Here is a 72089-nt window from a genome sequence, read left to right on the forward strand (position 1 = left end):
TGCTTCATTTGGCTTGCTCCCACTTGCTCACAGCGGCACGCACTAGACGTGTGGACTATAATAACGTCCTCACCGTTCGGGAGTCCGAGTTCTCCATCGAAGCCACAAAAAAGACATGGGCTCCAAGGTTTTCTCCCTACTTGGACCAATCACAATGGCCGGAGTATCATGGAGTGCAAGTTTGGCCCGATCCAGAATGGAAGGTTGTGAAACGTGGAAGAAGAAAGACAAAGAGGTATCACGGAGATATGGATAGATGGGGTTATTCGGGAAACAAGTTATTCCAAGAGGCTCGCGAGCCAACTAATTGTGGATCATGCAATAGTAAGGGGCACAATAGAAGAAAATGTACATCCGGCAAAAAGTCAAAGGGCAATGATGCTAGCACAAGCCAACAATCAAGTAGCCAACAAGCTTCGAATCAACCTCAAAGCCAACATGCTCGTAGCCAACAAGCCCAAATGCAACAAGCTCCAAGCCATGAAAGTCCAAGCCAACAAGCTCCTTCGCAACAAGCTCCAAGCCAACAAGCTCCAAGCCAACAAGCCCCAAGGCAACAAGCTCGTAGCCAACAAGCCCAAAGGCAACAAGCTCCAAGCCATGAAAGTCCAAGCCAACAAGCTCCTTCGCAACAAGCTCCAAGCCAACAAGTCCCAAGGCAACAAGCTCCAAGGCATCAATCACAATGGCGACAACCTCCAAGGCAACCAAGGATTCATGTAGGGCTTAGTAGAGGTCGCCATGGTGTACGTCGGGGTGCTAGTATGCTAAGATACCTAGCGGGGCCTTATCCGTATGTGTCTCCAATATATTAATTGTATTCTACTTTCATTTTTCCTATTCCGTGACTAACTTTGGTTTTTTCGATTTTGTTTTCAGGTATGGCAACTCAACCCACCAAGGGGAAGGGGGCGTGGGAGGGCAATGAGAAGGAGGACTCCGTTTGGGAGGAGGCTGTGAGGACGGTGCGGAAGAGGGAGAATGAAGAAGTTGTGAGGAAGGAGAAGGAGGAGCACGAGAAGAAGATGGCCGAGCGTGCCCGTATGCAAAGGGAGTATGAGGAATACCAGAGGCGCGAGAAGAAGAGGAATGAGAAGCTCAAGGCTGAACGGGACCGCTTGGCACGGGAAAAATTCCTGAGGAGCTGCCAACTTGAGGAAATAGCGCGGGCGAGGGCCAATAGGATGCACCTAGAGGAGGTGGCTAAGGAGGCTGAGCGCATCAAGGAGGAAAGAGCTCAAGCGGAAGCTTCAAAGACGGAGGAGCGCCACCATTTCTTCGACTCGGTGGTTCAGTTGGCTCGTGACATAAGGGAGAAGGAAGAACTGGCTGAAGAATCTAAGAAGAAGAAGGCGAGGGGGGATTTGCATGGTTTAGCACAAGTCAACGTGTGGCGCCCTTGCCACGGGCGCCACACTTCACTGTGTGGCGCCGATGCCATGGGCGCCACACATGTCAATTTATATGGCCACACATCCAGGGGCTCCGGACGCTTAGGTCCTTAGCCGTTTTGGCGACCCTGTTTATGTGGCGCCCGTGGCGCCGGCGCCACATTGCACTGTGTGGCGCCGGTAACATCGGCGCCACACAAACAGGGTTGCCAAAACGGCTAAGGACCTAAGCGTCCGGAGCCCCTGGATGTGTGGCCAATTATAAGAGGATGTGTGGCGCCCTTCAGAGCGGCGCCACACAGTGCAGTGTGGCGCCGGCGCCACGGGCGCCACATAACCAGGGTCGCCAAAACGGCTAAGGACCTAAGCGTCCGGAGCCCCTGGATGTGTGGCCATATAAATTGACATGTGTGGCGCCCATGGCATCGGCGCCACACAGTGAAGTGTGGCGCCCGTGGCAAGGGCGCCACACGTTGACTTGTGCTAAACCATGCAAATTCCTACCTTATTTCAACAGTTTTCAATACAACAATACACATAGCACACATCATACACATAGCACACATCATAGCTCACATCGTAGCACTTAGATTCAAACAACACGTAGAAATGACGACATGGTTCGAAATGACATAGAGTTCACAACCCGATACTTATGAAGATAGAGTTCACAACACGTAGCAAATCCATCTATCCTCCTCGACGTCCCCTCCTCACGGGCTGCTTCCGGACGGCCATCCTTTTCGTCCGCTGCCGTTGCTCTTCTTGCTGCTGCACCTCCTGCTCCTCTGAAGATGACGACTCATCGTTCCTCATCCTCCTCAAAGATGATCTCCGCGGCGGCTCCTGATCGGACTCGATCACAGCCTTCTTTCCTCGGTTCGCATAATCTTCCGGAGTGTAACGGTGTGGAGCCTTGCCCCTCGGCTTCAACTGGTACGCAGACCGTGTGGCTTGCTTCTTGCCTCGACTAATGCTTTGACTCAGAATGGTGTCGTCAGGAATCTTCACAAACATGAATATATGAGATTACAAAAGTTGAAATTAGTAAGCACATGTTTGACAGCAACAAAATAGTCCATACCTCCGCCTCTTCAGAAGAGGATGTAGCCGCAATTTCGCCTTCGCGGCAACCTAGCAACTTGGCTAACCGCCGCAACTTCCGTGCAGTGTTCTGCGTCATGGAAGTCATGATTACAAAGCCGCCAAACACAATAGCTTACATTCAAAGTTGGTGACCATACCTTAATGAAATGCCGCATCGGTCCGATAGGCTTTTCATCTCTATGGCTCTGATCCCAAACAACCTCACACTCTGTAGCTGTTTTTTGGATCTCGGACCGCTGTGACAAACATATTATACACAATTTGAGGGAGCACATGCCAATATAGATGATGTAGTAGCTAATGAGAGAATACGTTACCACGAAGTTCAGAGAGGAAGCAATAGAAGTCGATCTCCCTTGTCGAGCTGTCATATCGTACTGGCTTTGCGCAACCTCATCGAACTCGATGGGGTCGTCCAAGATGTCGTCATCATACGCGTGGTCCAAGAAGACCGGTAGGCTGGATGAACTCCGTGTACCTCTCGTCATACGCCAGATCGACTGTGCCGTGGTAACGAATCTTCAAGGGGTGAAGAACCCTTCCCTTCTCCGTCATCTGAAAAGCCCGGTGATCCCTGTCATACTCTTGATCTAGGAGCCACACCATCCTACATGTTTACACAAATACACCATATTATGAGCCATTCCTAACAAATATGAGCAACACATACATGAGAATATATCCAAATAAGCCATCACACATACATCATATACATACATATAAGCCATCACACATACATCATATACATACATATACATTCATATCTAGGGATAAAACACCATATTATGAGCCATTCCTAACAAATATGAGTTATTCCATCACAAATATGAGTTATTCCATCACAAATAATGGTCATATGTAACACAAATATGGATACATACATATCTATGTTTCCTACACATACACATTCATTGAAATTTGATGTCTAGGGTTTCAACAAATCTAGGGTTTCAACACATAGATACATGAGAATATGGATTTGAACACATACATGAGCACATTGATTCAATTTCTAAGATTTTCATATCTAGGGTTCCATGTCTAAATTGAATTAAATCCGAGAAAATCATGGATGAAACGAAGGGGATCGAGGGAGAATACCTTGAGGAAGGGATTGGGAAGAGATTGGCCGGGCAGATCTGATGATTTGGGGGTGGATTTGATGGGGGGGAGAGGGGGGGGGAGGAGGAGGAACCGCCGGCGCCTTGCTTCTTGAAGAAAACAGAGAGAGGAGAAGAAGAGCTGGGTCGGGCTGGGGCGGCTCGGGCGCCACACTTAACTGGATGTGTGGCGCCCTTCCGAGCGGCGCCACAGTTTCACAGTGTGGCGCCCTTCAGAGCGGCGCCACACATCCTGCCACGTCGGATCGGCGCACCAGCTCAGCGTCGAGGGCACCACGTCGGCTGGGAGAGTGGCGCCGGCAGGACGGGCGCCACACTGGCATGTGTGGCGCCCATGAGGGGGCGCCACACAAAAGGGTTAGATGGGTGAAATAGTTTGCCCGAGAGGTCAGTTTGTGCTTTTCTTTCACTTTTGGGTTATTTTTGTGTAAATCGCCGCTGACTGATGCTGTTGCGCGGATTAGTCGTCGATGGGTAGGTAGGGCGTAACATTGCCCCTGGTTGAAATTAGTTTAATCAATTCCAGCACAAGATACGGAGACATGATCGAGAATCGATTGAGCCGTCATCAAATTGACAGACACAGACAACAATGATATTAAAACTAATCAACAACTAGTTACCATTCCATGACTCTTTCGACTTCATCTCAAATAAATAAATAAATAAAAGACTCTTTCGACTGTAGCCACTGATATCAAGGCGCACGTTAATTTTTTTACTATAATCAACATCACTGTCATATATTATCTCTTATATATATACAAATTTTTCCTACAACCGGTGGTAGTGACACTGATGTGAGTTTTGCATGTTGTATATATCAAACCGGAGAGTATATACGCGTAGTATGTAGTATATAAGAATATTTTGTAGTTTATCTAACACTTTTTAGGTAGTATGTACTATTTTTTTAGTATATACATAAAAATATAGAGGTATTTTCAAAATATACTAAAAACTATGGACTGACATGTGGCTCATTTATTCCTCCCCCTAGGTATGGATGGAGTCTAATATATGGGTCCATGCATCTACCACTAGTGGAAAACGGGGCATTAACACCGGTTAGTAAATGCCTTTTTTACCGGTTGCCCAACCGGTGCAACGCATCCGGTGTTAAAGCCCCCCCCCCCTCCCCCCCCTTTTAGTTACGAACCGGTGCTAAAGGGGTACCACGTGGCTGGCAGCCGAGCGTCCAGCGGGAGAACCTTTAGCACCGGTTCGTACACCAACCGGTGCTAAAGGGTCTACCGCGGCAGAACCCGCTACCGGTGCCATTTTTTTATCCAATTTGTTTTCTAATTATTTTCCACTCAATCTTTTTTTCTATTTTTTCAGAATTTCTAGTATTTTAGTTATTTGACAAGTTTAGTCTCTAACTACACTTAATCTCTACTCAAATTACTTACTCGTGGGCATACTTCCCGCTCGGTCACCCATCCTCCCACTACTTCTGAGTTCCTTCCTATCTCACTTCCAAGTGTTCGCGCGCATGTTATTGATAGTATTATCATATCAATCATATTAACATGTTGGTCATGATATCACACTTCTTTATTGTTTGAATTCCAAATAATTCTTTTAATAAACAAAAGTAATGATGTAATAATAATCTTGAATAAATAAATAAACAATAAAGTTTGGATTTTTTTAAAATTTAAGTTTTTTTTTGCAAAACCTAAAACCTGAAAAATTGTAAATCTAAAAATTTGCTAACCTTTATGGTTAAGTAATAGTAATCTTTATGCAGGAAGGAATTATTAATTTAATTTAAAAAAAAAATTTTTTTTTTTGGCAAAAACTAAAATGTTCCTGCTTTCATATTTCCATTTGGAATTTTGAGAATCTAAAAATTGGCTAACCGGGTAATCCCTGGTGAATTCGGATGTAACTTGTTCCCACGATCATTTTGACACTTTTTCGACGTCGTATGCAACCAGAAAAGCCGTTTTACCTTTTTCTAAACTTTTTTTTTTGTAAAAATAGTCGAAATTCAAATTTTTTAATTTCCCCTAATAGTAGGTTGCGTAACATACATGAATCTCAAAAGATTTTATTTTTTGAATTTTCTAGAGTTGCGTGGGGAGCCAAAAAAATCTAGAAAGCCTTTAGTCCCAGCCGGTGCTAAAGGTTCGCGCCCTGACACCAACCCTTTAGAACCGGTGCTAAAGGGTTGCACCGGTTCGTGCCATGAACCGGTGCTACGCCAACCCTTTAGCACCGGTTCGTAACAAACTCTGGCCTCTCGAACCGGTGCTAATGCATCCTTTAGTCTGGGTTCGTAGCCTAACCGGTGCTAAAGCTCCGGACAACTCTGAACAAAAGCCTTTTTTTCTACTAGTGTACTCACCTTTCTTAGCTCCTAATCTCATAATATAAAAGTAACAGAACACCTCATTAGATTCCAATGCACCGGGCCATGCATCCATCAAGTTGCACTGGTCATCTAAGACAGCTAATCATCATCTTGTTGGCTAAAATAACATGCTTGTCACTATTGTTGAAGTGGCCTGAGATATATTTTATTTTATCTTGGGAATGAGCCAAACTAGTGTATGATATGCATATAGATTGAAAAGATCTAGTTGGTTGGTAGCTAGTAATACTCTAAGTTTTTCATATAAGGTGAGGTCGTACGGTCCTTTTTTTCTTTTTGAAAAGAGGGATAATATCCTGGCCTCTGCATCAACGATTGATGCACACAACCTTAATTAATTATTGCATAGTTTAAAAGATCCAAACATGACAAAGTGTAATACATAGAGGGCCACCAGGGCAAGCCGAAGAAGAAGACAGCCAACAAGAACAAGAGATATGAAGCCTCACGCGTCACAAATCCTATTGTTAGGCTGCCACCCAAACCAGTTGAATAAACCCCAAGCGACCGTCTTCCATAGGTTGCACCAAGAGACCGTGGACGCCCGGTCCTCCTCCCGGCGCAAAAAGGACCACGTATGGATCCGGTAGATGGCTTTGTAGAAGGCCTGTATTTTTTTTTGAACTTTGGCATTATATATGCATGAAGATTAAGATCTTTTTTTTCGCGGGTAAAAAAAAGTTTCCTTTACTTACTGGCAGCTTGCATCATGCATCAGTTGCTTTGATTGAAGTGTACGTCCATCGATCGATGAGAAAGACTACATATATAAAGTTGTCTCTAGCTACAAACTAGCAGCTGCTTAATTCTCCAATCTCCATATATATATAAAGAAAAGAAAAGTATTGAAGAAAGAAAAGATGCATCTGGCCGGTTTGGTTTTCTATTAGTGGAGAGCCAACAACTTTTGTAGACGCACCCAGGTTGTCCTGTGCTACTACATCTTTTAGAGGCAAAAACAAGAACAGCTTGTTCCTTAACCGACAAGGCTTTTCTAACTTTTCATTGTAACACCATCATTGGCCGGGCACTGGCCGTGTAATTAACCACACTAACCAACTGCTATATATGCTAATCCCCCTTAGTGAAATCAAATCATATAGGTCATGGATTCCATGCACCACTACCACTTTGATATCAAGTTTTCATCACTGAGTAATTATTATTTTTTGTTGGGGGAACACTGAGTAATTATTTACAAACTAGCTACATATATAGGAGTACTATGCATGCATGCGCCCTTTAAGCCAGCTGCTCTGCGTCCACTCCAGCAGGAATATAAGATGCATTAGGCTGGTGCCATTGCGGGCGAGAGAGGGGGCGGTAGCGGCGGCGTCGGGGCGAGAGGCGGGCGGGAGTGGGGCGAGAGGCAAGCGCGGGGCGGTGGCTTGGGCGCCCGGCGGTAGCGCCCGCTACCGCCCGGCTGCCGCCCGCGTTGGGGGCGATAGTGGGGCGAGAGGCGGGCGGGAGCGGGGCGATAGCGTTGGCGGGAGCGGGCGAGAGCGGTGGGGGCGAGAGGGCGGGCGAGAGCGGGCGAGATGCGGGCGAGAGGCGGGCGAGAGGCGGGCGAGATGCGGGCAAGAGGCGGGCGATAGGGGCTAACGGCTAGCTGACGTGGCGCGATCTGATTCATCCACGTCAGCTAGCCATTGGGGTAGCCGTTGCTGGTTCAAAAAACCCTAAAATTTCATCCCCACCCCCTATAAATACCCCCATATGTTTCACTCACTCCACACCCATTTCATCTCATTCATCTCCTTCACTCTCTCAAATCTTCTCCACCATGTCCGGTTGGACTCCACCAGATTTGACCACGTTCACGGATCTCTTGGGTGCCGACGGGTCACCAATACAGCTAGATGATGTCTCTCCGACACATCGTCGCAACAATGTCGGTTCTTCGCCGCTTCCCCGAGTTTTATACTCCTCCGGCACACCACCTCCGGCGCCATATGGTTCATACGCTCCACCTCCGGCGCCATATGGTTCATACCCTCCGCCTCCGGCGCCATATGGTTCATACCCTCCGCCTCCGTATCCACCACCAAATGCTCCACCTACAGGTAGCGGGAGTGGCACTGTACCTCCTTACCCACCACCTTCGTACGGTTCATACCCTCCACCTCCGTATCCATACGCGCCATATGGTCCGTACCCCCACCACCTTCTGAAGGCAGTGCACCAAGCTCCGAGTCCAATGCCGCGGAAACAATCGTACCACCGCGTGCAAAGAGGCTTGACTGGACAACTGCGGAAGAGGAAAAACTGGTACTATACTTACCCATCACATATTTATTTCGGGGTTGGTTCTTGCTTGGATTTTTTACTAACAATATCTATTTCGGGGTAGGTTAATGCTTGGCTTTTTAACTCCAAGGACTCTGTTGCCGGTAATTGCAAGACCGGCACTAGTTTTTGGGGTCAGATAGCTGCAACCTTCAACTCTACCTCGGATCCTGCCCGTCGTCGGACCTCCAAGCAGCTGAAGGATCATTGGAACTCCTACAACAAGGAGGTGTCCCTGTTCAATGCATACCACATCCAAGAAGAAGCGTTACGTCAGAGTGGAGCAGACGATCAGATGGTCATGAAGGCGGCAATGGAGAGGTACGCGAATGACAAAAGAGTGACTCAGCCGTTCAGACGGCACCACTGGTGGCAAGCTGTTCGCAATGAAGCAAAGTGGAAAGGACAACATGGTCCTGGTAGTGGAACCGAGTCCACTTCCAAGAGAAGCCGTCTAGGAGTTTCTGGTGAGTACAGCTCTAGCGAGGCGACGACGGAGGAGGAGCGTCCACCGGGCCGCGATAGGGCCAAGGCCGCGGCACGTAAGGGTCGGAGGAAGGGGAAGGAATCCTCATCAAGCAGTGAGGTAGGAAGTAAATCCTTCGCGATGAGGAACATGATGAAGGGTTTAGTGAAGGCTAAGCTATTCAAGCAATGGAACAAGATGAAAGACCGATCAACCGACGACATGAACGAAGCAGAAAAGCGCAAACATGCGAAGGCCATCAAGATGGTGGAAAAAGAGCTTGGTCTGGAGGATGATGACGACGAGGAGGAGGAGCAGGAAGAAGAGGAAGAGGAGTAGAATTTTTATTTATTATGTAATTTTAAAAATTTATTATGCAATTTTATTAATTATTATGTAATCGGTAACATTTTTAGTTGAATAAAATATTTTTCTTGCATTATTTTGAATGTCTACAAAAAATCGAGTGAAATAACTTAATCTGAAAAAGAAATGGTGATGTGGAGGAGAGAGAAGTGAGAGCTGGCACTATAGCCTGTGCATTGGCACCGTGAGGTGAGAGTGGGGTGAGAGTGGGGTGAGAGTGAGGAAAAAAGCTGACGTGGCGGGTGAGAGTGAGGCTATGCATTGGCACCAGCCTTATTACGCAATCATGTAGTCGACCTTTTAAATTTTTTACTAGTAGCATATGCCAAAATATATGAATAGATTGGACACGCAAGAATTTATATTATTGTACATGTCTTGCAAAAGTCTTTTACATTTTATACGTTCTTACTAATTTTTAGAAGTTATATATCTTACTTTTTTTTTTGAAGCATATATCTTACTATTTTTAGGTACATTATAAGTGAAAACCACAGTCAAAGCCATTGATTGAAAGCTATGGAAAACTTCTTACATATCTAAACGAAGGAGTAGTATGGATGCTGAGAGTAGAGATTAACAAACACCGGGTGTAAGAAATTATAGGCCTGGAGCGCACATCAAATATCCCTATGGAGTGGGTACGTACTCCCTCTCCGTCAAAAAATATAAAGCACACACGCTTTTGAAGATTTACTTTGACCAAAATTTTGTTCAATAATATGTGGATTACATGATATGGTGTACTATCAGATGATTAGTAGTATATGATTAGACCAATCGTTGGTCAAAGTAAAATATGAGTGTGAATTATATTTCGGGAAGGAGTGAGTGTGCATGTAAGGTTGTATATATAGTCTGCGTGTCTATATATGTTTGTTGTGCTAGCTAGCTAGCTTTAGGGGCCTTGTTATCTTTGTGGTGAAAATATGTCAATCTTGTTCTTCCGATCCATGCATGACGGTCTAGCTAGCCACTACATACCACGGCTAGTACAAGAAATTAATGCTAGTACAAGCGAAAATGGCTTTTGAATCCCGGGCTCCAGTAAGGCCATATTTTTGAAAAATTCAAAAATAAATTTTTGACGGGTCAAAAAATTCTGATTTTTTTAAATGTATACATGGATCTGATCTATGTACCTATAATTTTTCATGTAATACATGTCGTTATATATGGATACAAAAAAAAAGACAAATATGTGGATCTAAAAAATATCAAAAAGTACATGCACTGTTTGCTATTAAAAATCGACAAATTTCTCTTTTTTATGTAGCTCATATGTTAACGTATCTCCTAATAAAACATTACACATATGTAAAAGACATCTATATATACACGTGGAATTATTTTTAGTTATAAATTTTTTTTTTCAAAATTTCAGGCTCACTAGGATTCAAGCTCCAAATCGCCTCACACAAAAGTACAAGAAATTAATGCTTTGCTGCCTACAAGAAGCTAAACTAGCCGTCTAGCTAAGAGCAACTCTAGTAGATCCCGTAAACCGCGGCATGTAAAAACGCGTTTATAGGGCGCGGAAAACGCGAATTCTGTGCTCGCGTCCGCTGCGGCCGATCAGATCTAGTTTGAGTTTACGGGATCTGATCGGCCGCAGCTCGGCCGCAGCGGACTGCAAACAAAAACCGTCAACATCATTTTGCACATCAAATTGAGTATGATTGAAACATAGGCTAAACAAATGAATGTTTTGAACATCACAACACACAATAATCATCCAAATTACAATATTCTTCAAATCAAATTACAACAATAGTTCAGATCAAATAATTAAACAAATAATGAATGGTTCCGAGGGCAAATAATTGTTCATCCCACACACAAATAAATAGGAAATGAAATGAATGAAGGAGGGACATCATTTTCTGCCATGTATCTGCCACTGGTGCTCGATGAGATCAAGGTTGAACTGCTTATGCGTGGCAGAATCTTCAATTTGCCGATGGGTCTCAAGAAATGCTTGAATGCCATCGGGGTTTCTTTGTGGTTGCACACAGCTACCAACGTTGTCATAGAAGAACTCCAAGTTTAACCATTTCTCATCTTAGATGATCATATGCGATCACCCACATAGCTGCTGAGATTTGCGAAGATACTCATCGGTATAGTCCGCGGGGATGCCATATGCGATCACCCGCATAGCTGCCGAGATTTTTTGGTATGGGCTAAACCCCATGGCGCCGGCAGCGTTTCTCCAGCGACTAAAATAGCGAGAGTTCTTCTCGCAAGCTTTGACTATATCGACGAACAAACTCCGACGCATCTGGTACCTTCTAAGGAATCAATAGATCGATCTCGAAGAACATGCCGAACCAAATTTTACCGCGACGGGTCCGATACGGTCAATTCGGACGGCGGCAACGGACAAAGAGGAAGAAGAAGCTCTGGCGAGGCCGAATCAGGCGGCCTAGGTCGAGGGCGCGGCCGAATCGAACCTCCGCGGTGCATCCATGGCGGCCGCCATCGACGAGTCTTCCGCCGCGGAAGAAATCGCGGTCAGCCCGCGCCCGCGAGATTCGAGTTGCTACCGATGCGGCGGGGAGCGGGGCACTCGGCGGCGGCGGGGCGTGGTCGATGCGACCGAGAATGATGGCGAGAGGCGGCGGCGGTGGCTGCGCGGCGGAAGGAGGAGGCACGGAAGAAGAAGGCGCGGAGGAGGGAAATGGAGAAATTTCAGCACGCCAACTCCCTCCGCGCGGATAGAGGTTGCACTCGGTTTGGCCGCCCAGCCCGCGAATGCCCAGCTCAGGCGGGGAGTTTTTCCGACCCCTGTAAATTTTTTTACGGTTCGCGCATGTTTACGGGATCTGATCCGCGCCCATTTTTCGACGAAAACTAAAAACTGGCAGTTATTTTAGAGTTTCGACGCGTTTACGGGAACTGCTAGAGATGCTCTAAGCCAGTCCCGAACCCTCTCACCTTTCCTCTCTGTGCACAGCCGGTCCTCTGCCTCCGACGGCCCTTGGGGCCCTCAGAGGTGCAGCAGACCGCGGCTCATCGCCAGCGGGTGGGGAGAGGTGGCCTCGTTTGGGGCCGTAGGTCTAGGTTTTTTGTTTCCGGTGGCGGTGCTCTGGTGAGTGCTGCGGCGGTGCCGTGGAGTAAGTCTTCCCTGCTCGTTCCCCTTCCTGGTAGCGGCTGCTCCTTCATCTCCGGCGAGTATTACGTACAGGAGTCTGACGGCCATCAGCTTTGTCCTAGCTGGGGGTGGCATATGGGCACACGCTCCGATGCACAACTCCGCCTTCGTCGATGAAGATTTCAGCCGTCTTCGTTTCTGGGCTCCATCGTGTGATCCCAGCTTCGTCTTCTTCTTCAAGATGTTGATCAGTGTGGACCGATGTCGCCGGCATCTTCTGGCTTGCCTTGATGGCTTCTCAGCTGCTCGAGTGGAAAATACTATTTGGTTCCTGCAGTGTGGAGGTTCGGCGGCGGCAATCTGCCCGCGTCAACGGCCGGTGCCGGAGGATGATGTCGTAGATTCCCAAGGTGTATTTTTTAGGGGGCTTTTCTGTAATGCTCGGATCCTTTAATTCAGAGCTTCTAGCTCTTTCGGAAAAAAAAACTAGCTGCCTAGCTAATGTAAAAACAAATTAAGGAGCTTCGTCATCACCAGTAATTAAGGGCCCGAGCACGTCGTTGTGATAATATGGTTTATTCTGTAATCCATTCAAATGTCGTTGTCCGCTTTCGATCTTAGGACCTTTCGAAGATCCTTAGAGCTTTCCATACCCGGCCAGCTAAGCCACCCTGGAGAGGAGACAAAGCATGCAGATGCAGTGTACTAACCAGGTCTATCATCTCATCATGCATGCATGCCTTTACATACACACACTACCAAGAATACACGTTTTTACACCAAACTTAAAGTCTATACCTACGTAATACTTAGTGATGTGTATGTGTGATTTTATTGGAAATTTTTCAACGAATGGAGAATTTTTTTTTGAGCCATGAGCGTGTGCTCCCGAGCTCGCCTAGTAGTTTCAGAAACAAACCTTGGGATGGTATCTTCTGTCATCTCTCTTCTCCTACCTTTTGAATGGTCTTCACACTAGATACTATCTAGGCAACTAGTATATTTATATGCTTGGTTATAAGTACAGAATAATTAATTAGGATAGCGATCACAAGGAAGAAGAAGAAAAGTCGTTTGTCTGTATTCGGCTTTTGTTCGGTGCGCGATTTCGTCCATTCTTGTCAACGCCCTGCCCAATCAATCACTCACCCGATGACTCACTCACTGAAGTTTACAACAAAGAGCATTAAGAATAAGGACATGACAGATTGAAGGAGACACGGACGGACGGATAGTCGCATCAGTGGCAGCGTCTGACTTTGTTACTGGTACCTCCGTCCCGGTTTATAGGTCCTACGTGTACCCCTAGGTCGTCAATTTAACCAAGGTAACACAAGATATATACTACAAAACATATATCATTAGAGCATCTTGATCAGATGGTGTATATTTTACACCATCTACAGTGTTTTACACCACCATTTTTTGGGACTTTTTCAGATTTTTACACCATAAGTTTTTTGGCTCAAAACTCAGATGGTGTAAAATACTCCACCACTGCAATATCAGATTTGCGAACATAAGATGAAATATGATGAATTTTATGAAACAAATGCCACATATATAATAAATAACATACAAATTAAGATCAAGCACACACATATCATCAAGTTCATCACAAACATATCATCAAGTTCAAGCATTGATAGTTCAACAAGCAGAACATGGTTCACCATACACACAAACATACACACAAACATGGTTGACATAGACACAAACAACATAGTTTCACAAACACAAATGAACCATAGCAAAGCCACTCATGCCTCCATTCATGGCTCAATGACGGTCGTCCCTTCATTGCCTCCCATGCCTCCATTGCCACCATCTTCTTTTGGTGTCTCCTCGCCATTGTCTTCATCACCGACATGGGTGGTGTTAAAAGACATACCACCACTCATGCCGCCGGCCATGGAAGGAGTGTCACCACTCATGCCGCCGGCCATGGAAACTCCCATGTCACCACCCATGGAACCTCCAAAGATGCCACTCATATAGGTCCCCATGCCGGGCATGCCTCCACCAATGCCGCCCATGTATGCTCCCATGCTGGACATGCCTCTACCCATGCCGGGCATGCCTCCTCCCATGCCGCCACCCATGCCGGGCATGCCTCCTCCCATGTAGCTGCCCATGTATGCACCCATGGTAGGCATGCCTCCACCATAGCCGCCGGCCATGCCTCCTCCATAGCCGCCGTGCATGCCTCCTCCCATGCGTCTACCCATGCCTCCTCCAGTGCCGGCCATGTAGGTACCCATTGGTGACGGCATAGCTTTATGTATTGTTTTTGCTTGTCGGTCATGCCGCTAGTGTCCATGAACATGAGTTTGCCCTCCCTCTCCTCGTCTCGACGAAGCTCCTCCATAGCCACTTTTCTATCCTCCACATGAGCCTTGAGCTCCTCGGCTACCGCACGCCTCTCCTCGGCCGCCGCCTTCCTCTCCTCGGTCACACGCAACTCTTCTATCTCTTGCTTCTTCAACATCGTCCTATCTTCAGCCATCTCTTTTCTTACATTCATGATGGCATCCAATGATGACTTGATATCATCATCACCGCCTTTCTTGGCCTTCTCCTTGGCAGCCTTCCTGCCGGCGGGCCTCTTGGTCTTGGCAACCGAGTTGGGAGTGGGGCTCCTTTTTCCTTCTTCACTTGAGGCCTCATCATCATCATTATCAAGAATGGTAGCATCACAAACCGAGATCTTGCTACTCTTCCTTGGCACTTCATCACGGTTCTTCCACTTTTCATCATTCTCAAGCTCCGTCCAACAGTGGTGTAGAGTGAAGCCCTTCCCTTCTTTTCCTTTCTTGCCATTCTTCCCCTTCTTTGCCTTTCCTTTGAAGAATCCTTGAGCAATGCTTGTCTACATAGACACATAGAGTAAACAATGGGTCATGCTACATATACATATCATAGAGAAAAATAGTTGATCATGTGGAGCAAACAAGAAGTGAAATTTACCCGATCATCGTCATTTGTGCCACTTGGGTTCACTCGGTTGACATGGGCCAAGCACCCCGACCACTTCTGACAGTCGGCATTGATCGCCCTCCACCGTCCACGAACGGACTCCATTGATCGGCGGCTGCCAGTGGTGTTTGCGTTGAAGTAGTCGGTCATCCGGTTCCAATAGGTATTGCCGGCCTGCTCGGTGCCGACGGCCGCATCAAGTGCAACCTTCTTCCAAGCCCTGCAAATGAGCTTATCTTCAACAACATTGTAGTTGGCGCTTCTTCCTAGTGGAGGCTGGGTCAAGAACCCCTCGTCCTCGACATCTAGCTCCTCATCATCGACGGCGGCTGTTTCATCCTCCTCCACCTCATCGTCGCCATACTCGTACTCTTGCGATGGCATGTCTTGGACAATGTGGTCGGTGGATCCAACTTCCATTGTTTGCAAAATGCTTCATCATCAATGCTACAAACAACAAAATACCGTTAAAATCACTATGACATTGCATTGGACACATTGCAATTCATCTTGCAAAATTGAAGCAAATAAAATGAAGATTTTTACCAAGCGGCCAAATCATCAAGCAGGTTGCGACCGTGCCGCTGCGGCGCGAAAGACGCCGGCTCCTCCAAGGATGACGGCAGCGGCGATGGCGGCAGAGGGACCACAAAGTTGACGGAGGGGTCTTCGGCGTTCTTCCCGCAGCCGCCGACGGGCTTCTTCTTCATCCTGCGCGCGGGGGGCGCGGTCGGCGCCGACGCAGACTCCGGCGGCGCTAGCCTCTTCGTGCCGGCCGTCTTGGGCTTCGCCGGGGGCTTCGGCGCCTTCGTCTTTGACGACGCAGCAGCGGGAGTGCTCGGCACAGCGCGCGGCGGGGCGAATCCCTGTCGGCGGTGGGCGCTAGGGTTTCTAACACCTCTGGCCGCGGTGGCGCACGATTTCGCTGGGAGGTGGGCGGCGGCGGGGGGAGGTCCAGAAGGGGCGGGCGGGGGCTGGGAGTGGCCGGAGTGGCCGGAGTGGCCGTTCGTGGCCGGATTTGGCCGGCGGCGGCGCGGAGGTCGCGTGGGTGGTCGGGCCAGTTGGAGGAGGCGCATGGCCGTTCGCTGGTTTTACACCACCAGCCCCAAGTGGTGTATATTTGCACCACCTGGTGCAAATTATAGACCTAGTGTATAATTGAGACCACTTTTGGGACCACTTTTTTTACACCTACACCATCTGATCTAGCTGTTTTTTTGCTCCCAAGTGGTGTATATGACAGGTTTTTTACACCTACACCATCTGATCAAGATGCTCTTAGAAAGTTTAGATGTTATACTTTCTAATGGTATAATTTTTATATTGAATAATATATATTATATTGGTCAAATCGACAACCTTGGGATACACGCAGGACCTGTAAACCGGGACGGAGGGAGTACATGCTAACTAGTATATTTATATGCTTCGTGGTAAGGATAAGTACAGTAATTAGGATGGTCACAGATTAAGAAGAAGAAGATGATGAAGGAGCGAGAGAGGGAGTGGGAGAAGAAATGATGGATGAGAAACTTGTAGTAGGTGTTAGTGTTTGATGTTCATCGGCAGGCAGGAAGCAACACACATAGTTCTATTATGTTGCCACATTACCAGCTTCATATAAGCCAAACCTCGGGTGATGTGCTCTTGTCCTCTCATCTCTTCTCATCCAAATCCCTTTTGGATGAACTAATTAAACGGCATACGGCTGGTCACCGCGGCCGCCGCATAGATATTCGTCGTGTGGCCGATTGAGGAGAAAGAGAGGGAAGGGCGGACTCCATCACGTCGATTTGTGATGCCGCCTATAGGACGAGCGCGCGCAGTGCCGTGAAGGACGTCGTCTACGCCGCGGGCTGGTGGCTGGAGGGCGCCGCCACGCCGGCCGTGGGCCGCCGCGCACTAAACATGGCTTCAGTCCCGGTTGGGAACTACCTTTAAGTCCCGGTTGCGCAACCGGGACTGCGCAATCGAGACTAAAGGTCCCCCTTTAGTCCCGGTTGTGTTGCGAACCAGAACTAAAGGGTCTCCACGTGGCCGCTGTCGAGAGCTCAGGCAGGAGGACCTTTAGTCCCAGTCACCAACCGGGATTAAAGGCCTCCACGTGGCCGCTGTTGAGAGTTCAGGCAGGAGGACCTTTAGTCCCGGTTGGTAACACCAACCGGGACTAAAGGCCTCCCACGCGTCAGGCGCTGCCAAGCACTGGGTTTAGGGTGTTTCATTTTGTGTTTTCCTTTTCATTTTATGTTTACCATTTTCATTTAGTGTTTTCATTTTTATTTAGTGGTTTCCATTCAACTCAACGCTACTACATACAGCAATGAAGGATATCAAAACCATTACACAACATCGTCATGAATATAGAGAAGTGACCTCTACTACATACATACAGTATAATTTATCTTACGATCCCTAAACCCAAAATACATATTCCCGATGGTATTCTCCGGTTTTGGATATGACCTCCTTAAGTAAAAATCCCGCCAATTCCTTTTGAATTGCTCGTACGCGATCCTCTTCTAGGAGACCGTCCCGCATACGTTCGATCTAATTTAAAGAAGGGGATCAATATATATGAATGAAACTCAACACAATTGATGGTAATAAAATAAAATTGTGAATATTGTTTACGGACTGCAAGTTGTTTCAAAACTCTGTCCTGCTCACAGGTCGTCTGGCGAATGAACTCGGAAACGTAGCATCCACATAAATTATTCCCGTCTGCCTGCCTCAAGCACTTTATGAGAATAGAGTTCAATCAAAATAATAATAATCAAGCGTGATAATGGTATTGAAACTAGAATCAAATAGATGCGCGGACCTAGCTAGTACTACTTACATTGAGTCTTCGAAATGCCAGCTCCTTTTTCCATTCACCCCTAACATTCTTGGTGAACCATTTCCAAACCCTGTCCGGCAAAGAAAATGAATAAAAGAGTTATTAATTACTTGATATCAGGAAATGAACGAAAGATGCCGATATAGTGCAATAATGATTGAAATTACCTCTGGAGCATGAAAACCAGGTCCGCCCATGTCTCAGGGTCTTTACATTTCGAGTCCATGACAAATACTATTCCGTCAAATCTAATGATTTGCAGAATAAAGTGGATCGTCCTGCGCACGCATAACTCATCAATTACACTTAAAATCGAGTAAGCGAAATAGAATGTATACAAGACAGTAACACTCACTGGAAGTTGTAAGGAAATAGTATTTCTGTTTTGGTTTCTTGTTTCTCTAAAAACCTTAGCAAGTTATTCTCTGTGTCCTTGGCAAAATTTTGTACCGTATATTCATTAATGGTATGTGGGTCAATGAACCCAATGTCATAGATTTGTCATTTTTTGCATTCAAGAATCTTCATTCTGCATAATAGCGTACAAAAGAATATAGTGAGGATAATTATACATGCAATGAACGAGCTGAGCTAGAGACTTAATTACAGAAATAAATCACTTATAGACAATAGCAACTGACGAGAGATTTGTCGAGGGCATCTTGGTTGTATAGCTGAAATAATTCTTCAAACTCAACGTGTATCTCGTCGGGTCCACGGAAGTAATGCTCATCTCTTACTGCCACCATGAGCATGTTGTTCCCTTCCTGTGAGGCTTGCATGTACCACTCATGCAATTTGTGCATTTGTGTTTGTAGATGCGGGACCTGCTCAGGTCTGACGAGAGGCTTCCCGTGCTCGTATCTGTATGCTAAATCAGCCTTGGGGGCCTCTTCCTTGCCTAACAATTGAGCAACAGTCAAACCAAGATCTCTAGCAATGTTTGCTACGTCCGGATCATCATCGGAAAATACGTTGAGCGGCGGGATCGATTGGTTTTCCTGTTCTCCGAGCTGGGGAACTTTTTTCCCGCTTGCACTACTACTTCTCGACCGCTGCACCTTTTCGTTATGTGACTTGATAATAGAGCGGTCATAGTCTGATGGCGGCGAATTAGGCGGTGGTCGCTCAAGGAAGTCCACAAAGTGCTTCACTACTTTCAGATCTATTTTCTCCTTTGGCTCGGGCCGTTTCGGTGCAAGATGGCGTTTCACTTCCTCATCAGTAAGTTCGTATGGTAACTTGGCAGGAGCCTCCTTGGCTTTGTTCCTTGTACGTGTTGAGGATTTCTTCGCAGCTGTAGTACGAGCCGCCGGAGCGGTTCTCTTCCGCTTTTGCAGTCGGGGCTGAGGCGGCGCAGTCGGCTGAGGCGCCAGAGTAGGCTGAGGCGGCGGAGTCTGCTGAGGCGGCGGAGTCTGCAGACACGCCGGAGACGGCTGAGGCGGCGGAGTCTGCTGACGCGGCGGAGTCTGCAGACGTGTCGGAGACGGCTAAGGCGGCGGAGATAGAGCTGGATTATTGCTACTCTGAGGAGTTGGTGGCCTTGGCGTCCAATTTGGAAGCACGATGTTTTCCTTTCGCCATAGAATGGTATTTTTTCAAGCTTCTCCCAGTTCTTCCATATCCCCTTCACCTGCAGGGAAGTCAAGCTTTAGCTGCTTAAATCCCTTCATAACTTCATCCACCCCGACAACAGCGTAGCCATCTGGAACCGGAGAGCAATGGTAAGTTGGTTTAGGTCCAGAAGGTTAGACAAAGCCGACCGTCACCTTCATGGATATGTTCAAAACTTTCACATGTAGCTCACAATGTTCCCCTTCCGTGATATCATCCACGGGGTAGCGAGGAGCCATCGTCAGTGCATCATCATCATCAGCCGGGAGCTGCGTGGAAGCCACGCTGCTTTTCCGCTGAGATGGTGGGCCGGTAGCATCGAATGCAGGATCTTCTATCTGCCGCTGAGATGGGCCGCCGGTAGCTTGCTGGCTAAGTGCGTTTATTTCCTCCTGCCGCCGCTTTAATGTTTATTCTATCTGCTGCATCCGGTCTGCCTCCCTTTCCTTTCTCCTCTGACGGCTTCTATCGCGATATTTCTTCCTGTCGTCGGGAAACCCAAACTTTCACGGAAGGGAGCCTGCTGTGCCTCGTGTTCGCCCACATTGTTCCTTATTCTCGAGGGCGCATGTCAGCTCGTCGTTCTCTCTATCGGGATGGAACTTCCCCTCTTGAACATCCTTTATTGCAATTCTAAGGGCTTCGAGGGGTAGGGGTTCTGCAAGATGTTTTTGTGTATAAATACACTTCCCTTCTGGGTCCAACTTTCCCCCTTGCCCTTAAAACCAATCCTTTGCCCGTTCGGCCCACTCCAATGGCTCTGAATTGATCCCTTTAGCAATCAGGTCGTTTTCATTTTTCTCCCACTTAGGCTTGGCAGCCTTGTAGCCACCTGCGCCCATAACATGGTGATACTTCTTTAGAGCAGCATTTTTATTATTTTTTCCGACCTTTTCTTAGCTTCCTCTGATGTCTTGTACTCCACAAATTCGTCTCAGTGATCTTTTAGCTTCTCATTTGCTCCAGCGAACTCCGGAGTCTTATTTTCCAGGATATACTCCTTGTGCAATCTTTTCTTGTGGTTGGTGAATTGTGTGGCCATCTTCTTAAGAGTCCACGCCTTGACTTTTCGCTCTATAACTTTGTTATCTAGATCTACCTCTCGCGGTGGGGTGAAATGTGTCATGAGAATGATGTTTCAGACATATTCCATTTACCTTTATCCCCAGAAGCCTTTATTCAATATCAGGAATTACAGGAAATCATTCCGAATATGAATATGATACAACAAGAGAATGATGTTTGGACTTTCAAATGGGGGGATAAATACTCTTCCAGGAAATACTACAAGTTTGTTCACAGACTAATTGATCCCCCAACTCCTTTCTCTTGGATATGGAAATCCAAATTGTGGCCAAAGCTGAAAGTGTTTGCCTGGCTCCTGCTTTCGGACAGACTTAATACAAGGAATATGTTGAAGAGAAGGCACCTAAACATTGGTAATATCTTTTCATGTGTTCTATGTAATTCTGGGGAGGAGGAAACACTAGAACATTTATTTTTTCACTGCCCCTTTAGTACTTACTGCTGGTCGAGGTTGAATATTTCATGGAGTTTGGATCGGGGCAGGTTTGACATGCTATGTCAAGCTAAATCAACTTTCCAGGAGAGATTATTTTTTGAGATTTTCACAATTGGAGCTTGGGGGATCTGGAAAAAAAGAAATAATCTTATTTTCAAAGGAATAGCAACCTCAAGAGAATCCTGGAAGGCAATAGTCATTGCAGATTTACAGTTATTAAGGTTCAGGGTTAACCAAAACCTGGAAAACACCATCTCTTTTTTTATAGTTAGACTCTCATAGACCTCATAGACCTTTTTTATCTTTTGTTGTAAAAGTGGGTGTATGCACCCGAGATGATGTAAATATTCTGGATTTTAATAGAGTGCCACAGTAGGAGCCTCTCCTACTGGTGTTTGGTCAAAAAAAAATGTGTCATGAGCGTACTCCAAAGCATATCTTTGGATCTATCCTCGACATAACTAACTCCATCCGCCTTTGGCTTATTCCATTCTCGAATGGTGATCGGGATGCTGTCCCTAACAATAACTCCGCATTGACTTACAAATAATTTTGCGTTCCTCACGAGAGCAATCGGTTCGCCATCTTCAGCGACTTCTTCGATCTTGAACCTTTGATTATCGCCAACCTTTTGGTCAGGCCCGTTTCTTTATAGAAGATTGGCTCGATCCGGAGGGCTAAAAGAAGAAAGAATCGTTATAATATATAAAAATCAATTAATGCATCTAGTCAGCAGAGGCTTAATTAATATACCTCGCCGGACTTTGTAGTTAAGGTTCCAACACCGGAGCCGTCATCTTATCCCTCCATTCCCTCACCGGAGCCGTCTCTTCGGTCGAGATCCTCCATTTCCTCACCGGAGCCATCTCTTCGGTCGAGATCCTCCACTCCCTCACCGGAGTCGTTCAGATACTGTGAGGTGATATCATCTCCACCGCCTATCATATCCCTCAATATCTCTTCTTGTTCTTCGTCTCTGTCGCGATCCATAGTTTCTGCAAAGACTTGCAAGTTATTTCAATGCTCTAAACACAACAAAGCAGTAATGAATTAAGGACAATGCTCTAAACAGAGATTGGAGTGTCAATGGGATAATCCAGTTACATAGCTCGGCTCCATTTTTTATTTAACCCTAATACATCTCGAATAATCCAGTTACATAACAGATATTGGATTGTCGATGGGATAATATCACTAATACATCTCACCCAATCAAACTGGATGTCGACTCGTGGGTCCTGAGCCGCGGGCGGTGAACACCCAAAGAGAAGGAACCATCACAGGAGCATAACTCAGGTGAGATACCTGAAGAAACTGCCAGGTATTGGAGAACATGACGTCCAACACAACCATATAGCGACGGACGTGCTCGTCCTCCTCCCTGACACGGCGATGTACCAGCTCCTCGGGGGCCGGCTCCCTCTGCACCGTTGTTGGCCCACGCGACCGCCACCAAAGAAGCTCCGGGTCAACGACGAGACCCTGATTCCTCACCAAGCTGCGTGCCCCGGAAGGTACCACCTCCCAGTGCCAGCCCGGCGGAGCCCAGTCCCGGACATGGCGCCTCTCGAACAGGTCGTCGCCGCCGAGTCGACGATGAGGATGCGGGTCAGGCATTGTCGCCGAGAACAAATTCCTATGAAAATTGACACTTAGCAGAATTTTCAGTTATGGTCTAGGGACCATTATTTTGATCCAACTTTGGACCTCTCCTAAATTTTCATTTCTTGACCAAAAAATGATCCGTAAAAATTATCCGTGAAAACGGCTCGACTTATTTTCCAAAATACCCCACGCATTGACACTTTGTTGAATACAAAACTACATAGAGTATTTTCACACTTTATTGAATATATAACGTATACAAAACTACATTGACACTTTGTTGAATAAAATACATATGAAGATTTAACCTTGCAACGAATGTATATCAATACATAGAGTATTTTCACAGGTCTACTAAAATCCATGAAACATTGAACAAAAAATAGCATCATATGAACAAAAAATAGCATCATATAAACAAGGAAACCACAATTGCTGAAATCATTATTCCAATTTCGTATGGAATCAACATTGATTAACTACAAACAAGAACATACATAGTCATTACAAATTGACCCGACCAAAATGACTTGACCCGAAGAAGAGGGGCTCACCTAGGGTTCGGCATCGATGGCGAGGGCGTCGATGGCGGTCGCCAGAGACGGGGAGGACAACGGCCGGGGTCGCGGACATCGATGGAGATAGGGCGCCGGCGCCGCTGCGGTGGTCGAAACATCGAGGGCGCGGGCGCGGACTCTGGCGGCGAACGTCGAGGGCGCGGACTCCGGCGGTGAAGTCGGGCAGCCTGACAGCATCTAGAGGGAGACGGCGGCGGCTCCTACGGGACTTGGTCTGTTTCGCGTCGAATGGAGGAAGGTTGGGGGAGGGGAGTAGGCGGTGGTTATAAACCAGAGATCTTTAGTCCCGGTTGGAGCCACCAACCGGGACTAAAGACACTTTAGTCCCGGTTGTCTTTAGTCCCGGTTGCTGGCTCCAACCGGGACTAAAGGTATGGCCTTTAGTCCCGGTTGGAACCACCAACCGGGACTGAAGGCTTTTTCGGCTGCGGGCGAAAGTGCGCGCGCAAAGCCTACCTTTAGTCCCGGTTGGTGATACAAACCGGGACTAAAGGGGCTTTTGGAATTATTTTTTGAACTTTTTGGTGTAAAATGTGATTCCCGCCTTATTGCATAGTGAAATTATGATCAACCTGGCAAAATACATAGTAAAATAATTACATATCAGAAAAATACATATAGCATATCAAAATGTTCAGAAAAGAAAAACGCAAGAATACAGCAACATCTTCATAGTTCGGGAGAGTTACGGAGAGACCAACATCTTCAGAGGAAGGGTTTTTGCTCCGTAGTGGGTTCACGACGTCGAGTTCCTGTCAGCATGTTTCCTACAGATGCGAGGGCCTCCTCTTTCTACACTATGGAAAAATGGATCTTTGCCAGTTAAGATTATTCCCTCTCCGTGTGTGTCATACTTAGGCCTACCTGCACGACAAAAGCGAGTCAATGTGTCATTAGCCAAGGCAGTGTCTTGCACGAGCAGTTTTCGCCGTCTCCTTCCTAGAGTGCACAAATATAAACACTTGATGCTTACCAGCAGCAGCCATTACTTTCTCGTAACAAATTATCTCATTCATCAGCTGCAACCTCTGCAGTGGCTTCCTCACAGTGATCCCAATGTACTGCTGAGCAAGAGGGCAAGGTCTGTAACTGTTATGAAAATGGAAGAGACCCTTAGAGCGAACACGCAAGAATACAGCAACATCTTCATAGTTCGGGAGAGTTACGGAGAGACCAACATCTTCAGAGGAAGGGTTTTTGCCCCGTAGTGGGTTCTCGACGTCGAGTTCCTGTCAGCGGGTTTCCTACAGATGCGAGGGCATCCTCTTTCTACACTACGGGAAAATGGATCTTTGCCAGTTAAGATTATTCCCTCTCCGTGTGTGTCATACTTAGGCCTACCTACACTACAAAAGTGAGTCAATGTGTCATTAGCCAAGGTAGTGTCTTGCACAAGCAGTTTTCGCCGTCTCCTTCCTAGAGTGCACAAATATAAGCACTTGATGCTTACCAGCAGCAGCCATTACTTTCTCATAACAAATTATCTCATTCATCAGCTGAAACTTCTGCAGTGGCTTCCTCACAGTGATCCCAATGTACTGCTAAGCAAGAGGGCAAGGTCTGTAACCATAATATGTGTCCTTTTGCCCATTTTTGTTTGCTGCATCAATGCGGACATCACTGTTTTGGTTGGTGCTCTTTTTGTCTTGGGCTATCATGTAAAATGTATTCCCATTTATCTCGTACCCTTGGAAAGTCAATACAGTCGAAGATGGTGTCCTGGCCAACAAGTACAGCTGATCTCCAACAGTGGTGTTATTCATGAGATGTGTTTGCAACCAACCGCCGAAAGTCGCCATGTGTGCACGTGTAATCCAGTCGTCAGACTGCCCCGGGTATTGGGAGCGTACAATATTCTTGTGTTCATTGATATACGGAGCCACCAAGGTGGAACTTTGTAGAACTGTGTAGTGTGCTTGAGTGAAAGAATGCCCGTCCATACTTATTATTGCTTTCTTTATGAGCGTGCCTTTTCCACTCAGTCTCCCCTCATGCCGGGATTGAGAAACACCAATCGGCTTAAGGTTAGGAATAAAGTCAACACATAACTCAATGACCTCCTCTGTTCCATAGCCCTTGGAGATGCTTCCTTCTGGCCTAGCACAATTATGAACATATTTCTTTAAGACTCCCATAAACCTCTCAAAGGGGAACATATTGTGTAGAAATACAGGACTGAGAATGGCAATCTCTTCGACTAGGTGAACCAGGAGATGCGTCATAATATTGAAGAAGGATGGTGGGAACACCAACTCAAAACTAACAAGACATTGGACCACATCATTCTGTAACCTTTGTAGAATTTCTGGATTGATTACCTTCTGAGAAATTGCATTGAGGAATGCACATAGCTTCACAATGGGTACTCGAACATTTTCCGGTAGAAGCCCCCTCAATGCAACCGGAAGCAATTGCGTCATAATCACGTGGCAGTCATGAGACTTTAGGTTTTGGAATTTTTTCTGTCATATTTATTATTCCCTTTATATTCGACGAGAAGCCAGACGGGACCTTCATACTGCTCAGGCATTCAAAAAGGATTTCCTTCTCTGCTTTGGTAAGAGCGTAGCTAGCATGACTTAAGTAATGACGTCCTTTATCCGTCTTGTTCTCCGGATGCAGGTCGTCTCGTTCTTTCATACGTTGCTGGTCCTGCCGTGATTCTGGTGTATCTTTTGTCTTCCCATACACGTCCAGGAAGCCTAGCAGGTTCACGCAAAGATTCTTCGTCACACGCATCACGTCGATTGAAGAGCGGACCTCTAGGACTTCCCAATAGGGTAGCTCCCAAAATATAAATTTCTTCTTCCACATGGGCGCGTGTCCGGTAGCATCATTCGGAACAGATTGACCGCCAGGACCCTTTCCAAAGATTACTTCTAGATCCTTGACCATTCCAAATACATCATCACCAGTACGGTGGACATGCTTCTTCCGGTGATCTGCCTCACCTTTGAAATGCTTGCCTTTTTTTCTTACGGGATGCCTGGTCGGAAGAAATCGACGATGCCCCAGGTACATAACCTTCTTACATTTATCCAAATATGTACCTTCAGTCTCAACTAAACAGTGCGTGCATGCATTGTATCCCTTGTTTGTCTGTCCTGAAAGGTTACTAAGAGCAGGCCAATCATTGATGGTTACGAAAAGCAACGCTCATAGGTCAAATGGCTCCTGTTTGTGCTCATCCCACACACATACACCTTTTTTGTCCCACAACTGTAAAAGTTCTTCAACTAATGGCCTTAGGTACACATCAATGTCATTGCCGGGTAGCTTCGGGCATTGGATGAGCACTGGCATCATAATGAACTTCCGCTTCATGTACAACCAAGTAGGAAGGTTATAGATACATAGAGTTATAGGCCAGGTGCTATGACTGCAGCTCTGCTCCCCAAAAGGATTCATGTCATCTGTACTTACACCAAACCTTAAGCTCCTTGCGTCATCTGCAAAGTCCGGGAACTCTCTCTCAATTTTTCTCCACTGCGACCCATCAGCGGGGTGTCTCAACATCGCGTCTTTCTTACGGTCTTCTTTGTACCATCGCAACAACTTGTCATGCTCTTTGTTTCTGAACAAACGTTTCAACCATGGTATTATAGGAGCATACCACATAACCTTGGCAGGAACCCTCTTCCTGGGGCGCTCGCTCTCAACGTCACCAGGGTCATCTCGTATGATCTTATACCGCAATGCACCGCATACCGGGCATTCATTCTTATTTTCGTACTCCTCACCGCGGTAGAGGATGAAGTCATTAATGCATGCATGTATCTTCTGCACCTCTAATCCTAGAGGGCAGACAACCTTCTCTGCTTCGTACGTACTGGCAGACAATTCATTATCCTTTGGAAGCATCTTCTTCATTATTTTCAGTAACTTCTCAAATCCCTTGTCAGATAAATTCCAGTATGCTACCTAGCTTTCTGTTGCCATCGTCGTAATTTGGGTATAACATTTTTTTGTGATCCTCTAACATACGCTCCAACTTCAACTTCTCATTTTTTACTTTCACATTCTCTCTGTGCATCAACAATGGCCCGGTGAAGATCATCAGCGGGCTCATCTGATGCCTCTCAATCTTTAGCTTCCCCCATTGCAGTATCACCGTATTAAGGGAACATATGATAGTTGTCATCATCCTCTTCTTCTTCATTGTCTTCCATCATAACCCCTCTTTCTCCGTGCTTGGTCCAACAATTATAGCTGGGCATGAAACCGGACCGAAATAGGTGGGTGTGAAGGATTTTCGAGGAAGAGTAATCCTTCTTATTCTGACAGACACCACATGGACAACACATAAAACAATTCGATTGTTTGCCTCGGCCACACCGATAAAATTATGCAGGCCCGTAATGAACTCAACAGTGCGTCGGTCACCGTACTTCCATTGCCGGCTCATCTGCATTATATAATTAAATATATCAAAAACCATTACAGAACATCATGAATAGAGACGTGACCACTGTACATCGACACATGCATTTTATCAATGACAGATGAAAGGATAAAGTTGCTAACCTCGATCGAGGAGGAAACAAAGAGGAGAAAGCTTAAGTGTGGCTCGGGAACTTCATATCATGTTTGTTTTGTGTGAACTCAAGTGGCATCATGCACTCAGGCATTTCGCCGAGCACCTCTTGTGCATAAGAAGGGAAAAACAAAGCAGCACACAGCTCGAGGAGGAAAAACAGAGGAGAAGGCGGGCATGGGCGATGATATATATAGGAAATGGGACCTTTAGTCCCGGTTGGAGACACCAACCGTGACTAAAGGGGTTGCGGCAGGCAGGCGCGAGCCCCTTTAGTCCCGGTTGGTGTCTCCAACCAGGACTATTGCAACCGGTACTAAAGGTCCCATTTGAACCGGGATTGATGCTGGCCGTGCCCCGCGCAGCGTCCTAGCCGTTCGAACCGGGACTAATGCTCACATTAGTCCTGGTTCGTAACGCGACCGGGACTAATGCTTCGGGCAGCTCCGAACGGAAACCCTGTTTTCTACTAGTGGCGATGCAGAGCGTCTTAGGCGGCTTCGCCGACAGAAGCCGCACCGGAAGGTCGCAGCCGCCATCGGTCGTCGCCTTCGCTGCGCCTAGGTGGCAAGGCTGCCGTCCCCTCCCCTCCCGGGTCGCTAGCGCGGCGGCGGCTCCGGAGAGCCACAACCCTAGGAAAGCTCTCGTCCTGTGGCTCCCCTGGCCGCTGCCACCGCCGACGCCGGTGGTGGTGGCGGCGCCCGGCCGCCAAATGGTGGAGGGCTAGGAGGCGCACCGTGTGGAACCTCTACGCGCGGAGGTGAAGCTTCATCGGGTCGCGCTGTGGGGGCGAACGCGGAGGCCCTGCAGGGCGTTGGCGGGCGGTGCGGCGGCCAGGACTGCGGCGCGCCGTTCGTCGGCGGCCGTGCGGGCCCGATCTGGGACGCGCTGGCTTTATCTGGGCCGCGCGGGCCCGATCTGGGTTGCGCGGACTACGGCCGCTGCACGCACCTCGCCGGCTCGTGGGGTGGTGGCTTGCTGCGCCGCGACGGTGGGTACGAGCTGCTCATCTGTCAATGGTGCGCCTGCTGTTTCCTACTGCGGTGGAGGTTATCTGAATCTCCTTCGTTGTCGTTCGGCAGTGGATGGCGACGTGGGGGCCTGCTCATCTGCATCGAAGAATAAAGGTGGCCGACCCTACTGTTTTTCGAGCACCATACGTCGACCCGCTTCACGTCGATCTCCTCGATCTGGCTACCGACGAGTTCCGGTCTTCCTCTCGGAGATTTCCGCAGTTTGGCGCAGGACGATACTGGTCATCTAGAGCGGAATTGATGCGGTGGTGCGCACCCATATCTTCAGCCAGTATGGCAGTTGAGCGAGGCGCGAAGCTTTGTCTTCTGGTCGGTGCCATCGGACATGTCTCTATATAGATTTCCATGAAACTGGCAGAGGTGGAGAAAGTCATTGTGGCTGTGATCGGAGGTTGGTAATAGCGGAGAGGGTTCTGGTTGTGATGAAGACAATGCGGCACATGCTCTTCCTATGTGTCGCGTGTTTGGCGACTTGCAGCAGCAGCGTTGGCAAGCGGGGGTGGCTGCACAGGTAGACTGCATTCTTGGTGGAGCTCCTCGAGTATCGAGCCATGATTTTCAAGGTGAAAACCCAAGGTCTGGCCTTTATTGGTTGTACCTGGCAATGGCCTTGCTGAAGGTATTGTTTTGGAAACAAGGGCTTTCTCCAGGGTGAAAACCCAAGATCTTCGATCGGACGACGACAACGCTTGTGTATTGTTTCCTTCTTGGAGGCGTTGCTTTTGGAGAATCTCGTTTGTAGTCTGGGTGTTGTCTTCGGTGGTGGTTAGAGTGCTGCTGTTGCGAGTGGTTCATCACCTCGACGGGGTCTTTGTTTCCTTTTTCTCTCTTTTTTATTTTTTTCTTGGCTGGGTGCATCCCGATGTCTATGGATATCTTGTTGGTGCAGATGCTGGGTGTAATTGGTATCTTCACGATATTAATATATTCCCTTTATCGAAAAATTAAACGGCATACTAGCTAGTATACTTATATGCTTGGTGATAAGGATAAGTACAGTAATTACGATGGTTACAGATTAAGAACAAGATTTTTTTTGAACGTATTAAGAGAAAGAATTGACGGATGCATGCTTGGTGATAAGGATAATTTGGAGTAGGTGTACGTGTTTGATGTTCATTGGTAGGCAGGAAGCAACAACCATAGTGATATTACTTTTGTTGCACTCAACCCACCCAGGATAATGTTTGTTGTACTTATATATAGTTTGGTTGTAATAAGGTAGTACTAGCACGGACCAGATTGGAAATTGACCCAATTCCATAAGGGGAGGGAGTGAGAGGTAGAAGCAGACATGGATGGATGGCGCGCGCATAAACTAGGCATGCGCCACTGCCATAAGGGGAGGGAGTGAGAGGTACATCGATCCGCCCATGCGCCACTGCCAACAACAACGAACGAACGAACGACCTCACACACTTTGGCAACAAGGCAAGAAGATGATGTACGCCCACTCGCCGCCGGCCTTCGACCTCTCCTCCTCCGCTGCTCCTACACCACCACCACCGCCTCTTCCTCTTCCTCTTCCTCTTCTACATGAAGGTGAAGCCGACGACGCAATCTACAACCACCTCGTGAGTTGTAGTATCTTCTTCTTGCTTCTTTTTTTCCATCATACATAGTACATGCGTACCACTGGACGTATATTTACTAAAGGTGATCAGATTGCTCTATCTACCACAGCCGCCGTCGTTTCCTCTCCGGATAAATTCAACTACCGCCCTCCACCCACCTTTGATATAGATATATAGCTTGTTGGAGTGAATCAAATGCGACTCATGCTGTCTAAGGAATGGAGTACTAGTATATTAGTATTATTATGGAGGGAGGTGTCAACTAGAAGCTCTCATGTCATGTCCTCTCCTCTCCTATTTTAATATTTCCACACTCCACTAGTTAAACATTGCAACTTTAAGCTCGTTGCTTCTGTCGTAATTTATAGCTGCATACATGCTGCTTCTTTCTGACTGCCATTTTTTTTGCTATGGCCATAAAATTGCATACATGCTGCTGTCCTCGTATAATACAGTCTTCATCAAAATCAATCACACACACAAGCTGCCGTTGGATGTACGACAGGTTCAATTCAAGGTTCGATCTTTTTTTTATTATATTGCATTGCTAAGGCTATAATTAATGCATTGATACACTATTTGAATCACTACATCTGTTTCATTGTTTTGTAGATAAATGAGAAAGCTTAAGGCCCGTTCGGTAACAAACTATTCTTAATGTCTTTTGGATATACCACGGTTTTCAAAAAACTATCATTGTAAATGCTTTGAGGTGTTCGGCTTCAACTCATAATGTGAGTTTACAAACCGTGGTATTGCCAAAAATAGAAGTATTTTTCTAGTATTGAAAAAAGAGGTATGAAAAAAAATATGGCGCAGTCATTTCAAAAATTAAAGTACTTAGTGACCCAGCAATCAAAAAACCGTTGTATCTAAATAATGTGGTTTTAAAAGAACTTTGCTTTCAAACAAAGCCTAAGTTATCTAATTAAATGAAAGTTTTATACAATTATCTATCTTTTTAAATTTAGGGCCCCATATTACAGCTTGCATAGGGGCCCAAATTTCTAGAGACGGCCCTTGCAAAATAAATGGTGGATGCTGCGGTGGTGTAGTTCAACCGAGGGGGCCGATGATTACGCTTTTAGCTGCTGCCAAAAATTGCATACATGCTCCTATCCTGTCCTCATATAGTACAACCTTCATCAACATCAATCAACACTACTATACAAAAATATGAACCGAAAGAAATTTCAGATGCTTGATTAATGGTACTCCTAGATTACTGCTTCCTACCTACACAGGACGGAAAATGAACATCCCCTTCAAGAAGTAAAAAAAATCACTTCTATATGATTTATCACATCAATTTGACGACCGAGTGCCCTCCCTATTTTTATTCAAATATCCTAAATATTATTTGTTCCAACTTCTCATTTCCTTTTTGCCTTGAATCTTCTCACTTCACATCCTTTCAAAAGCATCCTTTGGGGCAACCTCGACGATGGTCTTTCTCTCGGTACTATGTGTGGAGTGCACGTGAGTAGACAGACCGGCCGGTGGTGCCCCGTGTGTTTTGGGGCGCATTGTAATGGTTTCCGCCTAGGTTTTCGCTAATTAGCAGGCAATTATCTTCTTCTTGATTAATGTATTGGGCCCTAAAGGCTCCTGCTTAAAAAAAATCCTTTCAAAGTCACACAAAGGACAGCCAGATCAGAGGGGCTGAAATATTAATTGTCCTTTAGCTGCCTGCCAAGGGATCAAATTAGGTTGTCTTTTTAGCCAATTTTAGATGCTCATCTAGTATATGCTCTGCTCTGGTGGTAGCATGACATCATGAACACAAACACCAACACTACAATGCAATACTCCCCAGTCCCCACTCATGTCATAGCTCCGCTTTAGCGCCACTATAGCTGATATTTATACTTGTGGGAAAACTGACAGATATTTATACACCAACACAAACACCAACACTACAAGGATACCACTATTTGTCATAGCCCGCTATTTTAAACTTTGATCAAAACATTTGCCTTTTGCTTGGCTTTACTCTGATGTTGTACTTTTTCTTCTCTTTTCATGAATGAATTGGCCTAGTCTATTAATCGATTCGATTCTGTTCATTATACTTGTGGGAAAACTGACAGAAATCAAGTAGGTTGATTCATTCTAACTGATAGAGATTAAGTATTTGTCATTTTAGCCTTAATTTATTAAGTTGACTTCTCCACTCTAATAAAAAAAATTGATGTAAAAAAAGGGAAACAAGGGGCAGCCATCCTTGATACCAGAGTATGACCTTGGAGGAGAATGGGACCTGTTCAAGGCTCCAGAGCCCATAATTGAAGAACCGCTGCTTACCCTCGACTCGGTTGCGGCTGCCATCTCGATAATGTCCTGCTATGAGAATACAATGGATGACACCATCCAGGTTTCAGACATGGGTTTGAGTAAAGTGATGTACGAGTGCGAGAAGGAGCTCATGGAGAAGTCGGTGATCGAAGAGACGATATCCGAACTTCTAGATGCCATCCCTATGTTACAAGTTGACAAGGTCCCCGGAGAACTCAGGGCATCACCTTTGGCCGGTGAATGCTCACTCCAGAAGAGTGTTAGCTCTGAATGCCTCAACTCGGCTGATTGGATGAATGGGCCAGTGAGGCCAAATTTCTTGGATTTCCAAGGGCTCGACTTCGAGGCGGCATTCAGGCTGAGGAAGAAATGGGTATGATGATCTCTCTCTCTCTCTCTCTCTCTCTCTCTCTCTCTCTCTCTCTCTCTGTCTCTCGCTCTCCCTCCCTCTCTCTATATCTATCTCTCTATCCCTTGCACTACACAAATATGGAATTATTATGAAAAGCATTGATCTTTGTGTCTCAAGTAAGTACATAAACCAAAATGATAAGGCATTGCTTTCACATTGCGTTGGAGAAGCCTCGCATTAGATGTAGATGGTGTGCAGTGTAGTGCTTTGCTCAACATGAAAAAGTCGTTAAATAAAGGTATGAATGACACTAACTAGTGATGTGATTTCAGATGTTACTAATTCTGCCCGAAGCCACCTTTCCCTTAATGACCTGGTCACTGCTTTAGCTAATACAAGGCATATACATACTCTGCACACTCAGGGTATCTACTGTGATTTTTTCTTCCAATTTACTTATTTTTTAGACATGCAAGATACTAGTATATGTTCTCTAATTTTTTTAGAAAGGTGGCTCGAGATGGGCCTGGCTTTGAATTAACAAAGCCATCAACCGGCCAGGATAAAAAGGTTCTCTAATTTACATGCCAACATGAAGTATTTCACTCTGATAGATAAATGACATGTCATACTGATACATGTTTAGGACTTTAGGTAGGATCATCATGTAAAGTTATTTTTTTACATTGAAAGCTTAAGATTACTTACTAGGGTTTCTATTTTTTGACAGAATTTTGGTGCCAATACCCCTCGGCTTGTAACCACCAGTGACCTGAAAACTGAGGAAAGGAAGCAGAGGCTCTCCAGGTATAGGATGAAGAAGTTCAAGAGAAACTTTGGCAGAAAGATCAAGGTATACAAATCTCTGTTTTTCTGCTAATATACAAGTAATTAAGTAAGAAGATGGAAGATCAGAGAGGCTGATGAATTCATGATGAGCGAGTGATAAATGTTTGCAACTCTGTGCTTGCAGTATGCTTGCAGGAAGGCTATGGCAGACAGCCAGCCAAGAACGCGAGGGAGGTTCTCCAAGATGCACCCTGGCGACATGCTCAAGCCAAGAAAGTAAAATCATGGGAAGACCGCCGAGGTTGCTGCGAAGCTGATGAGGAAGACAAGGTTGTTGCAAAGAATTATGCTACTACTGAGCTACCAGTAAAGCTTGTCGTCGTCTAGATTCTTCTAGGTGAGGCTACAATTTCTGTTGCGCCGCGCCGCGCTGCCCCGTCGGAATTAATTTTAGTCACTACATCAATCTTCTACTCCTTGTGGAATTTCTATTTCACACATTCCTCCGTAATAGTAATAATATGATCCTTGCGCTGCAAGAGAGTGGAGAGCCCTTGCTAGGGAGGCTGCTCTCTGTGTACAAAGGCGACTTTTTAAGTCATCAAAGATGCAATTTTCACCGCTGTTTCTAATTTTTTTTTACACAAAGTCGTACTTGTAACAATACTAAGAAACTATCCCTGATATACAGATATATAGATACAATATAGATGGTTTTAAATCTATCAAGCTTCAGAATGCTTGTCCACATAAAAGGACATAGTTTTGCAAGGCTTGTTTTGCTTTGAAAGTTGGGGCCCTGAAACTGATAAGTCAATTTGTTGTGGCTGAAGATGGAAGAGAATAACTCTCTTCTTCTTGACATCAAGCACTTCAGCAACCATCAAACCAAGAGTACGGTGCGTTGGTAATAATACTAATACTACTAAGATTGATAGTTACTAAGATTATTACATGGCAAGCAAGAGAGGAGCCTGGGTTTCATTATTACCATCTTCAAGCCTTTGTGCAGAGAGCAGCCTGCCTAGCTAGGGCTCTCCACTCTCTTGCAGCAGGAGGATCATATTATTACTAACTATTACAGCAAATGAACACATGGAAATAGAAATGTCACCCGAAGGAGTGGACTGATGGAGCGACTAAAATTAATTCCGACGGGTGGTGCAGCGTTGCATAGCAGCCATCATCCTAGAAGACGGTGCGCCTCACCTAGAAGCTTGTAGATGCCGACGAGCTTGCTGGAAGCTCAGCAGTAGCTCAAATTCCTTCCATGCAGCCCTTTCTTCCTTCCTCTGCTGGCTTCGCGGCAACCTAGCCGGCCTTCCATGTTCCTACTTGTTCAGCTTGGGTACGTCGCCGTCGTCCATCTTGGCGAGCACATAATCAATGTATCACTCTTCCATGTTCTTGTTGAACTAGTTGTGAATTAGTGGAAAAAAGGAAGAGATTTGTATACCTTGATCTTTCAGCCAAAGTTCCTCCAGATCTTCTTCCTGTACCTGGAGGGCTTCTACTTCCTTTCCACACTCTTTAAGTCACCAATGGTTATTAGCCTCTCACCAGATGTGTGTGCATTTCCCGCGTTCCTAGGCCGAGGGGTATTGGCACCAAGATTCTATCAAAAGAGGTAAAAATCCTAATAAGTAATCTTAGGCTTGTAACATAAAAAACGAACTTTACAACAACCTAAACACATATCAAGATGGCATACCAGCGCGAAATACTTCGTGCACGCGTGTAAATTAGAAAAGATATACTAGTATCTTGCATGTCGAAAAATTAAGACACTTGAAAGATACCACACAGTAGCTATATGCCTTGTGTCAGGCTATCAGCTAAAGCAATGACCAGGCCATTTAGGGAAAGGTGGCTTTGGGCAGAATTGGTAACATCTGAAATCACATCACTAGCTAGTGTGCCTTGCATAGCTTTATTTAAAGGCCTTTTCTCTTGAGCAAATCACTACACTGCGCTCCATCTACATCTACAGTAAGTTTTCTCCAATGCATTTTAGGTTTGTTTTCTGTACTTAGTGTCTCTTTTGTCGACAGTTGTGCTCATTGGAGACACAAAAGGTCAGTGCTTGTCACAATAATTCCATATCCATGTAGTATAGTATCTGTGTATCGAGATCGAGAGAGAGAGAGAGAGAGAGAGAGAGAGAGAGAGAGAGAGGGAGAGAGAGGATCATATCATACCTGAATATCTCCTTCGTTGTGAGCCCTCCTCAGCCCTAATGCCACCTCGAAGTCTAGCCCTTGGAAGTCCAGGAAATTCGGCCTCACTGACCCATTCATCCAATCCACCGAGTTGAGGCTTTTGGAGCTAACACTTTTCTGGAGTGAGCATTGACCATCTGAAGGCGATGCCCTGAGTTCTCCAGCCCCAGCACGCTTAACTTCTGGGTTCCTTCCCCATTAGCTTCCAAGACTACAATCATAACTACTTGATAATACTACACTATCAATCATATTAACCCCTATGTCTCTATGTCACATGATTTTATTTTTTGAATTCCAAATAATTATTTAAATAAACAACAATGATTAAGTAATAGTAATCTTTATGCAGAATCCAAAATTAATTTTCAAAAATCATAAAATTAAAAAAAATTAAAAATCGAATTTCTGCCAAAAACTAAAATCTTCGTGCTTTCATGTTTCCCTTTGGAATTTTGAGATTCTAAAAAAATCCCAAACGGCCGAGACGATCATTTTGATAGGTTATACGATTTTTCCCGACGTCGTATGCAAAATCCGTGGCCATTCTAAGTTTTCATGACGTTTACTTGCAAAAAAAAAATCGAAATTCAAATTTGTTAATTTCCCTTAATAGTAGGTTGCATAACATACATGATCGGTGCCGACAGCAATCAGATCTGACGGCGTCACACGCCGTAACGGCGGTATTGTCCCGACGGTGGCCGTCGGCACAACCCCTCCTGTGCCGATGGCCAGGTATCAGGCCGGCCGAGGATGGCTGCTGTGCCAACGGCCATGACCTTGGGCCGTCGGCGCCTTGTCACTCTCCCGCAGTGAATCTGTGCTCAGAATTAGTTGTCATAAATGTGGTTCATTCTAATACAGGCCGCCGGCTAAACTATCCGCAGACCAGATGTATGTACGTACTTACATGGTAGTAACAGCAGTATGCACATATTTACATGGTAAGTTTGAAAAGATCACTATCCAGAGCATCCAGTAAATTTTTCTCTTTTTCTTTTTTGAAGCGAAAACAGTAGGGGAGTATGATCGCACCCTAGGCAATCCTCTTAGCATGATGGATGGAGAAGGCGTACTCAACCGGACGCACTTGATTGTTTTTCTCTTTTCCTCTTCTCTCCCCTCGTCTGCTCTCACCACTACCGTGCTATAGTACCATCACAAAATCTATTCCTGTCAGTCCGACCTTTTTTTGTTTTGTTTTAACCTCCCACTCAGCTCGCAATGAATATATAAAATGAACACCCAGCAGATTGGGCTAATAACGTTCACAACTAACCTTTTTTTTTTTTTGCAAAAATTATCACAACTAACCTTAGCACAACATTGCCCTAGGCTGATGCTGACTGATGCTGTTGCGGACTAGTCGTCGATGGGTAGGTAGGGCGTTGCCCCTGGTTGAAATTAGTTTAATCAATTCCAGCACAAGATACGGAGACATGATCGAGAATCGATTGAGCCTTCATCAAATTGACAGACACAGACAACAATGATATTAAAACTAATCAACAACTACTAGTTACCATTCCATGACTCTTTCGACTTCATCTCAAATAAATAAATAAAAGACTCTTTCGACTGTAGCCACTGATATCAAGGCGCACGTTAATTTTTTTACTATAATCAACATCACTGTCATATATTATCTCTTATATATATACAATTTTTTCCTACAACCGGTGGTAGTGACACTGATGTGAGTTTTGCATGTTGTATATATCAAACCGGAGAGTATGTACGCGTAGTATGTAGTATATAAGAATATTTTGTAGTTTATCTAACACTTTTTAGGTAGTATGTACTATTTTTTTAGTATATTGTTTTATACTACAAATATAAAGGTATTTTCAAATATACTAAAAACTATGGACTGACATGTGGCTCATTTATTCCTCCCCCCAGGTATGGATGGAGTCTAATATATGGGTCCATGCATCTACTCACCTTTCTTAGCTCCTAATCTCATAATATATCTCCACTGAAAAGGGAGGCGACCAGCGTTCCTCCGTTGAAGGCCGGCGAGCCTGGGGGCTCCCTTCTCCTTCGTCCGCCGCTCCGGCGACGGGAGGAGAGAGGAGCCCTGAGGTTTCGCGTCAGGCTTGTACATACGGGTAGGACTAGGGCTTCTTGTGACGCCGTTGTGGTGAGAGTGACGGCGCCACTAGGAATAAGATGTGCTGCTACTCCAATCTCACCTCGGCGTTGTCCCCAATGGTGGTGCCGAGGAGCAGGCAGCGGTGTTTTCTCGCCGTTTCTTACGGGCAGCAGCAAGATGCGTCTTCCTGAACTTGGTCGCCGAGGCAGCGGCGGCGGCCAAGTTTGTGGATTTTTTTCCTTCGGGCTCCTCATCGTCTCGGCGTCGCTTCCTCCAGCGCTGCTTGAGGGCCGGGAAGGTTTGTACATGAGTGAATCGGCCGGCGTCTACCCTCTCCTCGGGGGCGACAACGACGGCGACCTTCGGAAGGCAGGTGCTCCGATGTGGGGCAAGTGGAAGATGGCGGGCGGATCCGGGTTTCTCCCTCGACGTCATCGGAAGGAGTCGACGGATCGGCGGTCCGGCGGGCATGGGGTCGTTCCCCGGCCGACGAGCCCCAACGATTTAGGTTCCGTCGTTCCCGGCGGACCAATTAATCGGATAACAAAGCCACTTTGGCGATGGTGCCCCGACGGACCATGGACTAGCGGATGCTCGTCTTCATTCTCTTCGGCGGCGCTTCAGCGACGGCGGTGGTCAGTGACGAGCGTTGAAGATGGAGTTTGCAGGGACCTTCAAGGGCGTCACTGGTAGAAAATGGGCCTTTAGTCGCGGTTCGCAAAGGCCATTAATCCCGGTTGCGCAACCGGGACCAATTATGCGCGACTAAAGGCCCCCCCCCCCCCTTAGTCGCGGTTGCTTACGAACCGCGACTAAAGGCCCGTCCACGTGGGCGCCAGGCGTCCGTCGGGGCGGAGGACCTTTAGTCGCGGTTCGCCTGGCCAACCGCGACTAAAGGCCTCCGCAGGTTTAGGGTTTTAGCCCCCCTAAATCTGGTTTCTTTTTAATTTGTAGTATTTTATTTCTTTTATATTTTATTTTGTGTTTTATTTTAATTTTGAAAAAGTTTCAGTACACATATTCTACGCTACTATATACATGCATATGAAATTTCAAACAAGAAGAATTCAAGAGGAATATAAAATATATATTCAATCTCGGGTGACCATATACAACTTCGAACAAGTTTCCATACACAATTTACTGCATCAGAAGTTCTTCGTCCTCGTAATAGTGTTCTCCTTTAGGATGGAGGACTTCCCTCACCAAAAATCCTGCTAATTCCTCTTGAATTGGTCGGAAGCGAGCTTCTAGACTAAGCTTCTTCCGCAAGTTATTCCTCAGCAAGTTGCTATCCGACGCCTTCCGCTCAGAGGTGTGTCTCCGGATGAACTCACAAACATAGTATCCACATAGATTGGTCCCCGGTGGCTGAATATCCACATTAATTAACGTTCTAAAATCTAGCTCATGTTTGAATTCACCGACCATTTGATCTGAGAACCGTCTCCAAACCCTACAGGGCAAAGAAAATTAACTGAACAAGGGAGTTATTAGTTACTTGATATTAGGAAATGAACGAAAGAGGCCGATCGATATAGAGCGCAAATGATTGAAAATAATTACTTTTGCAGCATATTTCTCATGTTGGCCCAAAGCTTTGAATCCATATTCAGAGAGTCCATGATGAGAACTCTGGAGGTGTGAAATTCAATTATTAGCAGAATCCAGTGGAACCTGCGGACACGTTACATGCACAGTCATGCATAACTCATCGATTAGACATACCATGCATGGAGTAAACAAAAGAGAATGTGCACAAGAGAGAAACACTCACCCAAAATGGTAAGGAAATAGAATTTGACTTTTGAGTTGCTGCTTTGTAAGAAACTCGTACAAGTCTTTCTCCACGTCTTGGGGGTATCTTTCTAACACATATCCATTAATGGTATGTGGGTCAATGAACCCAAAATCATAGATGTTTCTTTTTTTGCATTCCCAAATCTTCATTCTGCATAATAGCGTACACAACAATATAGTTAGGACAATATATATAGTGCAGGCAATGAAGAACGAGATGAGGTAGAAATAAATCACTTACAGAACGTAGCAACTCAGGATAGATTTGTCGAGCTCGCAGATTGAACAGCTGGAACAATTCACTCATATGAACTTGTACAGAGTACTGTTTGAAGTGATGCTCCTCTCTAACTTCCGCATAAATATATTCTTTGCCGACCTTATTTTTTATGTAACTCTTGTACTAACGTAGCAGATTTCGCATTTGTGTTGGTAGACTCGCTTCCTACGCAGGCTCGACGAGAGGCCCATTCGGCACATATTTAAATGCTACCTCACTTACTGGCGCTTCCTCAAGGCCTAACAATGCACGAAGAGTCATACCGATCTCGGACGCTTGTTTTATGGCACTCGTTACAGTCATTCCCTGTGCTGCCGCAGCTGCTATGATATCGGGGCCCTCTTCCGGACCGGCTTTCACTATGAGCGGGGGGGTCGATTGTTTATTCTGTTCCCCGAGTTGGGCAACTTGTTTCCTGCTTTATTTACTTTCTTCTTTTTTCTCCTCCAAGGCTTTCTTCTCCTTCTCCGCCAAGGCTTTCTTCTCCGCCAATATTTCTGCTTGCCTACGAAGTTCACGTCCATAGTCGTCAGGCATATTCCGCTCGACTTGGGACGGTGTCATCAAAAAATCCGTAGCCCACTTTTTTTCCTTCTCAGTAAATACTGGCTTGGGCTCAGGCTCTTTTTTCGCCTTCATATCCGCCTTCCATTTCTCATACTGAGCAGCCGCGGCCAAGTTGTTTTCATCTTCACTAAGTTCCCAAGGCCTTGGGAGGAGAGGCTTCAGTGATGGCTCCGGTACCTTTGTGGTCTTAGGTACATAAGGGTCCGGGTTAATAGTCCAGGAGTGGGTTGCCTTGCTGTCCGCCTGCTTCTGCTTCTTCGCCGGAGGTGGATTGGGGGGCGGCGTACCCGCCGGAGGAGGACTGGGGGGCGGCGGCTGCTTACCCGCCGGAGGATGTGGATTGGTTGGCGGCGTGGACTGACGTGAAGGAGGTGTAGGTGAACCACCACCACCACCACCGGAGGGGGGTGGACTTGTTAGCCTTGGCGTCTCGCCTGGAAACACTATGTACTTCTTTTTCCATAGAATGAACTGGCGCTTGACATCTCCAAGTCTTCTCTCCCCTTCGGGTGTAGCATAGTCAATCTCCAGGTCCTCAAACCCTTGGACTATGTCTTCCACCGTGACACGAGCATAGCCATATTCAATGGGGTTGTTGTGGTGGAGTGCTCCAGGTGTACAGGGTAAAGCACTGCCGGTAGCTACCTTCGTGGAAATGTTCCCCACTGGATAATGCAGATCACATTCTTTCATCTCCTTTACATCATCCACGGGGTAGTGAGGCTCCGGTGCACGAATCTCGATCGTCGGTGCATTAGCACCAGCCGAGGTGAAGGGTGCATTAGCACCAGCCGGGGCCAGCAAGGGTGCATTAGCACCAGGCGGGGCATCCGTGGAAGCCACGCTGCTTCTCCGCTGCTGGCTTCCGAGATCCGCTGCATGATCTTCATGCGGCCCTGCCGATGATCTTTCTTTTACTAGTTCATTCACAATCTGCTTCACCTCATGGAGTTCCGATGCCAACTGCCCCAGAAGATCTGCATCCCGATCCGTCTTTCTCTTACGGCTTCTGTAACTATACGGGTCATTGTCCTAGGAAAACCCTACTATCCACGGAATGGCGCCTTTGCCTCGTACACGTCCTGGGTGTTCACGATTCCCGAGGGCTAATGTCAGCGCGTCGTTCTCTCTGTTGAACCTGATCTTCCCCTCTTGAGCTTGGGTCATTGCGTCAATAAGGGCTTGAGTGGGTTTAAACGCTTTCTTCCGGTGAACACACACCCCTGTCTCCGGGTCTAGCGATGCCCCATGCCCGTACCAACAGCTTTTGGCCCTTGGGTCCCATCCCTCTGTACCTAGAGGGATTCCTCGCGCCCTCAGGTCGTTCTCCATCTTCTCCCACTTAGGCTCCGAAAGGCGGTATCCTCCTGGCCCCATAATATGATTGTACTCTTTCTTAGCCGCATTTTCCTTATTTTTTTTTCGATATTTCCTTGAAATGCTCCGATTTCTTTTGCTCACAAATTCTGGCCAATCATCTTTCAGTTTCTCATATTGTCCATTGAAATCCGGAGTCTTGTTCTGGTTGACATAGTCACGGGCTAAATTTTTCTTGAAGTTCCGGAATGCTTCGGCCATCTTCTGAAGAGCGAACTCTTTGACTAGCCTCCTCCTCTCACGTCCACCCGGAATCTCGTTACCGAATTTATCGACTTTGTTGTATTCCGGAGGTAGAATGAAATGTTCCATAAGCTTTCTCCAGCAATCCTTTTTCGTTCTCTTGTCGACAAAACTGAAACCAAGACGTGCCTTCTTTGGCTCATTCCATTCCTGGACGGTGATCGGGACGTTGTCTCTAACAACGACTCCGCATTGGTTGATAAACTTTGTGGAGTGCTTTTGGGGCTCCAGCGGCTTGCCGGTTGCACTGACAACATCGATGGTATATGTTTCTCCTTGTTTCATCGTCTTGGTTTTGCCACGCTTTGTCGTACTCGATTTTTTCGACGATCCGGCCGAGGGCTAAAAAAAGAAAGAGAGTCGCGCGCGTTAATACATATTTATTCAAATTTCAGTAAGTTTGTATCACCAGAGGCTCAATGTATATATATACCTCGCCGGAGGTGGTTGCTACTTGCAATTCGAGATCGTCGTTTGTCGACGGTTGACCTCCATCGACAATGTCCGTTCCTTCGTCATCACCTTGTTGACGACCTTCACCTTCACCGTCAAGGTTCAGATAAGAAGAGACATCCTCTTCTTCATATTCTTCGGCCGGCACATAAGGAATATCGCCGTTTATGATGCCCATTATATGTTCTTCAGCATCCGCATCCCTAATCGGGTCGGCTCTATCGTCCGCCATATGTCACTCCTGAAACATGTAGTAAAAACTAATTAATTAAGTAAAGAAGGGGGCGGTGGCGGTGGCGAAAGGGGGGAGGTGGCGGTGGTGAAAGGGCGGTGGCGGTGGCGGTGGCGAAAGGGCGGTGGCGAAAGGGCGGTGGCGGTGCCGAGGACAACACACATAGGGGCCTCCCTCGCTTATACGGAGGGGGCGACGAGGGGGCGCGACGCACAAAGTTGTGCGCCGCCCCCTCGCCCCCCCTCCGTATACGCGCGGGGTCGGTACGTGTGTTTCTCTCTCTCTCTCTCTCGCCTAAAAAAAACAAAAACCACCCCGCGCGTATCCGGAGGGGGCGGCGAGGGGGGCGGCGGCGCACCTCGCCGCCCCCTCCGTATACGCGCGGGGTCGTTGTACTTTTTTTAAAGTTAAGATCGATTTACCTTTTTGTTTACCGTTTGTTAAGTAAAAAAAACTAATTATTTTCAAAATTAATTAATTCATTTTGTTACCGTTTTTGTTATATAAGTTAAGATTTTAATTTGTGTTTAGTAAAAAAAACAAAAAACAAAAAAGGGCCGGCCCTCTTCCATCTCTCTCGTTTCCCCTGCCTCTCTCTCTCTGCTGTCGCCCATGCAGCGCGTGCGCGCGCGGCCGGGTGATCGAGCGGTGGGCGAGGGCGCGCGGCGGTCGAGGGCGGCGGGCGAGAGGCGGCGCGGGCGGCGGCGGTCTCGTTGGGCGGCGGCGCGCGACACACGCACGAACACGAACAGTGCGCGCGAGACGTAGGCGGCGAGGCGCGGGCGACGACGTACTACGGCGTGCGCGAGGACGACGACGAGACGGAGGTGGCCGGCGAGGGCGGCGTCGATGGCGGCGGGCATGGGCGGCATTGTCGAGAAGGGCTGCGGCGTCGAGCAGAGCTTGATGGCGCGCGGCGTCGAGGGCAGCCTGACGGCGTCGAGCAGAGCTTCGCCAGGAGATTGGAGAAGACGAGAATGAACCGCCAACCGCGGCGCGATGTATTTATATTGTCGGGCCTTTAGTCGCGGTTGGCGACACCAACCGCGACTAAAGGTACCCTTTAGTCGCGGTTGGTGTCGCCAACCGCGACTAAAGAGTTTTCGCCCGAATTCTAGAGGTTCCCGCGGAAAGAACTTTAGTCGCGGTTGGCCAGACCAACCGCGACTAAAGGTTTTTTTTCTGTTTATAAAAAACTTCAGAAAATTAAAACTAATTCATTTCAAAATCTAAAAAATGGAAATAATATATCAAAAAATTCATAAAAATGAAACTAATTCATTTCAAAATCTTAAAAATACAAATAATATATCAAAAAATTCATAAAAATGAAACTAATTCATTTCAAAATCTTAAAAATAGAAATAATTTATCAAACAATTCAGAAAAATCCAATTTCTTCCCTCATCTGTCTTCCCGCCTCTGTCTTCCCGCCTCCTGTCTTCCCGCCCCCCGCTTTCCACCAGTTCTTCCCGGCCGCCTCTGTCTTCCCGCCCCCCTCTTCCCGCCAGTTCTTCCCGTCTCTTTCTTCCCGCCTCTTTCTTCCCGCCTCTTTCTTCCCGCCACTTTCTTCCCGCCTCCTGTCTTCCCGCTCCCATTTTTCCCTCCATTTCTCACTACATATATGTAGCCCGGCTTGGCCAGCATTATCACATGTCTACAATCTCTCATCACTCTCTCATGGCTTCCACCGTACCCACTCTAACCTACCAGCAGGTGGAGGAGCTTTGCGCCTCGAACTACCCTTGCCCACCGGGCTACCGCGTCCCCGCCGGCTGGAGCCTAAGCGCCGGAGGCGTGCCGGTCCCTCCCGTCCCTCAGGGTACTGCGCGCCGGGCGGCCATCACGAACCACTACTACCTCGACCTCACGCCGGAGCAGCGGATGAATCCCCGCTGGCATCCCGATAACCAGCATACTTGGGACGCCTTCTTCATCAATCGGCGTGAGAGGGCGCTCGCCAGGTATGAGGAGGATGGTCTGCCTCCTGGGAACTTCCACGAGGCCGGCCGTCGGCTATGGTGGTATGGCCGGACTCTACAGAGCGTCATGGACTACATCACGGCCGGCGATATCCCCCGCCTGCGCTACCCTCAGTTCAAGCCACGAGCGCCGCCCGACGACAGCGACGACGGCAGCGACGACGACGGCGGGAACTTAGAAGGCGACGACTACCAGTACAACGGCGGCGACTGTGAAGACTACGAGTATGCATATTATACGCCTAGGCAGGAGTATGACTAAATCACTCCAAATTTCATGTATCATCAGTGGTATCTCGAATCAATCGAATCATTCGAAAATGGACACCAAACACATCACAGATAATATAATTCACATGATCCATTCAACAAAGTTTGGTACAATAAATTATTACACATCATTTCTTCCCTTGTGTCCCTGCTTGCTTACGATTGTGCCGTATCCATGGAGCATCCTCATCATTTAACTTAATGCTTGGGTCAGTGTTCACTTTGAAGGGCGGAATTTCACCAAACATATTATAATCTTCTGACATGTCTATCTTGTCCTCCACTCCCACGATGTTTCTTTTCCCTGAAAGAACAATGTGGCGCTTTGGATCATCGCATGATGTACTGATCGTTTTCTTATCTTTCCGTTTCCTCGGTTTGCTACTCATGTCCTTCACATAGAAAACCTGAGCGACATCTTTGGCTAGGACGAATGGTTCGTCAAGGTAACCAAGATTGTTGAAATCCACCATTGTCATTCCGTATTGCTCGTCCACCTTTACCCCACCTCCTGTTAGCTTGAACCATTTGCACCGGAACAAAGGGACCTTAAAGGAGGGTCCATAGTCAAGTTCCCATATCTCCTCTATGTAACCATAATATGTGACCTTTTGCCCATTCTCGGTTGCTGCATCAAAGCGGACACCACTGTTTTGGTTGGTGCTATTTTTATCTTGGGCGATCGTGTAAAATGTATTCCCATTTATCTCGTACCCTTGGAAAGTCGTTATAGTCGAAGATGGTGTCTTGGCCAACATGTACAACTGATCTCCAACATCATTGTCATTCATTAAATGTTTTCGCAACCAACCGCCGAAAGTCTCCATGTGGGCCTTTCTAATCCAGGATTCAGGCTTCCCCGGGTTGTCCGAGCGTAAAATATTCTTGTGTTCCTCGAAGTACGGAGCCACCAAGCTGGAATTTTGCAGAACTGTGTGGTGTGCTTCAGTCATAGAATGGCCGTCCATACATATCGTTGATTTCCTTCCGATCGTGCCTTTTCCACTTAATCTCCCCTCGTGCCGCGATTGAGGAATACCAATCGGCTTAAGGTCAGGAACATAGTCAACACAAAACTCAATTACCTCCTCATTTCCATAGCCCTTGGCGATGCTTCCTTCTAGCCTAGCACGGTTACGAACATATTTCTTTAATACTCCCATGAACCTCTCAAAGGGGAACATATTGTGTAGAAATACAGGACCGAGAATGGAAATCTCTTCGACTAGGTGAACCAGGAGGTGCGTCATAATATTGAAGAAGGATGGTAGGAACACCAACTCGAAACTGACAAGACATTGGACCACATCGTTCTGTAACCGTGGTAGATCTTCTGGATTGATTACCTTCTGAGAGATTGCATTGAGGAATGCACATAGCTTCACAATGGCTACTCGAACATTTTCCGGTAGGAGCCCCCTCAAAGCAATCGGAAGCAATTGCGTCATAATCACGTGGCAGTCGTGAGACTTCAGGTTTTGGAACTTTTTGTCCGCCATGTTTATTATTCCCTTTATATTCGACGAGAAGCCAGACGGGACCTTCATACTGCTCAGGCATTCAAAAAAGATGACCTTCTCTTCTTTGGTAAGAGCGTAGCTGGCACGACCTTGAAACCATTCCGGATGCCGGTCATCTGGGTCTTTCAAACGTTGCTGGTCCTACCGTGCTTCCTTTGTATCATTTGTCTTCCCATACACGCCCAAGAAGCTTAGCAGGTTCACGCAAATATTCTTCGTAACATGCATCACGTCGATTGCAGAGCGGACATCTAGGACTTTCCAATATTCTAGCTCCCAAAATATAGATTTCTTCTTCCACATGGGTGCGTGCCCGTCAACTCCCTGCGGAACTGATTGTCCGCCAGGACCCTTTCCAAAGATGACTTTCAAATCATTGACCATATCAAATACCTCAGCACCAGTACGTTCCGCAGGCTTCGGCCGGTGATCCGCCTTGCCGTTGAAATGCTTGCCTTTCTTTCTTACGTTATGATTTCGGGGAAGAAATCGACGATGACCCAGGTACACGTTTTTCTTACAATTACCTAAATATACACTTTCAGTCTCATGTAAGCAGTGCGTGCATGCATTGTATCCCTTATTTGTCTGTCCCGAAAGGTTACTAAGAGCAGGCCAATCGTTGATGGTTACGAAAAGCAACGCTCGTAGGTCAAATTCCTCTTCTTTGTGCTCATCCCACACACGTACACCAGGTCTGCCCCACAACTGTAAAAGTTCATCAACTAATGGCCTTAGGTACACATCGATGTCGTTGCCGGGTTGCTTCGGACCTTGGATGAGCACTGGCATCATAATGAACTTCCGCTTCATGCACAACCAAGGAGGAAGGTTGTAGATGCATAGAGTCACGGGCCAGGTGCTATGGCTGGAGCTCTGCTCGCCAAAAGGATTCATGCCATCTGTACTTAGACCAAATCTTATGTTCCTTGCGTCAGCTGCAAAATCTTTGAACTCTCTGTCGATCTTTCTCCATTGCGTTCCATCAGCGGGGTGTCTCAACTCCCCGTCGGACTTACGGTCCTCTTTGTGCCATCGCAACAACTTGGCATGCTCTTTGTTCCTGAACAGACGTTTCAACCGTGGTATTATAGGAGCATACCACATCACCTTGGCGGGAACCCTCTTCCTGGGTTTCTCGCCCTCAACATCGTCACCAGGGTCATCGCCTCTGATCTTATAACGCAATGCAGTGCATACCGGGCATTCATTCAAATTCTCGTATTCACCGCGGTAGAGGATGCAGTCGTTAATGCATGCATGTATCTTCAGAACCTCTAAACCTAGAGGGCAGACAACCTTCTTTGCTTCGTACGTACTGGCGGGCAACTCGTTATTCTTTGGAAACATATTCTTCATCATTTTCAGCAACTTTTCAAATCCTGAGTCAGATAGACCTTCCTGTGCTTTCCATTTCAGCAAATCTAGTGTGCAGCCCAGCTTTTTCAGACCATTATCGCATCCTGGGTACAGCGACTTTTTGTGATCCTCTAACATGCGATCCAAATTCTCCCTCTCCTTTTCAGTTTCGCAGCCTCTCCGTGCATCAGCAATGGTCCGACCAAGATCATCAACGGGCTCATCACGTGCCTCTTCTTCACCTTCCCCTTCACCTTCCCCTCCTTCAGCATCCTCCATGAAAGTGTCACCGAAATGATCAGGATAGTTGTCATCGATATTATCCCCTTCTTCATCTTCTTCCATTCTAACCCCTCTTTCTCCATGCTTGGTCCAACAATTATAGCTTGGCATGAAACCGTGCCGAAGCAGGTGCAGGTGAACGTCTCTTGAGGAAGAGTAACCCTTCTGATTCTTACAGGCAGCACATGGACAGATAATAAAACCCCCTACTTGTTCGCATTAGCCACTACGAGGAAATCTTTCAAACCCGTAATGAACTCGCCGGAGAGTCGGTTACCGTACATCCATTGCCGATTCATCTGCATTATTATTATATAAAGTATATAATTAACATCATGCATTTGTTAAACTAACTAGCTAGAAATAATAGAAATTAAACAATGAACTACACACATGCATATTTTATCAATGACACATGAAAGGTTCAAGTTGCTAACCGCGATCGAGGAGGAAAAATAAATGAGAAAGCTCAAGTGTGGCTCGGACACTTCATATCATGTTTGTTTCATGCTCTCGGGCATTTCATCGAACACCTTGTGTGCATAAGAGGAACCAAAAGCAAACCCACCACCCCTTGTGAATATTGTGAATAGAAGTGGCACCAAATGGCTAAGTGAAGTGTGCTGAGCCGCATTTATAGGGATGGACCTTTAGTCCCGGTTGGCCAGGCCAACCGCGACTAAAGGCCTTCGGGCCAGGCCTGAGGACCTTGGCCAACCGCGACTAAAGCCCCTCCCGTCCACCAGCTGTCGACCGAGCCCGCTGGGCCCAGACATTTAGTCGCGGGTCGCCTCCCGAACCGCGACTAAAGACCCCTTTAGTCGCGGTTCGATTATTTTAGGGACTAATGGGGGCGTATGGAAGCCTCTTTTTCTACTAGTGCGTACTTTTATTTTTTTATTTTTTGAGGGTCTTTTCTGCAATTGTTTTCGGACACCTGTGTTTCTCGGTCCTTCTAGCAAGTGCCGCGTGTGTGCTTTGTAACCTTTGACCTGGTAATGAAACGTGGTACTTTTCTCAAAAAAATCTCATAATATAAAAGTAACAGAACACGTCATTAGATTCCAATGCACCGGGCCATGCATCCATCAAGTTGCACTGGTCATCCAAGGCAGCCAATCATCATCTTGTTGGCCAAAATAACATACATGTCACTAGTATTGTTGAAGTGACCTGAGATATATTTTATTTTATCTTGGGAATGAGCCAAACTAGTGTATGATATGCATGTAGATTGAGAAGATCTCGTGGGTTGGTAGCTAGTAATACTCCAAAGTTTTTCATATAGGGTGAGGTCATACGGTTATTTTTCTTTTAGAAAAGAGGGATGATACCCTAGCCTCTGCATCGATTGATGCACATAATCTTAATTAATTATTGCACAGTATAAAAGATCCAAACATGACAAAGTGTAATACATTGAGGGCCACCAGGGAAAGCCGAAGAAGAAAACAGCTGACAAGAACAAGAGATATGAAGCCTCACGCATCACAAATCCTATTGTTAGGCCGCCACCCAAACCGGTTGAATAAACCCCAAGCGACCGTCTTCCATAGGTTGCACCAAGATACCGTGGACGCCCGGTCCTCCTCCCGGCGCAGAAAAGACCACGTATGGATCGGTAGATGGCTTTGAAGATGACCTGTATTTTTTTTGGAACTTTGGCATTGTATACGCATGAAGATTAAGATCTTTTTTTTCGCAGGTAAAAAAAAGTTTCCTTTAGTTACTGACAGCTTGCATCATGCATCAGTTGCTTTGATTGAAGTGTCAATCGATCGATGAGAAAGACTACATATATAAAGTTGTCTCTAGCTACAAACTAGCAGCTGCTTAATTCTTCAATCTCCATATATATATAAAGAAAAGAAAAGTATTGAAGAAAGAAAAGATGCATCCGGCCGGTTTGGTTTTCTATTAGTGGAGAGCCAGCAGCTTTTGTAGAGGCACCCAGTTTGTCCTGTGCTACTACATCTTTTAGAGGCAAAAACAAGAACAGCTTGTTCCTTAACCGACAAGGTTTTTCTAACTTTTCATTGTAACACCATCATTGGCCGGGCACTGGCCGTGTAATTAACCACACTAATCAACTGCTATATATGCTAATCCCCCTTAGTGAAATCAAATATTATAGGTCATGGATTCCATGCACCACTACCACTTTGATATCAAGTTTTCTTCACTGAGTAATTAGCTTTTTTGTTAGGGGAACACTGAGTAATTATTAACAAACTAGCTACATACACTAGTGGAGAAGAGGTCTTTCGTCACAAGCCCCTATGAGCAACAGTCCCGGTTTTGAACCAAACCGGGACCAATAGGGGGCACTGGTCCCGGTTCGTTCCATGCGGGCCGACCCCACCCATTGGTCCCGGTCCGTTTGGGGCAAACCGAGACTAAAGGGGCAGCGGCAGGGCGCGGCAGGCTGTGTCAGGGCTCGGACCCCTTTGGTCCCGGTTTGTATCACAAACCGGGACCAGAGGCCTACCCTTTGGTCCCGGTTTGCCTTACCAACCGGGACAAAAGTCTCCATCTGCCTATATAACCTTGCCCCTGCCCAAGTGTGAGCCACACTTAGCCATTTTCCACTTCTTATCACAAGAGGTGTGTATGTTGCTTTGCTCTCTTCACATGCACAAAAGGTGTTCGATGAAATACCTAAGAGGTTTTGCCACTTAAGTTCACACAAAACAAGCCACACTTAACTGTCTTTTTTCTTCTCCATCGAGGTTAACAACTTTGTCCTTTCATCTGTCATTGATAAAATGCATGTGTATATATATATATATATACATCGTTTCACTAATCGTGATTTTCTGTAATGGTTTTTGATAAGCTTAATTATATCATGCAGATGAATCGGCAATGGATGTACATTGACCGACGCTTTGACGAGTTCACTTTGGGCCTGAGTAATTTTATCGCCGTGGCTGAGGCAAACAAACATGGTGGCTTTATGTATTGTCCATGTGTTGACTGTAAGAATATCGTAAATTACGCTCACTCGAGTACCATTCACGGCCACCTGCTACGATCCGGTTTCATGCCCAGTTACAATTGTTGGACCAAGCACGGAGAAAGAGGGGTTATGATGGAAGACAATGAAGAAGAGGAAGAGGATGATGACAGCTATCCCATGTTCCCTGAATACGGTGATACTGCAGAGGGGGGTTGTTTTCCATCGGAAGGCAATGAAGACAATGCAGCAGAAGATCAAGAGGCACCAGATGAGCCTGCTGATGATGATCTTGGTCGGGCCATTGCTGATGCAAGGAGAGAATGTGAAACTGAAAAGGAAAGGTTGGCCTTCGACCAGATGATAGAGGATCACAACAAATTGTTATACCCAACTTGCGAAGATGGCCATAAAAAGCTAGGTAGCACACTGGAATTGTTGCAATGGAAGGCAGAGAACGGTGTCACTGACTCAGGATTTGGAAAGTTGCTGACAATAATTAAGAGGAAGCTTCCAAGGGGTAACGAATTGCCCGCCAGTACATACGAAGCGAAGAAGGTTGTCTGCCCTCTAGGATTAGATGTGCAAAAGATACATGCATGCATTAATGACTGCATCCTCTACCGCGGTGAGTACGAGAATTTGGATGCATGCCCGGTGTGCACTGCATTGCGGTATAAGATCAGCCGAGATGACCCGGGTGATGTTGAGGGCGAGCGCCCCAGGAAGAGGGTTCCTGCCAAGGTTATGTGGTATGCTCCTATAATACCACGGCTGAAACGCTTGTTCAGAAATAAAGAGCACGCTAGGTTGTTGCGATGGCACAAAGAAGACCGTAAGAAAGATGAGATGTTGAGACACCCTGCTGATGGGTCCCAGTGGAGAAAAATCGATAGAGAGTTCCCGTACTTTGCAGTGGATGCAAGGAACTTAAGGTTTGGTCTAAGTACAGATGGCATGAATCCTTTTGGAGAGCAGAGCTGCAGCCATAGCACCTGGCCTGTGACTCTTTGTATATATAACCTTCCTCCTTGGTTGTGCATGAAGCGCAAGTTCATTATGATGCCAGTGCTCATACAAGGCCCGAAGCAACCCGGCAATGACATTGATGTGTACCTGAAGCCATTAGTCGAAGAACTTCTACAGCTGTGGTCCATAGCAGGTGTACCTGTGTGGGACGAGCACAAGCAGGAGGAATTTGACCTACGAGCGCTGCTTTTCGTAACCATCAATGATTAGCCTGCTCTTGGTAACATTTCAGGACAGTCAAACAAGGGATACAATGCATGCACGCACTGTTTACATGAGCTCGAAGGTGATTATTTGGACAAATGTAAGAAGGTCGTGTACCTGGGGCATCGTCGATTTCTTAGGCATACCCATCCCGTAAGAAAGAAAGGCAAGCATTACAACGGTGAGGCAGATCACCGGAAGAAGCCTGCCCACCGTAATGGTGCTGATATATTTGGTATGGTCAAGGATCTAGAAGTAATATTTGGAAAGGGTCCTGGCGGACGGTCTATTCCGAATGACGATGCCGGACACGCGGCCATGTGGAAGAAGAAATCTATATTTTGGGATCTACCCTATTGGAAAGTCTTAGAGGTCCGCTCTTCAATCGATGTGATGCATGTGACGAAGAATCTTTGAGTGAACCTGCTAGGCTTCCTGGGCGTGTACGGGAAGACAAAAGATACACCAGAAGCACGGGAGGACCAGCAACGTATGAAAGACCCCGACAAACTACATGAGACAGATAAAGGACGTCATTACTCCAGCTACGCTCTTACAAAAGCAGAGAAGGAAATCTTTTTTGAATGTCTGAGCAGTATCAAGGTCCCGTCTGGCTTCTCCTCCAATATAAAGGGAATAATAAATATGGCAGAGAAAAAATTCCAGAACCTGAAGTCTCATGACTGCCACGTGATAATGACGCAGTTGCTTCCGATTGCATTGATGGGGCTTCTACCAGAAAATGTTCGACTGCCCATTGTGAAGCTATGTGCATTCCTCAATGCAATTTCTTCAGAAGGTAATCAATCCAGAAATTCTACCGAGATTGCAGAATGATGTGGTCCAATGTCTTGTTAGTTTTGAGCTGGTGTTCCCACAATCCTTCTTCAATATTATGACGCATCTCCTCGTTCACCTGGTCGATGAGATTTCCATTCTCTGTCCTGTGTTTCTACACAATATGTTCCCCTTCGAGAGGTTCATGGGAGTATTAAAGAAATATGTTCATAACCGTGCTAGGCCAGAAGGAAGCATCTACAAGGGCTATGGAACAGAGGAGGTCATTGAGTTTTGTGTTGACTTTATTCCAGACCTTAAGCCGATTGGTGTTCCTGAATCGCTGTATGAGGGGAGACTAAGTGGAAAAGGCACGCTAGGAAGGAAATCAATGATATGTAGGGACGGGATTTCTTTCACTCAAGCACACTACACAGTTCTACAAAGTTGCACCTTGGTGGCTCCGTATATAAATGTACACAAGAATTTTGTACGCTCCCAGAACCCGGGGCAGTCGGACGATTGGATTAGACGTGAACACATGTCGACTTTCGGCGGTTGGTTGCAAAAACATCTCATGAATAACAAGACTATTGGAGATCAGCTGTACTTGTTGGCCCAGACACCGTCTTCGACTGTATTGACTTTCCAAGGGTAGGAGATAAATGGGAATACATTTTACACGATCGCCCAAGATAAAAAGAGCACCAACCAAAACAGTGGTGTCCGCTTTGATGCAATAAACAACAAAGGCCCAAATGACACATATTATGGTTACATAGAGGAGATATGGGAACTTGACTATGGACCTTCTTTTAAGGTCCCTTTGTTTAGGTGCAAATGGGTCAAGAACACATGAGGCGGGGTTCAGGTAGACAAGTTGTATGGAATGATAACAGTGGATCTCAACAATTTTGGGTATAGAGACGAACCATTCGTCCTAGCCAAGGATGTGGCCCAGGTTTTCTATGTGAAGGATATGTCTACCAAACCAAGAAAAAAGAAACATAAGGAAACGAATACATCAAACGATGAGCCAAAGCGCCACATAGTTCTTTCTGGAAAAAGAAACATCGTGGGAGTGGAGGACAAGACAGACATGTCAGAAGATTATAATAAGTTTGATGAAATTCCACCATTCACAGTGAACATTGACCCAAGCATCAAGTTAAATGATGAAGATGCTCCATGGTTACGGCCGAAGAAGGTTAAATGATGAAGATGCTCCATCATCAAGTTAATTGAAGAATGTTCATGGCACAAATGAGTATCTCAACATGGCAATCAATTTCCCATTTATTTTTGTGTAATCATGTAACTGTATGTAAGATATTAAAAGTGGAGATGGTTGGCTTTTTGTACCATATTTATAGAGTCGTTCACGGGCTTGCAGGGAAATTTTTCCGAGGCGCAACTTCCGAAGATGCCGTAGGGCGTGTGCACCAACGACATCTTCGAGAAGCTGCGCCACGGGAGATTTCCCAACCCTTTCCCCAATACTGTTACAGGAGATGTAGTCTTTCACGGGCTTGCAGGGAAATTTTTCCGAGGCGCAACTTCCGAAGATGCCGTAGGGCGTGTGCACCAACGACATTTTCGAGAAGCTGCGCCACGGGAGATTTCCCAACCCTTTCCCCAATACTGTTAGAGGAGATGTAGTCTTTCACAGGCTTGCAGGGAAATTTTTTCGAGGCGCAACTTCCGAAGATGCCGTAGGGCGTGTGCACCAACGACATCTTCGAGAAGCTGCGCCACGGGAGATTTCCCAACCCTTTCCTCCATCCATGGGGATGAAACTCTCCCTACCTGCTAGGTTGGCTTGTTGATCTGCTTGCCAAGGCATATCGATGCTCCTTTTATAGGCACGGCGCCGCTTCTACTTTGTCTTGTTCCTTAGACAGGGCATCGTGCGCTACATGCTTTATCTCATCGAGAAGTGCGTCCACCCACGCGTCCTTATCCTGGCGACAGCTTTAGTCCCGGTTGCACCCACCAGCCAGGACTAAATGTTACCCACACGTTATTATCCCACCGACAGTTTTGTTAGATGACACAAAAACCATCTTTAGTCCCGGTTGTATCCAGCAGCCAGGACTAATCCTCCCCAAGTAACCCCCCCCCCCCCCCCCCCCCAGATAAGCCTCCCCCAGATTAAGCCTCCCATCTTTTGTCCCGGTTTGAGACCCCACCCGGGATGAAAGTTTCCGGCGCCACTGCGTCCCCGCCTATTTTCTTCCCGCGTTTTCCACCGCTTCCCGCCTCCGTCTTCCCGCCATTTTTCACTATATATATGTAGGCTTGGCCTCCATTTCCATATCACATCTAGACTCATATCTGCAAACCTCTCATCACTCTCTCACATGGCTTCCGTCGTATCTCTAACCCCTCGGGAGGCGGAGGCGCTTTGCGCCTCGAACTCCCCTGCCCGCCGGGCTACCGCGTCCCCACCGGCTGGATGCTGAGCGTCGGAGGCGTACCGGTCCCTCCTGTCCCTCTAGGTGTGGCGCGCCAGATGGCCATCACAAACCACTACTACTTCGAGCTCACGCCAGAGCAGCGGAGGAATCCCCAGTTGCTTCCCGACTACAGCCCGACTTGGGACGGCTTCTTCATCAATCGACGTGAGAGTGCGCTTGCCAGGCACGAAGAGGACGGCCCGCCTCCTTCAAACTTCAACGAGGCCGGCCGTCGGCTGTGGTGGCGCGGCCGGACTCTCCAGAGCGTCATGGCCTACCGTGGCCCCCGCCTGCGCTACCCTCAGTCCCAGCCCACGCGTACTCACCCGCCGAGGTTCGACTACCGCGACCCCGATGCCAGCGACGACGACGTCGGCGACTACGATGACTACAGTGGCGACGTTTATAGGGCTTGGCACGAGTATGACTGAATGACTCCAACATTCGAATCTGGCCATGTATCTTAATTTTCAGTTGAGCTCTGTACTTTAATTCTAGTTCAATCGTAATAAATTTTTTATTCCCGCCCTTTTCCTCCAGCGTGGCGTCTTTTGACCCGGTTTGAGCCCCAACCCGGGATAAAAAGGGGTATATAAACTAAATTTAAACTAAAACAATCGACAACGACTTTATTGAAAATACAATTAAAATAGATAAACGACTAGTCTAGTCGATCTACTTGTCGTCGGAGGTTGTCTCGGTCCAAATGTCATCCCACTGAGGGTCGTTGCCGGCCCAAGTTGTATTCGGGTTGTCGGGCTCGAACTCGGCGACGGCCCGACGGTGGCGCCTGTCGGACCTGCGCTGTGCCCTGAGGTCAGCGAAGAACGCGTCGGTGTTGTCGACGTCGTTGGGGAACTGCGCCCTCCACTGGCGCATCAACTCCTCGTCGAGCTCGGCGATGGCGATCCGGCGCTGCACCTGGCGGTGGCGGCGACGGTCCTCGTCGTCGACGTGGCACGGTGCTGGCGCGAGGAACCCCGCCTCCTCTAGCGATTCGACGTCCGGGAAGTTCACGTCGCGCCGTGGCCGCCGAAATCGCCACGTGGCCGGGTCGTAAGCGCGCGCCGCTAGCTCCGGCGTGTTGTACGTGCCGAGGGTGAGGCGGAAACCACCGGCGCGCATCTCGGCGTAGAACCTACCGTTCGGACGCGCTCGGACGCCACGGAAACCGGTCGACCCGCGACGGCGCGGCGGCATCCCGGAGACGAATGAGCGGAGGCGGCGGCGACGTGTGGTTGCGCGCGCACGCGGCGCTTTATAGCGCGCGAAGCGATGCGGCAAGTTTGGCGACACGTGGCGTGGGGAAGCGGCGGGGCATTGCACGTGGAAGCGGCGTCTACACGTCACACGCCGGCGGCGGCGGGGCGAGGCACGTGGAAGCGGCGGCGACACGTGGCACGGGGAAGCGACACGTGTGGCACAACGGCGGCGGTGGCCAGTACATGGCTTCAAATTCAAATTCATAAGTTATTTAAATTTATATTCAAATTCATATGTAAATTATACTTTTATTAGATAGAGATTTTTTTTCTGAACATTTTGATATATCATATGCCTTTTTTTGATTTGAAATAAGGCGGGAACGAAAAAAATTTGATTTTTTTTGCCTCTGGGAGCCAAAGGGGGTCTTTGCGCGCGAAGGGAGCAGAACAGGCGAAAAAGGCCTTTGGTCCCGGTGCATCGCACGAACCGGGACCAAAGGGGGGGGGGCCTTTTGTCCCGGTTCGTGCGATGCATCGGGACCAAAGGGGGTCTCCCTATAACTGCTCCCCTCCCCTTCCTCGCGCAGATCAATCGCGCGCGGAGAACTCGAGCGCCGCCATGCTGCCCAACCTCCGAGCCGCCGCCGACCGCGCCGCCCTCCTCTCACTCCGCGCGCGCGCCTGGCCCCCAACCGCGCCTCCTCCATTGCCGCCGACGTCGCCGCCGACCGCCGCCGTTGCCGCCGGCCGCTTCCTCTTCCTCCCCGCGTGCACCCGCGGCCGCCTCCTCCGGTGAGGCCCTCCTCTCTCCTCCGGCCGGCCAACCGGCGGCCGGCCACCATCATTGCCTCTTTTTAATTTTTTTGTTATTTTTTAGATATATAATTTGTTAGTTAGACTAGTTAGTAAAATATTTTTAGAAATAGTGGTTAGTAAAAATAATTTGTTAAATATTTACTATAATATATGTTAGTAAAACTAGTTAGTAAAATATTTTTAGATATAGTGGTTAGTAAAATAATTTGTTAAATATTTACTATAATATATGTTAGTAAAACTAGTTAGTAAAATATTTTTAGAAACAGTGGTTAGTAAAAATAATGTTAGTTAGAACTCTATAATATGTTAATTAGAAGTAGTTAGTAAAATATAGTGGTTACTAATGTTAATTAGAAATAGTTAGTAAATATTTACAATAATATATGTTAGTAAAAATAGTTAGTACAATATTTTTTAGATATAGTGGTTAGTAAAAATAATGTTAGTTAGAACTCTATATTATCAGTTAAAAAATAATGTTAGGGTTAGTATGTATATAAAGTTATTTTATTTAGCACAATATCATGTTTTTTTTATTTATGTTAGTACATATATGATTTAGTTTCGTAGCTACGATGCCGCGCCAGCCGCCGCGTCGTGGAGGGTCCATTCTGGAGCAGATGCTGTCGATGGGGGAGGTCCGGGACTAGGCTCCGCCGGGGTGGCACTGGGAGGTGTTATCTTCCGGGGCGCGCACCTTGGTGCGGAATCCGGGTCCCGTCGTCGACCCGGATATTCTCTGGTGGAGGTCACGTGGGCCACGGTCGTTTCAGAGGGAGCCGGCCCCGCAGGAGGTGGTAGCTCAGCGCATTAGAGAGGAGGACGAGCACGTTCGCCGTTACATGTATGCGTTAGACACAATGTATAGGACCGGATGGTCAGTTATGCAGGGATCTCACATTAGCTATGATCCTGTTACTGTTCCGTGGCTTTGGGTGTTCAGCCGGCGCGGTTCAGCACCCGGTCGGCGCCGTTGAGAGGTTCTAGTAGTGATCGATGTATTAGGGTTAAATAAACATGGACCCGATCTATGTATGCATGTAACTGCACTATCTGCTTTCAGCACTACATTATCGATCCTTAATTAATAACTATATATGTAACTCCAATTTCAGTTTTCTGCATTATCCTTAATTAATAACTATATATGTAATTCCAAGTCATTGCAGAAAGCATGGAGGGACACAGAGACGAAGCCAAAGAAGAATTCATGGCTAACCTCATAGCCAACGGTACTCTGGATGATGGCGACGACGGTATTCCGGATGATGGCGGTGACGATGTCACCGCAACTTTTTTGAATGACTCCGGTGAGGGAGCGGAGAATATTGACCGAAGAGAAGATGGCTCCAGTGATGAAGAAGATCATAATGGCTCCGGTGATGGAACCGTAGTTATCACCGAGGTATATAAATTAAGCCGCTGCTGACTAGATGCATTAACTAATTTGTACTGACGATGAATTATTTATTTTTTAGCCCTCCGGATCGAGCACTTCTTCTGTAAAGTCGAAGCGAGGTCCGGCCAAAAAGTTGACCGACGGTGTTAGGCGCGACATCACCGAGATCGATAAGAGTGGTAAACCGATTGCTCTCGAGAAGCATGCAAAGTTATTTATAAGTCAATGCGGAGTGCTTGTTAGGGACTGCATCCCGATCACCGTTCGAGAATGGCACAAGCCGAAGGGAGTAGAGCTGTCTGCAGATGAAGCAGCTCAAGGTCTATATATCGATGATGTAGCCAAACGCAGCCTTCTGACCAAGCTCATGGCACATTTCAACCTAGTACCTCCAGAGGAGGATGCCGATAAAAAGGCAGAGATGGAGGAGGCAGTCCATGACTTTGCTTTGAAGAAGATGGCCGAACTATTCAAGCACCACAAGAAAAGATTGCGCGGCCTTATCAAGAAAAAGAAGACTCCGGACAGTGAGAAGGTAAAAGATCACTGGGACGAATTCGTGAAGTACAACACGGAGTCAGAAGAATTTAAGAAAAGGTCGGCAACAAATAAGGCAAATGCTGCGTTGAAGAAATATCACCAAATTATGGGTCCAAGTGGCTACAGGGCTAACCGTCCTAAGTGGCAGGCAGCTGAGGCGGAACTGATCAGGAAAGGGATCCGATTAGGGACACACGGTTGGATCGAACGGTGTAAGGAGTGGTTCTACGGGATTGGGGGAAGGTTAGAGCCAGAAACAGGGAAGCGTATCTATAAGAAAGAACATCTGAAGCACCCCATTGAAGCCCTGGAACAAGCACATAGGGACGTGGAGGAGGGGAGGTTCCAGCCCGAAAGAGAGAACGATGAGCTGACACGCGCCCTTGGGAACAAAGAACACGGCGGACGAACACGGGGCACAGAAGGCTCCGTTCCGTGGAAGTATGGCTTTGCTCCGGAAAGGAAGAGATTTCCTGATAAAAGCCATGAGAGGAGAAAGGCAAGGGAAACAGACCGCATATCGTCCTTAGAGAGTTCTATGAGCGTCCTGCAAGCCCAATTTGCCAAAGTAACCGAAGTACTTACATCCCAGATGGCTCAGGGGAAGCATGTAGATGCTGCATTGCTCAATGCTATCGTTCCGCTGCAATCTCAACACCGGAAAAGCAGCGTAGCTTCCACTCAGCAGGATAATGATGATGACCAGGTGATCGAGCCTCCTCGCTACCCCCCCGTGGATGATCTCACTGAGAGCCGTCCTTGTGAGCTGTATGTTAAATGTTTCAACCTATCCTTCAAGGCGGCGGTCGGCATTCTGTTTCCTACAAGGACTTACCATTGCCGTCCGGTCCAAGACGACTTTGCTGTTGTGATGGTGGATGAAGTGATGGTAGATTATGAGCAGTTGGTCCTTGAGCAACCTGCAGGTGAAGATGGGGAAATCAAAAAACTGGGAGAAGCCCGTAGAACCACCGTTCAATGGCAGAAGGAGAACATTGTGTTTCCAGGTTTGAAGCCAAGCATGCCACCTCCATCTCGTTCTCCGCCTCCTCCGCCGCCTCCGCCGCCTGCGCAGTCTCCTCCACCTGATGATTCTCCTCTGCTCGATGATGATTCTCCTGTGCGTGATGATTGTCATGTGCATGAGCAGTCTCCTCAGGCTTCGCCGTCTCCTCCGCGTGAGACTACTCCGCCGCCTCCTCCTCATTAGGAGACTCCTCCAAGTATGCAACCACCTAAGCAAAAGAGGAAGAGTACCGCGGCAGGTATTAAAGCTCCAAAGAGATCATCAACTCCGAAGAGGTCCAGGACTCCAGAGTTGTTACCATATGAGATGACTGTTGAGCAAAACAACGCAGTCGTAGCCGCCGAGGTGAAGGTGTTTCTTGCACCGAAGAAGCCTCCACCAAAGTTGTTTATACCACCAAATACAATGAAGCACTTTGCCAAGACGAGAATAAAGAGAGCTGAGCTGTCAAGTGATTATGACCGCTCTCTTGGACAGTCCTCTAGAGCGAGAAAAGCGGAAAAAATCGCCCAGCTTGGATAACAGGAAAATCAGTCCTTACCCCCCTTCGTCGTGCAGTCCTATGATGATCCAGAGACGACATCGATGATCGAATGGGCGGCTAGAGGGTAGGGAGCAGATGTTCAGTACGAAGATTACTATCCAATGGCAGAAGTCGTAAACAAGTATAGATACGGACATGATCTCGTCAAACCTGGCCAGCTCGCGCGTCTAGGGACTCAGATGCGAAGGTTGCATGAATGGTACCTGCAAGCCTGTCGAAAGTGTGAACGCTACCTCACGGTAGCAGTTAGAGATGAGCATTACTTCCGGGGGAAGGAGGAGACAAACCTTGAGTTTGAAGAACTATTTCAGTTATTCAATCAAGACGCCCTCGACAAAGCTTTCATCAGTTGCTACTGCCTGTAAGTGATTTATTTATGTAATTAAGTCTGTAGCTCAGCTCATTCATTTGCACTAACAATTATCCTCACTGTATTCTTTTTCTACGCTATATATTAATTATGCAGAATGAAGATGCTCGAATGCAAAAGAGGCAAGCTCTATGACATCGGGTTCATTGACCCAAACACAGTTCATGAAGTTACGGTTCGACAGTATGCCAAAGACACAGAGGACAACATGCTAATGTTTTTACAGAAGCAAGCAAATAAAGAGTATATATTCTTTCCTTACAACTTCAAGTGAGTGTTATAACATACATTATGCTTGTGCAGCTTCCACTTTATTCTTCTAATCATTGAGCTATGCTTGTGCAGCTTCCACTTTATTCTCCTAATCATTGAGCTTAAGAAAGGAGTCGTACTTGTCATGGACTCGAAACGTAAAGAACATGCGGAATGGGCGAACATGGCTGCGATGCTCCAGATGTAATTTCAATCAATTTCGTATCGGCATCCTCATCTGTTCTCATTCGACGATATCATCAACTAATCAATAACTCATTTACTCATTTTTTCTTTGCCGGGCAGGGCTTGGAAACGGTTCATCAATACTGTTCCTGGTAAATGGAAACCGGAGCTTACATTTAAAGATTACCCTGTAAGTAGTACTATATATATAGCTATGTCCGTGAATCTGTTTGATATTTTGTTTCAATACGATGCTTGATTATTAGTTTGATCGAACTATTTTTTCGTAAAGTCTATGAAGCAGGAAGCAGGGAATAACTTATGTGGATACTACGTCTGCGAGTTCATTCGTCGGATGGCCTGTCACAAGGATACGGATGAAGCTATACACGCCACTCGTGTACGTGAACAATATTTCACAATTAATCTTATTTTATTACCATCAATTATATTGAGTTCCATTCATATATATTGATCTCCTTTTTTTAATATAGATGATACGCCTGCGGGACACTCTCATAACGGAGGATCACATACGAGCAATTCAAGAGGAACTCACAGGATTCTTTCTTACCAAGGCCATTGCCCGAACTGGAGAACACCATCGGGAGTTCATAATTAAGAATTATTAGGGATATGAATAGATATGATAGCTTTTGGTCCCGGCTTCATATATTGTAAACATGCATTACTTGTACTGTATTTCATGACGATGTCTATATATACATGATGATGTTTGTGGTTTCTTGAATGATGTATGCATTGCAGATTTGAATGAATAATATATATAAAACCGTGAAACGCGGCAGAGAAACGGTCAGTTTCTCTGCCGCGGCAGAGAAACGCTGCTCCACCCTAAACCTCTGCCGCGGCAGAGAAACGGCCAATATCTCTGCCACGGCAGAGACCCTCCAGTCCAGGTTCGTCTCACGAACCGGGACCAAAGGTCCTCCACTAGGAGCCCCCTGGCCGCACCACGTGGCGGGGCCTTTGGACCCGGTGCACATTTGAACCGGGACCAAAGGGGGGAGTCTTTAGTCCCGCCTGTTTGGTCCCGGTTCGAAAACCGGGACTGATGGCCCATACGGACCGGAACTGAAGCCACGTTTTCCACTAGTGATATATAGGAGTACTATGCATGCATGCGCCCTTTAAGCCAGCTGCTCCGAGTCCACTCCAGCAGGAATATAAGATGCATTATTACGCAATCATGTAGTCGACCTTTTATATTTTTTACTAGTCACAACATGAATTCGTCGGCACACGAGTCGTTGCCGTCGACACAGCGTTGTGCCGACGGCAGCCGTTGGCACCTCGCCGTCGGCACAATATGCCATTGGCACTACCAGTTTAGCCATCGACATAGCCGTAGCTGTCGGCACAACCTCAGCCCGACGGCGAGGAGGAGCCGTCGGCACATCTGCACCGTCGGCACAGATGCAGATGGGCCCACCGACGAACTGACGGTCGTTAGCCCATTGAAGGGATTAATGCCGTCGGCACAGCTCCATCGGCACAGTAGCAGTTCGGCCGACGTCCCAGAAAGGTTGTCGCTGGGAAAATCAGACGGCAGCAGAGGCTGGCATTTGGTTTTTTTTTATTCCAGCAGCAAAATAGCAGTTAAATCACAGTATATATAGCAGTAAAAATAGAAATTAAATGAGAAGGTCACCATTATCATATAGAAGGTAGCAACATAGTCATCACATGGTAGCAAGTATCATACACATGGTAGTATCATACACATCGGCAATTTAGCAACATAGTCATCACATGTTAGCAAGTATCACTGTACTACATGCGCTCGGCATCTAACTAAGGTGAAGAGAGATCGTCATCCGAAAAATCAAGCGACGGATGGCGGTGTAGGTGAATAGAGGTAGAACCAGCACCAGAACCACCAGGAGAACTCTGTGTGCCCTCGCGCGACGAACTCGGAGAAGGAGAAGCACGACCAAAGTGCCGGTTCCCCAAACATCCCGTTCCCTATAGGTTTGAGCAAGAGTTAGCATCTTAGCCATGTAACAGCAAAGCGGTGACAAGTGGTTAGGCATAGAACTTACCAGGGTCTCTGAGTAGTATGTGCGAGCGAAAACTTCCCTCGATGGGCACAATGACGCCGGCCCCAGCCTAGGTGGCCGTTCTCCCGTAAATGGGACCCTCTCTCCAGTCTCGAAAAACAGCGTGAGCGCCTGCAAGATAGGTTAGATGTCAGGCGTTGCAGATATAAAGGTTCAAACTAGGGGAATTGTGACTTGTCATGTTTTGCAACCATAAAGATTGAAACTTACATCACTCTGGATCTCGAGGTGCCGTTCCCAAGCATCTCTCTGAAGGTCCCACTCCTGATACGCCGCCAAATAATTCGCATAAGCAGCCTCGTAGGCTGCCTCAAACTGAGCCTACAATTTCAAAAATAAGGAGTCTCGTCAACTCAGCCATTCAGGAATGAATGATGGAAAGAGGATGAAAATGTGGAAAACTTACATCGCGATGACGGTGTCGAGGAGGCGCGATAGAGGGGTCATCGGCGGTGAGGGTAGCCTTGATCTGCGAGAGGGTCTTCTTCGGCTTGATCACCCCACTAAGAATCTTCAGACGGCCATGCTCCGTGCCCCGCCACCATCAACGCCACCTCGTCCGTCTCCGCCTGAATGGGGTCATCCACCTCTGGATGAAAAGCCTGGACCGTCGAGCAGTACGAAACCAAGTCCTCTTCGGCATTGCCGAAGTACTCGGGAAGCGAGGGCTGAGGCTGGCTCAGATCGGGCTCCTTCAGCTTCATCTTCTGCCGCCATGCCACCTCGGAAAGAGGCTCCCCGAGTACAGTCTCCTGCATCGCCAAACAAATATTATGCGTATCAAGTAGGAACATGAGGGGAAATAAATGCAAGTTTTTCCATGTATATGTGTACCATGTGCCTCCTGTAGCGCTCGGTGCTGCGGCTTCCCGCCTTGTGTGTTCCTCTGGTGCCGTGGTTTGCCTTGTTCCGCTCGCTCATGGCCGCGAAGTCGGCGTCTTCGCCGAGCCACTTCATAACCAATGCCTCGTATGCGTCTTCTTTATTGTCGCACCACTGGGGCATAACCTAAAAAATCAAAACTCATTTCAAGAACAGATAATGCAATTGCAACTTAGCAGCAACATAGAATCTCATTGACAATTTACTTACCCTCATGTAATCATCCTTCGTCATCGCAGGCTTCTCCCTAATATTGTCAGCTTTCTTGACCCTCTTGCCCTGCTCAGCCATGATGTGACTGATGCACGTATGCTTGTGATTGTACCATTGATGCCGTGTCAACCTCTGACAAGCCCTAGCCAGGACCTCGTTCGCCCGCGGACGAACCTCGGTCGGCACCTTATAATGAGCCTGTAATCATGCATAAAAATGATTGTGAGAGGCATGAGTTAGCACAGTGGGGCCATCAACTATGAACGAAACTCGAGAAGTATGCCTTACCCAAAACTTGGTGATCATGGCGTCAGAAGCTTTCCCAAAGCCCGGGCAATCCGTGGCCTCATAGTCCGCCTAAGTGTAGGCTAGCTTACTCTCGCCGCCGGGGACCAGAGTGTAAAAGCCCGGCCAAAACTTCCTAATCAGAGCTCCAGGCAAGCTCGATGGCTGGCGGGTCCCCTTGTCATATGTCCAATTGCTGCACAATAATCAAACATTAGTACATGCCAATTTCTTATGTCCAAAATGAAATTACATGTTCAAAATTAAACTTACTCTTTGTCGTTAGGGATAATGAGGGCTTTCCCATCATCGCTAGTAGGTTCTTTCGCCTCATCAGGGACAGTCACTTCACCACGAATCCGCAACTTCCTCGGCGCCATCTCCCTCTCCGTCTCCTCGTCCCTAGACTCCTCCTTCATCTCCAGCTCCGCCTCAGTAGACTCTGACCGAGCGGACTGGGAAGCCACGTCACCAGAAGCAGAGGGTATGTCACCCAGAAAGAGAGGTCCACCTCGTCCTCCCCCTCCACCTCGTCCTCGTCCTCTCCCTCCACCTCGTCCTCGTCCTCCACCTCCACCTCCACCTCGTCCTCGTCCTCCCTGTGTGAGAGGTGCATCCTCCCCCTCCTCCCTCATCGCCGGCACCCGCGTAACGCGTGTTGGGACGAGTTGGTCTTCCACTTCTGGTAACCTTCTGTTGTCACATCTTATTAAGCAAGGAGGACATTGATTCCTTGCCTTGGCTCATATTGGTCAATCACCTGCATTGATAAAAAGTAAACAAGTAAGAATAAAGACATAAAGACATAATGTTGAATAATAGAATGTAGACATAAAGACATAATGTTAAAAAAGTAAACACTAAGTATAAAGACATAATAAAATGTAGACACTAAGCATAAAGACGTAATGCAATTAAGAAGCATGTTGAATAATAGATACTAAGCATGAAGACATAAAAGACCCTCACCTCGAATCATCACTCTCATAATTAAGCATTGTGTTCTCATTTTCACTATCACTATCAGTATCATGTGAGTACCGAGGCTGAGGATTGTTGCACGGTGGAGGCGCAGCATTGTTGCCATTGCCCGCATGTAACTTGGTGAGCATTTCTATGTCCTTTAGGTTCACCACTGTCTCACCACAAATTTGTGCATCGTTCTCGAGGTCCTCAAGACCAATTTGTATTTCAAAGTCCCCGAAGTTATCTTCCTCTTGATAGAAAATTCCCTCGTATGTTACAGGGTCGATGTTGTTGTAATCATCATCGGAGGGCATGGGTAGCTTACCATGTGGCGATACCTTGAACACGACTTCCCAACCCTTGAGTTCCTCTTTCTGACATGGGTAGGGCAAATAATTAACTTGCTTGGCTTGGTGAGCCACAACAAAGACATCGGCTCCGCTATAGGTGGTTGAAGGCCTAACTTCAACTAACCCAATGGAAGGGGTGCTTCTCTGTCCACCGCGTGGGTCGAACCAGTGGCATCTGAACACAATGAGCTTGAGTTCTACGTTTGTCATATTGAACGTCAGCTCGTATACGTTCTCTAACCTTCCGTAGTAATCAGTGTCATCGGCTCCTCTGGTGAAGACCCCAGTATTTATAGTTTTTGGATTAGGCCGGTTCTTCTGGTGAAACTCTGTATGGAAGCGATACCCATTCACATCATACTTTTCATACATTGTGACTTTACGGTTACAACCCAGGGAAACACATCTCAACTCATCTGTCATCTCAACGTTGGGATCAGCTCCCTACAAGTTCAGTTCAAATTGTTTTGTGCATTAGTTATGTGTAATAAGAGGGACAAGTCACGGATTGCAAGGTAAGAGTGATAGGTTAGAAATTACTTTTTCGCTGAACCAAGTCACGAATTTTTTCTTTCCGGGGGCACCCTCTATTAGAAGAGTGTCCAACTCCGTGGCAGAGGGATCCGTCGTTCCTGGCCAGTGTTCATCTTGGAATTGGCTATAAGGAGAAAATACGTATTAGACCGAAACCGAGTTACTAGTTGCAAAGTAATTTGTTCACCATTTTACCTGATGAAACTGAGCATTTCCTTCATGTCCGTAAGCACATAGAGCATTATGCAATCCTTCTCTTCCTTGGTCAAGGTGCACCTTTTTAGGCCACCAGCCTTGCGACCGGGACATTGGAAGAGGAGGAGCTTGGGGTCATGCTTCGGCTTGTCGACATTGTACCGAGAAACCGGGTTATGCATAGTGGGAACATCATCGGCATAGTACGTTGTAGTGGCATATGCCATCTCCCCGAGGATAGTTGCCTCAGCTATGCATGCTTCAATCTTATTTTTGTTTCCACATTTGTTTCGAATATACTTAAACTCTCTCTCAATACAAAACTGCCAACGATACTGCACCGGTCCACCAAAGAGTGCCTTGTTCGCGAGATGCACAATGAGATGTAACATCAGAGTAAAGAAACCTGGTGGAAAGATCATCTCTAACTTGCATAGCAACTCTGGCACTAGATCATGCAGCTTCTCAATCACCAGGGGACATATCTGCTTAGCACATAGTGTGCGGAAGAAATAGCTCAACTTCGCAAGCACTCGCCAGACATGCTCGGGAAGATACCCTCGAACCATCACCGGCATCAGCCGCTCAATCCATATATGATAGTCGTGACTCTTGAGCCCCGTTACTTTTCCTGTTGAAAGATTGACTCCCTTACTCATATTTGAACAATAACCATCAGGGAACATCACGATGTATTTGAGCCACTTGAATGCCTCCTTCTTTTGAAGACTATAAAGGAAGTAGTTGGCATGCGGCTTGACCCAATTTTTTTGATTCCAGTCAGGAGGCTGCATGTGTAGTCTCTTCCTATCACATAGCTTCTCAACATCGACTCTAGCCTTAACATTATCCTTTGTCTTGTCAGGAATGTTCAGGACGGTGTTAAAGACGGACTCCCCGACATTCTTTTCAGTGTGCATCATATCGATGTTATGGGGAAGTTCGAGATGCTTGTAATACTCGAGTTGCGTTAAGACTGCCACGTGAGTCCAGTTGTGCATCTCACCATATCCCTCAAATTGTGGGCTGGGTACATTACTAGGTTGAGAGCACGTAGCTCAGCATCAACAGCTACACCATCGAACGTTGGTATCTTTTTTTCTTCACGCACAACTTTGCCCTTCGTGAAGTTCTTTTTGTCTCCTCTGAATCGATGCCCTCTTTTGAGGAACTTTCGATGTGTGTCAAAGGCTACATATTTGCCACCCGCATTTAGCCAAAGGAACTCCAGTCGGTGCCTGCACACTGGGCATGAAAACCTACCAGCTGTACAATGCCCGCAGAATAGGGCGTACCCGGGTAGGTCGTGCATGGAATAGTGGAACCAAACTTTCATGACAAAGTTTCTCTTCGATGCTCGGTCGTATGTCAATGTCCTGTGGTGCCAAGAGTGGTGCAAATCATCCACTAGCGGCTGCATGAAGACACTCAAATTCTTCCCCGGATATTCAGGCCCTGGAATGATCAGCGACATGAATATGGTCTTCCTTTGCATTATGACTCCGGGAGGGAGATTGAGCGGAATAAAAAACACGGGCCAACAGCTGTACGAGGCAGTCGACATACCGTATGGATTGAATCCATCGGTTGCTATCGCAATTCTGACATTCCGAGCAACATTTGCCTTATCAGTGTGTTTTTCATCGAAGTTCTTCCATGCCTTACCATCAGATGGATGTCCCATGTTTACTCGTCTGTTCTCGTCCATGTATCTCAACCCCCTCTTATGCCACATCATCTGTTTGGCAGACACCTCAGACATGTAAAGCCGCTGGATTCTTTTAATGAATGCACTAGTAGAAAAACGGTCAAAGGATTTGACCTTTAGTACCGGTTTCCTAACAAACCGGTACTAAAGGTAGCATTAGTACCGGTTCCAGAGTCTAGGGCGCCGGAAACCTTTAGTACCGGTTCGTTTGGGGTCTTTAGTACCGGTTCATGATATGAACCAGTACTAAAGGTTTTCGCGCCAAATTTGCTGCGGAGGTGGGGCCGGCGCTGCACCTTTAGTACCGGTTCGTATCACGAACCGGTACGAAAGGGTGGCCAGCCTATTTCTTCAACCCGAGCACACCTAGCTCTCCATTTTTTCTTCTCCAACACATTTCCAAATATTTCTCTCCTCTCACACTCCAACAAATCTCCATTTTTCTCGACCATTTTGTTAAGATTGGCGGCAACCATCTATCCAAGGGTTAGCAACATGATCCTTTCTTCCGGCGTTCCTAATTTAGCTCATTTCCTTCCTAGTTTAACTCATTTCAATTTTTTAGTGCTAGCAAGGTGTTTGATGAAATGTCTAAGTTAGGAATTTCATTCGTTTTATATGCAATTTGAGCTCAAATTAAAGTATGATTTGTTGGTTTTAGTATCGTCTCCGTCCTCACCGCCGTCGATCGCCAGCGCCGTCCCCTAGCCGGCACCACCTCGGTGAGCCTCTTGTTTTTATTTTTTATAAAAAACTTAGTTTTATGTGATAGATGCATATAGTTATTACTTTATAATTTTCTTACCTGTATGATTGTTTTTTATATGTATAGTATCATGGTTTTGATATCCGTCCCCGTCGGCCCTCGTCCGGTCTATGATTCGGATGGTTTTGTTGGATTTAATTTTTTTAGATAGTTGTATGTTAGTTTCAGTGTATGTTTTATGAGAAATATATGTATTACATTTGGTCACTAGTCTAATTTGCTTTTAATGCGATGAACTTGAATATTAATTAATTTGGTCACTCATCTATTCATGAAGTAGTGTAATTAACGGTTATTGATATACTTATATAATGCAGATGAACCGACAATGGATGTACGGTGACCGACGCCGTCCTGAGTTCATTACTGGCATGAATAATTTTCTCCACGTGGCTGAGACAACCAGGCAGTCGAATTGTTTCATTTGTTGTCCATGTAGTGATTGTAAGAATATGATGGATTACTCTACCTCAAAAACCATTAACGTCCACCTGCTTGAGAAGGGTTTCATGCCCGACTATAATTGTTGGACCAAGCACACAGAAAGAGGGGTTCTAATGGAAGACAACGAAGAAGAAGAGGATAATGACAACTATCCTATGTTCACTGAACACGGTGATAGTACAATAGGGGGAGACGAAGCTGAAGAAGAGCTCATTTTTTATGAGCCCATTTTTGATGAGCCCATTTTTGATGTGCCCGATGACGATTTGGGTCGGGCCATTCTTGATGCGAAGATAAACTGCGGAAGTGAAAAGGAGAGGTTGAAGTTGGAGAAAATGGTAGAGGATCACAACAAACTGTTGTACCCAAATTACGAAGATGGCCAGAAAAAGCTGGGTACCACACTGGAATTGCTGCAATGGAAGGCAGAGAATGGTACTTCTGACAAGGGATTTGAAAAGTTGCTGAAAATAATAAAGAAGATGCTTCCAGGGGAGAACGTATTTCCCTCTAGTACGTACGAAGCAAAGAAGGTTGTCTGCCCTTTAGGATTCGAGGTGCAAAAGATACATGCATGCATCAATGACTGCATCCTCTACCGCGGTGAGGAGTACGAGAATTTGAATGCATGCCCGGTATGTGGTGCATTGCGGTATAAGATCAGGCGAGATGACCCTGGTGATGTTGAGGGCGAGTCGTGCCCCCAGGAAGATGGTTCCTGCCAAGGTGATGTGGTATGCTCCTATAATACCACGGTTGAAACGTTTGTTCCAAAACAAAGAGCATGCCAAGTTGTTGCGATGGCACAAAGAGGACCGTAAGAAAGATGTGATGCTGAGACACCCCGCTGACGGGCAGTGGAGAAAAATCGACAGAGAATTCAAGTCATTTTCAGATGGCGCAAGGAACTTAAGATTTGGTCTAAGTACAGATGGCTTTAATCCTTTCGGGGAGCAGAGCTCCAGTCATAGCACCTGGCCAGTGACTCTATGTATCTATAACCTTCCTCCTTGGTTGTGCATGAAGCGGAAGTTCATTATGATGCCAGTGCTCATCCAAGGCCCGAGGCAACCCGACAACGACATTGATGTGTACCTGAGGCCATTGGTTGAAGAACTTTTACAGTTGTGGCGTGAAGAAGGTGTACCTGTGTTGGATGAGCACGAACAAAAGGAATTTAACCTACGAGCGTTGTTGTTTGTAACCATCAATGATTGGCCTGCTCTTAGTAACATTTCAGGACAGTCAAACAAGGGATACAATGCATGCACACACTGTTTAGGTGAGACTGACAGT

At 46.7% G+C, this 72089-nt stretch overlaps 2 protein-coding genes, 1 long non-coding RNA gene and 1 pseudogene across 6 annotated transcripts; 1 reads left to right on the forward strand and 3 right to left on the reverse strand.

Annotated features, from left to right (window-relative positions):
- Positions 1 to 1998: 1998 nt before the first annotated feature.
- LOC127337981 (uncharacterized) lies at positions 1999 to 2703 on the reverse strand. The gene is made up of 3 exons (XM_051364286.2): positions 2636 to 2703; positions 2476 to 2565; positions 1999 to 2396 (listed from the first exon to the last, which is right to left on the reverse strand). The coding sequence occupies exons 1-3, from the start codon at positions 2651 to 2653 to the stop codon at positions 2082 to 2084; spliced, it is 423 nt and encodes a 140-aa protein (XP_051220246.2). The 5' UTR covers positions 2654 to 2703; the 3' UTR covers positions 1999 to 2081.
- Positions 2704 to 22374: 19671 nt separating this feature from the next.
- Positions 22375 to 26963, reverse strand: LOC139837445 (uncharacterized; annotated as a pseudogene).
- Positions 26964 to 30131: 3168 nt separating this feature from the next.
- LOC127340607 (uncharacterized) lies at positions 30132 to 34550 on the forward strand. Of its 4 annotated transcripts, XM_051366352.2 has the most exons (6): positions 30350 to 30487; positions 30943 to 31004; positions 31100 to 31127; positions 32691 to 33155; positions 33865 to 33987; positions 34108 to 34550. In XM_051366352.2, exons 3-6 carry the CDS (start codon positions 31104 to 31106, stop codon positions 34201 to 34203), a joined length of 708 nt encoding a protein of 235 aa, XP_051222312.1. In that variant the 5' UTR covers positions 30350 to 30487; positions 30943 to 31004; positions 31100 to 31103; the 3' UTR covers positions 34204 to 34550. The 4 variants fall into 4 exon arrangements, with proteins under 4 accessions (XP_051222311.1, XP_051222309.1, XP_051222310.1 ...); XM_051366349.2 differs by lacking the exon at positions 31100 to 31127 and having other exon boundaries at positions 30140 to 30455; XM_051366351.2 differs by lacking the exons at positions 31100 to 31127; positions 33865 to 33987; positions 34108 to 34550 and adding an exon at positions 33467 to 33839 and having other exon boundaries at positions 30132 to 30455.
- Positions 34551 to 35188: 638 nt separating this feature from the next.
- Positions 35189 to 36321, reverse strand: LOC127340611 (uncharacterized). Its single transcript, XR_007874609.2, has 3 exons — positions 36122 to 36321; positions 35380 to 35538; positions 35189 to 35290 (listed from the first exon to the last, which is right to left on the reverse strand). It is a non-coding gene; the product is annotated as an uncharacterized lncRNA (long non-coding RNA).
- Between the last annotated feature and the right edge of the window lie 35768 nt (positions 36322 to 72089).

This window comes from Lolium perenne, chromosome 3, assembly GCF_019359855.2.
Source record: "Lolium perenne isolate Kyuss_39 chromosome 3, Kyuss_2.0, whole genome shotgun sequence".
Lineage (NCBI taxonomy): Eukaryota > Viridiplantae > Streptophyta > Magnoliopsida > Poales > Poaceae > Lolium > Lolium perenne.

Coding starts and splice junctions, on each gene's coding strand:
- LOC127337981 (XM_051364286.2), bottom strand. Junction 2,397..2,475: donor CCTCTTCTGAAGAGGCGGAG/GTATGGACTATT, acceptor ATGTTTGTGAAG/ATTCCTGACGACACCATTCT.
- LOC127340607 (XM_051366349.2), top strand. CDS start 30,287: ATGCGCCACTGCCAACAACAACGAACGAACGAACGACCTCACACACTT. Junction 30,456..30,942: donor TCTTCCTCTTCTACATGAAG/GTGAAGCCGACG, acceptor CGTATAATACAG/TCTTCATCAAAATCAATCAC. Junction 33,988..34,107: donor ACTTTGGCAGAAAGATCAAG/GTATACAAATCT, acceptor CTGTGCTTGCAG/TATGCTTGCAGGAAGGCTAT.